At 45.1% G+C, this 72,089-nt stretch overlaps 3 protein-coding genes across 4 annotated transcripts; all 3 read left to right on the top strand.

The window, feature by feature from the left end:
- The first annotated feature begins 29,591 nt into the window (after window positions 1-29,591).
- LOC124676406 (low molecular mass early light-inducible protein HV90, chloroplastic-like) lies at window positions 29,592-30,392 on the top strand. The gene has a single exon (XM_047212476.1). It carries the CDS (start codon window positions 29,694-29,696, stop codon window positions 30,213-30,215), a length of 522 nt encoding a protein of 173 aa, XP_047068432.1. The 5' UTR covers window positions 29,592-29,693; the 3' UTR covers window positions 30,216-30,392.
- A 2,594-nt stretch (window positions 30,393-32,986) lies between these two features.
- Window positions 32,987-50,204, top strand: LOC124674233 (low molecular mass early light-inducible protein HV90, chloroplastic-like). Of its 2 annotated transcripts, XM_047210272.1 has the most exons (3): window positions 32,987-33,073; window positions 49,568-49,714; window positions 49,791-50,204. In XM_047210272.1, exons 2-3 carry the CDS (start codon window positions 49,568-49,570, stop codon window positions 50,142-50,144), a joined length of 501 nt encoding a protein of 166 aa, XP_047066228.1. In that variant the 5' UTR covers window positions 32,987-33,073; the 3' UTR covers window positions 50,145-50,204. The 2 variants fall into 2 exon arrangements, with proteins under 2 accessions (XP_047066228.1, XP_047066227.1); XM_047210271.1 differs by lacking the exon at window positions 32,987-33,073 and having other exon boundaries at window positions 49,498-49,714.
- LOC124674234 (low molecular mass early light-inducible protein HV90, chloroplastic-like) lies at window positions 33,074-33,811 on the top strand. Its single transcript, XM_047210273.1, has 2 exons — window positions 33,074-33,220; window positions 33,314-33,811. Exons 1-2 carry the CDS (start codon window positions 33,074-33,076, stop codon window positions 33,665-33,667), a joined length of 501 nt encoding a protein of 166 aa, XP_047066229.1. The 3' UTR covers window positions 33,668-33,811.
- Window positions 50,205-72,089: the final 21,885 nt, after the last annotated feature.

Genomic DNA, 72,089 nt, shown 5'->3' with positions numbered 1-72,089 from the left:
CCACGAATCCGTGCGGTACTGGTCCGGAGGCTTCTTCTACCTGAAGGACATCTCCGACCCGGCGAGCGAAAGAAAACTGCCGCCATTCAAGAACAGCCCCGCAAGCGAAACTCCGGCATGGACGCAGTGTCCCCACCTCTCCGAGTCGCCCCAGCTGACCCGCGCTGTTAGGCGGATCTGCAAGCTCACGGAGGAGGGCCTTACGGGGAAGGATCTCACCATGTCATGGTTCACCAAGCGGATCCAGCCACTTCAGCACCGAGACCGCTTGATGTTCCATTATACGGGGCGCGAGGATCCGATGCGTGCCTCGAAGGACAATCTGTCCGCCGACGCCATCGACAAGAGGATCCGGCTCCTCATCAAAATTCCGCGTGAACTACATGTTCACTTGTGTAACAAGGACATCCACACCGGCGGCTCCGGGACCGCGGTATGCTATCTCGACTTGAACATTGCATTCCTTTGTACTTACAATTTTGTCTAAGTGCTGGCTCTGTAACTTAGCTCGAGGCCCTCGAGGAAGGTGAACTCGGAACTCTCCTCCGAGTCCCATCCACGGGCAACACGGATCCGGAAGCCGCGTCGGAGACGGAAGCTCCCGAGGTTCCGCGCCCCTCCAAGAGGAAAAGAGCTGCTCCCTCCAGCCCTGCAGCCAAACGCGCCCGCAAAGTGCCTAGCACTGCGGCTACCCGGAAGGCGGAGGCGGAGAAAAAGCGCCTCAAGCTCATCGACACCAGCAACACAGCCCAACCCGACATTCATCAGTTCTTTAAACCTTCCGGGTAAATGCTCGATTTCCGGATTCCAAAATCTTCTGTTATCATGAGCAAGTATTTACTTAACTATTATGCTTTTTTTCTTTTACAGAAGTTCCGGAAGCCAGCCCCCCAAGGCCCCGAGAGCCCTCAAGAAGAAGGTCAAGCCATCTCCGACTTCCATCCCTGTTACGCCAGAGGTCGAGGTTCCGCCCAAAGCCTCCTCTGCCACCAAACCGGATCCCAAGGACGTCATCAACATTGATGACCTTCCTGAAGACCCAACTGGCCATGGTGGTTCCGGGAAGGGCGCATCCTCGTCTACGCCTCCGCCTGAGCGACCAACTGCCACCTCCGCCGAACCTACACCTGAGCAGTACGAGCAAAAAGTGCAACTGATTCATGCTACCAGCACGCTCCAAGCTGACTCTCAACCTACTCCATCTCTGCAAAAGCTCACCCTTGCCCAACGCCACGCGAAAGTTTCCGACATGATGGAAAAGGTGTGGGGGCCTGCAGACACGGAAATGAAGGGGCTCTCTGACCTTGAGAGTGATCTCAAGGTCTTCTTTGCTAAGCATAAGGAGGTGCGCCAGGTAACACTAGCCCCCAAGCATTGGGTTAGACATTTTTTCCGTGTAACATGTGTTAGCCGATGCTTTCTTCAATATGTACCTTAGGCGGAAATTTAAAATTTTACTCCTCCAAGACTTTGAACTCCTCGTCAGCCCCCAGAATTTTCAATTTCCGACTAACTCTTGTCTGCTTCTCAGAACACGCGGAAGCTGCACGAAGATCTGCGCACCCACGTGCTGGAGCAAAAAACAGAGATTGAGGGGCTGCGCCAGAATGCGGAAAATAGCCAGAATGCTATTAAGCGCTTGGAGACCCGCCTTCAGGGTACGAACTCCGAGTTGGATATGTACCTTGCTATAATTTTTCATGACGCATGACATGTTGTGACTTTTCCGCCTACAGAAGAGACTGCCAAGCACTCCACCTTCGATGAGCTGTCCGCCAAAGTCAAAGTGCTTGAGGCGGAGAACGAATCCCTCAAGAACTTTATCAAGGAGTCCTCCGAGAAGGAAAATTTGGCGAGGAAGGAGCTCTCCGAGAAGCACGCCCATGATCTGGCGGAACTTGCTGAGAAACTAAAGAAGAGCCATAATAGGGTAGCCTCCTTAGTGGCAAAAAATAAAGTTCATGAAGCAGAGGCGGAGGCTATCGACAAGATGATCTTCCGTAAGCATTCCTTGTGCTGCAGTTCCGACTTTATCATATGTTGCTTGTGTCCGCGAAGGAACTGATCCCTTTGTTCGCAGCAAGTCTTGGGTTTGAATGGTCCAAGGACTCAACCCTCAAGAGGACGGAAGCATATGATGAAGCGCGGAGTTCCATCGACGAGCTCTTCGAAGCGTGTCGCGGAATCGCCAAATCCCTGTCTTTGAAGAGAGCCAAGACCACAGTGATTGACACTATGTCCAGGCTGATGAAGCAGGTGCCAGAGCTTGTCAAGGATTGGCAAGAATCTTCTGCTCGCGGAGTCGCCTCTCTTGTCTTGGCCACCTGTAAGGCGCACTTCCCCACCATGAAGTTCGCGGTTGTTGCGTGTGATAATCCTAAGGGTACCAACATGCGCGCCATCCTCGCGGAAACCAAAGGGTTTGATCGCATCTTTGTTGGGCGAGTTAATCACTCGTTCTGGTATAACAAGTATGATCTCCCCAAGGGCTTCTCGGATGCGGAAGATGAGGAGGAAGACGCTGACGAGGTCGACGTAGAGGGTTCCGGATCAAGCGCTGACCAATCCGAAGACTTCTCCGATGGCGACTCCGGCAAGGACTCCGACGACGGCTCCGCCTATGTGGAATCTGAGGAAGAGCATTCCTCCGCGTAGAACTCCTGCGAAACAATGAAACAGTGTTGCATCATTTTGGCCCCGGAGTGGGTTTGTAATATAACTTATATTCTTAAGTAGCTAGGGACGAAACAGCTATGCATGTGCGGAAACAACTTATCCTGCAATCCTTTAAATTATCTGCATGTTTCGTTTTATTGGAAAGCAAGTGCTGATTTCTATGTTTTCCGGCTTACTCGCTTGACCTTCCACGAGCCGGAAGACCTTTAGCCGGAAACGCTCGCCTGCGGCGACGAAGCCTAATGGCAATCCGTCAATAACCGCGGAAACAAGCCCCCAGCCAAGGTGCCGGAAGTCGCTACTAGGAATCCACGAATTCGCAACGAGAAAACATTTCCACCGAGAAAACTTAAGCTTACGTCCTAAGGGACGATTTTTGAAAATCACAACTTTCATACACGCCTAGGCGGAAATATCCAGCTCTGCGGTTTTAGTCGGAAAACATACATGATCTAAAAATGAACAAGTAAAGGAGGTAAATGACACATAGAGTGAACCAAAAGCTTTATTTCATTGATCATGTATAATATTGTTACAAAGTATGTAATTCTATGCTAAGTGTGGAAAGGACGTAGCTGTGCAATGTTCCAAGGACGTTCTGTTTCATCGTAAATGTCATCCGGATCCTCCCGTTTACGTTTCCGGTGCCAATTGGCAGGTCTGTCCTTTAGCTCACGGAAATCGACGAGGTAGTATGATCCGTTGTGGAGCACTTTGCTAACGATGAAGGGTCCTTCCCATGGAGATTGCAACTTATGATCTTTCACCTGGCGAAGGCGGAGGACCAAGTCTCCGGCCATGAACGAGCGATTCCGGACTCGACGACTATGGTAGCATCGGAGCTTCTGCTGGTAAATGGTGGAACGTTGGTCTGCTAAATTCTGAGCTTCTTCGATCAGGTCCGCAGATAGCTGTCTGGCCTCGTCAGCAGTTTCTTCATTATAGGCGGAGACTCGCGGTGAATCGTGGATGATGTCGGAGGGGAGCACAACTTCGGATCCGTATACCAGGAAGAACGGAGTGAATCCTGTTGACCTGTTAGGGGTAGTTCGTAAACTCCACAGGACGGAGTCCAGCTCCTCAGCCCAGGCTCCGGCTGCGCGACGCAGCGGTTCTTCAAGGCGTGGTTTGATTCCGGATAAAAGGAGTCTGTTAGCTCTTTCGACCTGACCATTGGACTGTGGATGAGCCACGGATGCCAGGTCTAGCCGGATCCCAACATCGTGACAATAATCCTTCAACTCTCCTTGCGCGAAGTTCGTGCCATTGTCTGTGATTATGCTATGCGGGATGCCGAATCTCGTTACGAGGTTGCAGACGAATTTGAGTGCTGTAGCACCATCGGCTTTTCTCACTGGCTTTGCCTCGATCCATTTACTGAATTTATCAATAGCGACCAGGAGGTACTCAAAAACCGCCAGGAGATGATTTCTTTAACTTACCAACCATATCAAGCCCCCAGACCGCAAACGGCCAGGTGATAGGGATGGTCTTCAGCTCTTGGGCTGGAGCGTTTGGTTGAGTAGCGTAGTACTGACAACCTCGGTAAGTTTTTACCAACTTATCAGCATCTTCTTTAGCTGTGAGCCAGTAAAATCCAAGCTGAAAGGCTTTTGCAACGAGTGATCTGGGAGCGGCGTGATGCCCGCAATCCCCAGCATGGATCTCTCTGAGTATCTCAATACCATCTTGATTAGAGACGCATTTGAGAAATACCCCTGTTGCACTTCGTTTATAGAGCTGTCCATCAACTATTGTGTAGGATCTTGCTCGTCTGATGATCTGTCGTGCGAGGACCTCGTCCTTTGGCAACTTCTGATCGATGAGGTAGTCCATGAAAGGCTGCGTCCAGGCCGGAATGATAGCCATCACTTCTCTAGCCGGAGATACTGCCACATCTGGGTTTTCCGGGTTAGCGCCCTTCACCGAGGGTATCCGTAGGTGCTCCAGGAAAATGCCAGGCGGAATTGGTTTTCTGCCGGATCCGAGCTTGGATAGCATATCTGCCGCTGCGTTGTCGTCTCGCCTGACGTACTTGACTTCGTATCCGAGGAAGCACTTGGCGATCTCGTCAACTTCATCTCTGTAAGCCGCCATGACGGAGTTTCTGACGTTCCAGGTTCCGGCTACTTGCTGTGCCACCAGGTCGGAATCGCCGCAGCAAATAATGTGCTTGATCCCTATCTCCTTAGCGATGCGCAGTCCGTGTAGTAGAGCCTCGTATTCCGCCATGTTGTTTGTAGCTTTGAAGTGGATCTGCAGAACGTACTGTAGTTCTTCTCCGGTAGGGGATTTCAGGGTGACTCCAGCTCCTGAGCCTTGATGCTGCTTGGATCCATCGAAGTGCATAACCCATGTCTCTAGTTCCGGCTCCAGATTTATATCTGGAGCTTCTGTCCAATGTGCAACAAAATCTACCAAGATTTGGGATTTGACCGCGGTCCTGGCTTTGTAGTTGATGTCGAAGGCGGATAATTCAATGCCCCATTTTGCTGTGCGTCCTGTTGCGTCAGCGTTATTGAGAATCGTTGACAGTGGGGCTTTGCTCACGACTGTTACTGGATGCTCCTGGAAGTAGTGTCTCAGCTTCCTGCTACCCAGGAATACTCCATAGGCTAGCTTCTGAAAGTGAGGGTACCTTTGTTTGGATTCCGTCAGCACTTCGCTGATGTAATACACTGGTCTTTGGACTCCATACTCGTGTCCTTCTTCCTGTCGCTCCACCACGATGACGAGGCTGATGACTCTGTTGGTAGCCGCCAGGTAAAGGAGCATAGGCTCAGACTCTCCTGGTGCTGCTAGGATGGGTGGGGAGGTGAGTATTTCCTTCAACCCTTGAAGCGCTGGATCTGCTGCCTCGTCCCAAACAAATTTGTCTGTCTTATTCAATAGCTTGTACAGGGGTAGTGCCTTCTTGCCAAGACGGCTGACAAACCTACTGATTGCCGCAACACAACCAGTTAGTCGCTGCACATCTTTAAGACAAGTTGGCCTTTTAATGCACAAGATTGCCTTGATTTTCTCCGGGTTAACTTCAATGCCCCGAAGCCAAGGAGTTTTCCGGCTGGGACGCCAAAGACGCACTTCAGCGGATTTAACATCATCTTGTACCGTCGGAGATTCTCAAAGGTTTCTGTAAGGTCGCTGATCAAGTCGGATCCTTTCCGGGTCATGACCGCGATATCGTCGACGTAGGCGTGTACGTTCCGGCCGATTTGGTCCTTCAAGCACCGCTGCATCGTACGTTGGTAGGTGGCACCTGCATTTTTCAAGCCAAAGGGCATAGTAACATAGCAGTAAGTGCCAAATGGGGTGATGAACGAGGTCGCCTTTTGGTCGGACTTCTTCATCCGGATCTGATGATACCCGGAATATGCGTCAAGAAAACACGAAGTTCCGCCCCTGCCGTCGAATCGATGACTTGGTCAATGCGCGGCAGGGGAAACGGATCCTTCGGACAATGCTTGTTCAAGCCGGAGTAATCGATGCACATTCTTAGTATTTCAGAATTCTTTTTGGGTACAAGGACGTGATTTGCGACCCAATCAGTGTGGATTACTTCTATTACAAAACCTACCTCTAGTAACTTTGGTAATTCCATTCCTATGGCGCGGTGCTTCTTATCTCCAAAGCGTCGCATAGTTTGCTTCACCGGTTTAGCCCCCGGGTTTATGTTGAGGTAGTGCTCGGCGAGTTCCCTTGGTACTCCGGACATGTCAGAAGGTTGCCATGCGAAGATATCCATGTTAGCGCGGAGGAACTCGACGAGCGCGTCTTCCTATTTGGGGTCCATGTTGGCTCCGACTGAGACCTGCTTGGTAGCGTCATCTTCCTTGAAGCTGACTTTCTTGGTCTCTATCGCGGCCTTAAAGGATTTTTTCTGTTTGGAGATCTGCTTCTTGGTGGTCTGCATCTCAGTCGGATCCACCGCGGCTCTGTAGCCTTTCAGCTCCTCTCCAGATATCACAGACTCTGCGAAGGCGGCTTCGCCCAACTCGCATTCATGAGCCTTCTTGTAGTCTCCGGATACGGTAATCATACCATTTTGACCCGGAATCTTGAGCTTGTTGTAGATGTAGCATGCTCTTGCGTGGAACTTGTGGTAGGTGGGCCTGCCGAAGATGACGTGGTAGGAGCTCTTGAAGGGCACGACCTCAAACGTGATCATCTCTTCGCGAAAATTATTGATGTCGCCGAAGGCCACGGGAAGTCTGATGCCGCCAAGAGAGTTCGCCTTTTTACCCGGAAACACACCATGAAATTCAGTGGTGCTATGCTTAAGCTGCTCCTTGGTAAGGTTCATCCGCTCCAGAGTCTCCAGGTACATGATGTTCAAGCTGGCTCCGCCATCCATGAGGCACTTGGAGAAGTCATACCCGTCGATGCGGGGACTTACAACCGTAGCATTCTTTTGGCACAATGGTAGGGTGATCCTGCCTATCAAATGTGCACGGGACTTCCGACCACCTGACATACTGTGGCACAGCCGGAACTGTGGCGTTCAGGATCCGGAAAGCTGACTTGGTGGCGCGGATCGTTGGGGTTCCGAGGAAGGTGTGGTACGCGCCCACACTCTTTTTCTCGAAGGGGTTGGATTTACTCGCGGACCCGACTTTGGGATCCGGCGAGTTATCATCCTCGTCCATCGCCTCGGAACTGTCCTCCTCCTTGTCCTTGTTCTTGCCCTTGCCTCCTTTGCCGCGTGGGCGGTGCTTCCGGGCTCGCTTGTATCCTGCTTCCGGGTCGTTTTTCAGATCGTTGACCCACTTGCAGCTGCGGTTAGTGTGAGTGGACTTCCCCGTAGCCGGATCCGGATGGGCCGGCAGGGCATGTCTCTGTACTCCTCGTAGGTTTGGGGGGCGCGAGCTCCGGCTGCGGTGACCTCGTCACTTCGCTGCTGGCCCCTGCCGGCTCCGCCTCCGCGACCGCGGCCTCTTCCGCCTCCTTGACCTCCGCGCTGAAAAGCCATGGCGACCATCTCGGATCCGCCACTCTTCTGGTCATCAGGTGGGTTTTTCCGCTTATTGCCGCTGGTGTTGCCGTTGTCACGGTTCTTCTTTTGCTGATGCAGGGGAATTGCTGTAGCTGCTAGATCTCCGCCTGCGTCGTCATCGGCGGCAGTATGATCGCTGGCGATGGTGATCATGTCATCCAACGTCGGCTTGTTTGCATTGACCAAGCAGAGTTAGCTTGTGTCGCAGCAGTCCTCCTCGCTGCAAGCCACCAATGAAGGCGTGCATTGCTATGCGGTTGTCGACGTTCTCGCACTCGTTTCTGCATGCCAACCATCGGGTGAGGAAGTTCCTTGATGTTTCTCCCTTCTTCTGGATACATGCCTGTAAGTCGCTTGTTGTGGCAGGTCTTTTGTAGGTGCCCTCGAAGTGCTTTTCGAAGGCGGTCTTCGGGTCGAACCAACAGAAATATAGAATTCTTCTCGAGGTCGCCGAGCCGGATCCGGGATGGACCTACAAGGTACAACTGAAGCATGCGGCAGGCGATATTAGGGGTTCCTCCGGCAAAGGTTACTGCATTATAGTAATCCCCGATCCAGGTATCCGGCCTTTCGGTGCCATCATAGGTCTTCAGGTTTCCGGGTAGCTTGAGGTACATCCTTGGCGTTGGTTCCTCTCGAATCATCCTGCCGAAGCACTTTGGTCCTATGTAATCAGTTCTGTATTCGTTGAGACGTTCCCGCGCATCACGCGAGCCGTGGCGGGGGGATTTTGAACGAGAGCGAGATCTCCGGCCACCGCCTCCGCCTCCTCCTCCGCCTCCACCGCTGGGTGGTGGTGAAGGAGACCTGCGAGGGGGCTGTGGTGACCCGGCATACCACTGCATGGTGTAGTATGCAAGTCTGATATAACACCAATGAAACACCGTTCCACTAGTATTATATCGCTCAGAGTGGTACAACAGAAACATATGCGGGTCCAAGGCATGTCTATAGAATTACAACATTGACTCGATTACATAAGATCATCACGACCTCCTGCTTTACAATGAGGTAAAACTGCAAATAACTCTGGAAGAACGACTCGTAGACTAGTCATAACACGAACTCTATTTGTAGAGTATTTAACTAGCTACCGAGGCTATGAATAGATTCTAGCTAAATAGGAGCTAGGTTTAGGAAGCTAGTTCCCTTCTATCGCTTAACCTAGGTTTTCTCCATGGTGGATGTGGTATATGACTCTTCCGGCGGGTTTCCGTCCTTTGAAGTAGTTGTTGACTCCTCGGTCTTCGAGTTGTACTCGGAGATCCTCCTTCATGGCCTCCATATCTAAGCGGGGATTTAAGAGTGGGATGAGTACGAGCGTACTCAACAAGTTCATTATAGGAAAGAGGTGTTTAATGCACTAGCTACGGCATTAGACCAGAAAGTCTAATACCAATGCAGGTTTTCATAACCATTTCTTCAAGAGGTTGCTTTTATTCAGAAGAACTATGTCCGTCAGCCTTCACCGGTTTACTAGAACTTCATGGAGCTCCTTTCCGGCAGCGTTCGCAGTCTCCATATCCCGGAACAGGGAGTGACAGTCACGGTTCTTTACACTCGCAGAGGTGTGTTGCTTTACCCATAAGAGATCTTAACCTTGGTGCCAACCGAGCGCGCAACCCGTCCACACTTCCTATGGTGTGAGGCCCGGTATAAGGTCTAGCCAATCATGTTCCTCCGCTACCTCGAACACCCACCCTTTGTTGCATACCCCGACCCTGGGTCCTCGTCGGTCCTCTTATACCACTTAAGGATGGACCCCGACCACGACAACGGCTTGGGACTCGTTAACCAAACTCCTTCGCCGGTAGCCGCAACCCATCATAGACCGCAATACCGTGGGGACTTTAGGCTTCCCCAGCCCACCGCTTGTACTTCGAGCGACAAGTGTCTACGGACTATGCCGTGGGGACTTAAGGCTTCCCCAGCCCCACCGCTTGCCCCCGACGGATACAAGTGTCTACTGTAAAGCGCATCCGTTGATGAACGAGAAGTGGAAACACTTTTGACTACTCCGTCCCACTCCGGATCTTATGGTTAACACGGATATTACTGGCACAAGAATCATCGGCGACATTTGTTGTTTAATCCTAGATGGATATAAGCCCGTGCAATGGAACCTCCACCATATCAACACAATCCATGGTTCCATTGCCCACCACATAGTCATATTCATAGTTATGAAAGTAGTGGTTTTGATTTTTGTGCAATAGTGATAACCATAATACTTTGCAAGTAATTTGATAAAAATACTCAAATGACATGAGCAAGTGATGAACTTTCCTTTCTTGGCTGCAAGATTATGCAGACAAGGTCTTCGATACGCAGTAACTCCAAATTCTGAAATAGCATCATCGTCCGGTAAGGACGATGTTTAAAAGATTGCCAAGGATGCAATAATGCATAAGTATGAGATGCAATCGTTCTAAACGTGTCCTAACCCTGATGATTTAGAATTAGTGAGTAGTAATGATTTGTTCAGGGTGTGTTGTACTTTTTAGAGGGATTCACAAACAAGGTTCTTATTCAGGTTTGTGTTGCTTTAGAATCATAAGAAAGTGGTATAATTCAAAGAAACAGTCATACACACCAAAGATTAGTAGTAGTATAGTAAGTAAAGAGCAGTTGTCAGTTTTAATACTATATGGCATGGTTAATGATTACTTATTATATTCTTCAAAAGAATAACTTTTGAAGAACATGTTCTTTAATAAAGAACAAGTATAACAATTGGGTTTGTGGTCCGCTATAATTTATTCTGGTTCCAGGTAGTTTCTGGGTAAGTATAAGATGGATCACAACATAGTTGGATTCATCAATACCTAGGGCTGGTAAGGCTGAGTTAAGCTTGGGCATCTTAAGCAATTATTTATACATGGTTGTTATCAAGGTTGATTCATCTGGCTGGTGATTGCTAGCTAGAGTTTATAGGTTCTTATAAGCAGGGTTGAAGATGATTCCTTATTTTCTTCAAAAGAATAACTTTTGAAGAACATACTTCTTAAATAATAGGGAGTATTACAATTAAGGTTGAGGTTGTCTTGTATTAGCCATTGGATCTCTGAATAGAGAATGGTTGGTTCCTAAATAGGATGGTTCATAAGTATCTCACACTAGTAGGGTTTAGTGTGTATGGGATATGATGTCAATATTAGCATGGTTGCTAATGAAATTCATCACAATGGTGTGATGCTATATAGGTATGAGTAAGGTTGATACTTTTGATGATATGAATTTAGGGTTTAGACTTAGGTGTTCCTATTTGATCATCTTGGTTTGAGGGGATGAACATATGGAATGCTAAAGTCTTAATGATAGGCTCCTATATTTTATGTGGACCTGGATATGCACTTAGTGGCTCATTATGGATCTAGGTATGAATACAATGTCTCTTGATCACATGTCTTAACCTAGGGTTTAGGTTTAGAAGCAAATTAGGTTTCAAATGAATTATTGGACCTAGGGTTTCTAATTGGATTAGGGTTTTAAGATTAAACATGAAATGATGAATTCCTGTTTTTCTACCATATGGAACTAGGTTTTTCTAGTTACCCAATAATTCTTGGATTAATAACTTCAATAAGTAAATTGAAGTTATTAATAAATTTGAAATGAAAATAATGTTGGAGTTGGTATCTCACTATTTTTAATTAATTAATAATTAAGGTAATTGTTATTTTAGGGTTGAAATCCTTCTAATAAGGATTTACCAATTAACAAATAAAGAAATTTAATTTTAATGTTTTCTTTATTTATTTACTGGTTTTTTATTTAATTTAGAAAGTTTTCCTAATTATTGAATTTTAATTGAATTTGGAATTAATGAAAAAGGCTTAATTAATAAGTATTAAATAATTGAATTTTTATTAAAAATAAAAATTTCATTTTATATTTTTATTGGATAGAGTTTATTTTTATGATCATTTTGATATCACATTTGATATTTTTCGGAATTGAAATGAATTTGATTTATTTCTGTAATGTTGCAGGAATTTATGAAATTTGAATTAAAGCAGAAAACTACTAAGACTACCCAGGAAGAGTTACACACGGCCACTGACCAGTGGGTCCAGAGCCATGTCAGCTGCCACCGTGGCGCCGATGTGGCATGGCTCACGGTGGCCTGCGAGATGGTCGACGACGGCGCCGGCTCTGTGGTGCTCCCGCGGATGAGCGAGTGGTTTAGTCCGAAGCGGAATAGCGAGGGGAACACAGTGGTGGTCTCGCCGCCACTTTTTGGCCACCGGAGTTTGGCCGGTGCCGATGTACCGCGGCGGCGGAAATAGGGGTATGCGGCGACGACGCTACAATGCCTAATCGGGCAAGGCGAGCATACTGGACGATCAAGGAGCTCACCAGGAGCACGATGGAGGCGACGAGCGAGGGTCGGAGAAGCTCCAGAGCGTCGGAATCGACGGCTCCGGCCATCGGAGAGAGCGAGCTCGACGGAGATGCTCCGAGGCACACGGGCTCGATTCCTGGTGTAGGATGGGCATGTCGAGGACGGCGATCCCGATGACGTCCGCAGCGAGGCCTGGGGAGGTCTACAGCGACGGCGGTCATGGTGGCCGGTTGCCGGTAGGGTTTCGATTTGGGCGAAATTAGAGAAGAGAGAGGGGAATGGAGGATTGCTGCGCCTTTTATAGGATCTTCGTCGTGCGCTGGCGGTCAATATCGGCGGCGACGACGCGGGACGTGGAGCTCACTGCGCCGTGGCGCTCACCTGGGCGTCGATGGTTGCGAAGAGGAAGACGACGACTTCGTCTCCGTCCTTATCTGCCCAAAGCGGTATTTGGGCTGGACTGGGCCGCTGTGTGGTGATGGTGTTGGGCTGGTGTGCTGGGTTGTTCCTTGGGCTGCTGCTGGGCTGCGCCTACTGGTAAGATCCAGGTAAGCTTCTTTCTTTTATTTTGTTTTCTGTTTTCTTTCTTATTTTCTGTTTTGAAATTCTGTTTTATTTCAAATTTGAACTCTTTTGTATTTTGCAGGTATTTGAATATATCAATCATATAAGGAATAGTTCAAGGTACTGCAGATAATATAGTGGTGTATAAGAATGTTAATATGGTATTATAACATTGGTTTAATTATTATGATTGGAACTTGAGTTTGAATACCCATATGGACATGTATTTGAATATTATCTTTGTAAATCTGCAAATTGTTCTCTAATGACAATTTTCTTATTTATTGATATATAGAGTTTTCTTTGGTATTTCTTTGCATGAAACAATTGCAAAGTAATCTTTACTAATGGATTTCGGTTAAGAGGGAATTTAATGGCATGACTTCATGTGCTAAAGTATTTCTAAGGACTTAACCTCATATTTGATAACTTGATTACTTGCATATGATTCTATGTGAATTCATATTTGTTGAGGTCTTGTAGGTTGGATTATAACCATATTCCAAAGGTAGCACTAGGATTATATTTAATAACACCTAGAATTACTTGGAGTAGATATTACTCACACTATGGTTTACTTATAGGATTTTGCATTAGGTGGCTCTTATGTTTTATAAGTGAAACATTGTATTTAATTAATGAACCCTTAGGGTTCCAATGATATTTACCTAATGGCATTTGGTTTGAATCTCAATTATAGCATGGTTTTATATTATGATCACCAAAGTGACACATAAACTAGGGTTGAGATTTAATTATAGGTTGTAGAGATGAGGGGACACCATATTGCATTTGCTAGGGTTTAGTCTCCCCTAACCATGGTAATATGGTTACTTACTTCATATCTTATGTGCTTCTTTAATTAGTGAGGATTTGAGAATGGGCTCTATCTTATTCCATTGGACTTCTATTAGAATCCTTAATTCATCATTGAAGTAACTAAATTGGTTATGGTTCTTTTTATAGTTAACTTTGGTCATATGGATGTATGGTTTCTCACCATATAAAATGGAGAGTTTAACTCTAAGGTTTTCTTAGGTTCTTAAATCTATGGAATATAGATATGGTAGGATTCTACTTATGATCAACAAGTGATTCACAAGTTAAGGTTGGAATATAAGCATATGGTTGCTTACTAGTGATCTCCCTATAATTTCATGTGGGGATGAGATCTACTTATCCTAGTAGGGTTTAACTTATCCTCACATACCTCAAGAGCATAATCATGGATTAGGCATGATCCACTTGTTCTTAATCTCCTTACCTCAAGTTCTTAGGGTTTATAATATACTCCTAATATTTATTTAGGTAGCTGGGCTAAAGATTCGATTGTCTAACTTAGTTGGAGTAATCTCTTTCTTACTTTATCAATTCATGGATATGATATTATCTCATGTTGTATTAGGTTATCTCACCACTCCAAGGGAAATGGTTTACAACCTAATACTTTAGTTCAAAGGTTGTTCTTTGTTCTTATATAGACAGAACTAAGATTAGTATGAATGGTTTCTCCCATTTAAGAAGGACTTCAATGCTGACCTAGGTTATTCTCCACAGATATTGATGTGGTCACCAATATCTATGGTTAATATAAATGGGTTCTCTCTAGGGAAGGTTTTGAATAATATCCTAGGGTTTCTCTTAAAGATGATGATTTGAATACTGGGATGTATATCCAAGGTTTAGCTCAAGGTTTGTTATTGCTTCTCTAATAATTATAATATAACTCTCACCTCTCTAGGTTTGATGTGTATTAATTATATGGAATAGAGAAATGTATTTCTAGAGTTGATCTCCTTGTTATGTTTCCAAGACTAGAGTAGAAAGAATACCATGAGGTTCATGGTAGGATCAAGGATTTGTTTAAGACATGGAAAAGATAAGTGAAGAATAGTTTCTCCATGATATTGTTACTTGGTTTGCAATTGAATTGATGTTCATATGCTATGGCAAGGATTACCTTATTATGATCTGTTATAAGATCAAGCCGTTGATCATTGAGTAAAGTGTTGTTGTGTTGATTATTAGTTCCATTTGATCTAACCCCTTAGATCAAATCATCTCTACCCAAAACAAGGTTTGAACAAAGTCACATTGAGGTTTATAGCGCTTGACTTGATGAGCTACTTCAATTCCACCAAGATCAAGTGAAACTTCGATTCATCGTGATCTGTTTTACTTTAAAGCGCGAAAATTCCCCAGATTTTCTATGCATGAATGCAATGCACACATCTGTTTCCTCTATTTTTGTAACCCCAATACCTGGGATATTACACGATGTGTCCTCTTGCTTCCGCCGTCCGACTCTCCCCGTCCTTCGCGATGTTGACTCCGGCTTTGATGGCTGCCTTCACCATGGTGCTGGTTACCTTCGTCGTTCCGGCTTCTGCGAGGCTCCGGGTCGCGCTCTTCGTTCCGACTCCTCCTAGGCTCGGGTTCTCGATCGTTGTTCCGGCTCCGGCGGGGTTTCGGCGTACGCTCTCTGTGTCTCGGAGGCTGTACGTTGTCGCGGATGTTGATTCCACCTGGACCGTGCGGCCTGGTGTTTCCGACTGGACTACGGCGGCGAGGGAGTGGGGTACGCGGGTACCCGTTGGGTGGAGGAGAGGGATTCCGGTACTTGTTCCTACCAGTGTACATCGCATCCTTTCCCTTTCTCGGATCCGACGGGGGTGTCTTTGATGGTACGGGGATTGGATTTGGGTGTTCTCTCGGTTTTCCTTCCGCGTTCCGAGGATCCAGTTCGCGATTCGTCATCGTGATGGCGATTGTCGTAGGCGTCCTTCTGCGCAGTAGAGACACAATGCTCCGGGTTGGATTCCAACCTGCGCAAAGTGTCTGCCTTGCTTTGCTGCTTCATTGCTGAGGCAACAAGCGTACAGACGTATTCGATGTCAATTTCCTCGGTCTTTTTCTTCAAGATCTCCGCAGCCTTCTTCATGTTATCCTTTGGAGTTGCGAGTGGCTGTTTCTCAGTGGGGGTCGCGAAGGTGATCTTGCGGGGAGGTATAGCATCCCGCCTGATTTTATCGGCCTCCCGCTGAAGCTCGGTGACCTTGTCCTTCCAGTGTTGCTGGAGTTCCTTGACTTTTACCAGTTGTTCGTCAACCTCAAGCTCTCGCTGGTGGAAATTTTCCACGAAGTGTGCGGATTCTTTCCTTTCATCCAGCATTGCCACTGCGGTTCTGGCGAACTTCTGGGCTGTTGCCAGCATCTCCTGTCTTTTAGCTTCTAGAGCCTCCGGATCTGCGGCATCGTCAGGGGTTATGGGCTTGTTGAGAATAGCCGAGTGCGTGATTGCCTCCATGCCCGCTTGTTCAACCAGCTCTTCGAGAGACAACACTTCCTTGTGCGGACGCTCCCGCGATAGCGGAGATCCTGCACGGGATGGCTGTGGATCGGAGTAGGTGTTGTCATCCTCTGATTCGCGTTGATCCAGTGCCGCCAAGGTTGCAAGGACCTGTTTAGGCTGGGCGGATTCAACTTCTGGCTGATCACCGTATCCGTATTCCTTCACCTTGCGATCGAACTCTTCAGTGTCCATGGAGGGGGCATCCCCGGAAATTGGGCTTAGGTTACCCAAGATCGATTCTTCAACCGGGTTTCCGCTTTCTCCGACAGCCTCTTGCTGATCCGGAGCAGCGTTGTTTTCCGGGGCCTCGACCTGCCCGGGACCAGCTCCGGCTTCTTGAGGGGCGGTTCCGGCGGTATGGGCCAAGAAGTGCACGAAGTGACACCTTTGCTTCTCTAACACCTGGGAGACCCAGGCGGATCTGCATTGGTCTTCCACCTTTATTTCCTGCTCATGGGCGGATTGGGTGGGCATTGATTTTTTCAGATCTAAGGCGGAATCTTCTTTGGGAAGTTCCTGCGTCTCAGATCGGATCTTCGCGACTGCGTCCTGCTCGGCGGCGGTCGCGTCAGCGCTACTTACCAGTGGGTTTCCGTCGGAATCGACGGTTTCCCCGATGAAGATGTGTATGCCGCCAACTGGGACGATGTAGAGCTTGATGGGGTCGGTCTTAGCCAGAATCCAGCACTCATCCGGAGGGACGATCGGCAGATTTCCGGCGTAAAGGACGCGCCCCACAACGATGGTGTCGTCGAAGCTTCCCATGGCGGAACCCTCCCGGTTCCGGCCTCCAGACGCCGCAGGCCCCACGGTGGGCACCAACTGTCGTTGCCTAATCGACGGTACCTCGGAGGAGGGATCCTCACGAGGGGAGAAGAAGTATGGGCCATAGGGCGGAGTGCACACGGGACGGTGGTACGCGATTTACCCAACTTCGGAACACCTGCACGATGACAGGGCCTACTGCTGCTTGTCTGGAATTATCTGGGCGCTTTCGCGTTGTTACAATGAGTTGTGGTTGTGCCTCTAGGGCTCCCGGGATCCGGCTTATAAAGGCGCACGGATCTAGGGTTTACATGGAGAGTCCTAGCCGGATTACGGATTGCCTAACTACGGTACAATGTCTTGCCGTGTACGTCACGGATCCGCCTTCCATATACGCCGTACTGGATCCGGGTTCCTCATGGGCTTCCACGGATCCGGGTTCCTCCGAAGGTCGGGCCGGATCCGGCTTACTGATCCTGGGCCGGACTTCATCCTTTATGATCAACAACAACTGGGCCGCCCGATGGGCCACATGCCACATCACCGTCTATGGGCCACCCGGGCTTGCCGGATCTAGGCACTGTCGATGGTACACCTATGAAGTATACCCACAACACTTGTCTTGAAAGTACTATTCATGAAAAGTCTTTGCTATATGATTCAGTTGTTTAAGTCATTGTCTTTACCATTGCTTCGAATTACTTCATTCATCTCATATGCTTTACAATAGTATTGATCGAGATTATGATAGCATATCACTTCAGAAATTATCCTTGTTATCGTTTACCTACTCGAGGGTGAGTAGGAACTAAGCTTGGGGATGCTTGATACGCCTCAAACGTATCTATAATTTCTTATGTTCCATGCTACTTTTATGACAATACTCACATGTTTTATACACACTTTACATCATTTATATGCATTTTCCTGCACTAACCTATTGAAAAGATGCCGAAGCGCCAGTTCCTGTTTTCTGCTATTTTTGGTTTCAGAAATCCTACAAAGGAAATATTCTCGGAATTGGAAGAAATCAACGCCCAGGGTCTTATTTTTTCACGGAGCTTCCAGAAGACCGAAGAGCATACGAAGTGGGGCCACGAGGCGGCCAGTGAAGGAGATATGCCCTAGAGGCAATAATAAAGTGGTTATTATTTATATCTTTATGTTTATGATAAATGTTTATATATCATGCTATAATTGTATTAACCGAAACATTAGTACATGTGTGATATGTAGACAAACAAAGAAGTCCCTAGTATGCCTCTTAACTAGCTTGTTGATTAATGGATGATTAGTTTCATAATCATGAACATTGGATGTTATTGATAACAAGGTTATGTCATTGTATGAATGATGTAATGGACACACCCATTTAAGCGTAGCATAAGATCTCGTCATTAAGTTATTTTCTATAAGCTTTCGATACATAGTTACCTAGTCCTTATGACCATGAGATCATGTAAATCACTTATACCGGAAAGGTACTTTGATTACACCAAACACCACTGCGTAAATGGGTGGCTATAAAGGTGGGATTAAGTATCCGGAAAGTATGAGTTGAGGCATATGGATCAACGAGTGGGATTTGTCCATCCCGATGACGGATAGATATACTCCGGGCCCTCTCGGTGGAATGTCGTCTAATGTCTTGCAAGCATATGAATGAGTTCATAAGAGACCACATACCACGGTACGAGTAAAGAGTACTTGTCGGGAGACGAGGTTGAACAAGGTATAGAGTGATACCGAAGATCAAACCTCGGACAAGTAAAATATCGCGTGACAAAGGGAATTGGTATTGTATGTGAATGGTTCATTCGATCACTAAAGTCATCGTTGAATATGTGGGAGCCATTATGGATCTCCGGATCCCGCTATTGGTTATTGGTCGGAGTGAGTACTCAACCATGTCCGCATAGTTCACGAACCGTAGGGTGACACACTTAAAGTTGGATGTTGAAATGGTAGAACTTGAATATGGAATGGAGTTCGAATATTTGTTCGGAGTCCCGGATGAGATCCCGGACATCACGAGGAGTTCCGGAATGGTCCGGAGAATAAGATTCATATATAGGAAGTCATATTCCAAGTTTGGAAATGATCCGGTGCATTTATGGCAGGTTCTAGAAGGTTCTAGAAAAGTCCGGAAGAAACGCACTATGGAAAGTGGAGTCCCGGAAGGACTCCACAAGCTTGACCAGCCAAACCCTAAAGGAGGAGTCCCCGGTGGGCTCCACCTAGAGGTGGCCGGCCACCCCACCTCAAGGAAAGGTGGGAGTCCCACCTTGAGTGGGACTCCCTCCTTGAGTAGGTTTCCCACATATGGGAGGTTTTAGTGTTGGGGTCTTATTCGAAGACTTGGACTAGAACTCTTGGGGCTTCCACCTATATAATGAGGAGGAGAGGGAGGGGGGCAGCTACTTTTTGGCTCAGCCTTGGCCGCACCCCTTAGAGGGCCGGCGCCCAACCCCCCTCTCTCCCCAAACCCTAGCGGTCTCTCTCCTCCACCACATCCCGCACGCTTAAGCGAAGCTCCGCCGGATTTCTCCACCACCACCGACACCACGCCGTCGTGCTGTCGGATTCAAGAGGAGCTACTACTTCCGCTGCCCGCTGGAACGGGGAGGTGGACGTCGTCTTCATCAACAACCGAACGTGTGACCGAGTACGGAGGTGCTGCCCGTTCGTGGCGCCGGAAGCGATCGTGATCAAGATCTTCTACGCGCTTTTGCAAGCGGCAAATGAACGTCTACCGCAGCAACAAAAGCCTCATCTTGTAGGCTTTGGAATCTCTTCAAGGGTGAGACTCGATATCCCCTCGTTGCTACCGTCTTCTAGATTGCATCTTGGCTTGGATTGCGTGTTCGCGGTAGGAAAATTTTTGTTTTCTATGCAACGTTATCCTACAGCCAGACCACAGGGCGGCGCGGCCAAGGAGGGGCCCGCGCCGGCCTGTGGTGTGGGCCCCTCGTCAGCCCTCCGACTCTGCCCTTCCGCCTACTTAAACTCTCCGTCACGAAAACCCTATTACCGAGAGCCACGATACGGAAAAAGTTCCAGAGACGCCGCCGCCGCCAATCCCATCTCGGGGGATTCAGGAGATCGCCTCCGGCACCCTCGCCGGAGAGGGGAATCATCTCCGGAGGACTCTACATCACCATGATCGCCTCCGGACTGATGTGTGAGTAGTTCATCCTTGGACTATGGGTCCATAGCAGTAGCTAGATGGTTGTCTTCTCCTTATTGTGCTATCATGTTAGATCTTGTGAGCTGCCTATTGATACGTCCCAAACATATCTATAATTTCTTATGTTCCATGCTACTTTTATGATGATACTCACATGTTTTATACACACTTTATGTCATTATTATGCATTTTCCGGCACTAACCTATTGACGAGATGCCGAAGAGCCAGTTGCTGTTTTTGGTTTCAGAAATCCTACAAAGGAAATATTCTCGGAATTGGACGAAATCAACGCCCAGGGTCTTATTTTTCCACGAAGCTTCCAGAAGACCGGAGGGGATACGAAGTGGGGCCACGAGGGCCCGTACCCATAGGCCGGCGCGGCCAGGGAGGGGCCCGCGCCGCCCTATGGTGTGGGCCCCTTGTCAGCCCTCCGACTCCGCCCTTCCGCCTACTTAAAGCCTTCGTCGCGAAAACGCCAGTACCGAGAGCCACGATACAGAAAACCTTCCAGAGACACCGCCGCCGCCAATCCCATCTCGGGGGATTCAGGAGATCGCCTCCGGCACCCTGCCGGAGAGGGGAATCATCTCCCGGAGGACTCTTCATCACCATGATCGCCTCCGGATCAATGTGTGAGTAGTTCACCCCTGGACTATGGGTCCATAGCAGTAGCTAGATGGTTGTCTTCTCCTCATTGTGCTATCATGTTAGATCTTGTGAGCTGCCTATCATGATCAAGATCATCTATTTGTAATGCTACATGTTGTGTTTGTTGGGATCCGATGAATATGGAATACTATGTCAAGTTGATTATCAATCTATCATATATGTTGTTTATGTTCTTGCATGCCCTCCGTTTCTAGTAGAGGCTCTGGCCAAGTTGATACTTGTAACTCCAAGATGGAGTATTTATGCTCGATAGTGGGTTCATGCCTCCATTGAATCTGGGACAGTGACAGAAAGTTCTAAGGTTGTGGATGTGTTGTTGCCACTAGGGATAAAAAATCAATGCTTTGTCTAAGGATATTTGTGTTGATTACATTACGCACCATACTTAATGCAATTGTCTGTTGTTTGCAACTTAATACTGGAAGGGGTTCGGATGATAACCTGAAGGTGGACTTTTTAGGCATAGATGCATGCTGGATAGCGGTCTATGTACTTTGTCGTAATGCCCTGATTAAATGCAACTAGCTTCTAAAGCGGGAGCGCCTAGGAAGTTACCTCCTGCGAGACAATCAAAAACATACCTATTCCAGCTAGAGATACCAACATAAAAATTCCTGAGTAGGATAGTGGTGGAGTGTTTCTTAGTGCAACTATTATGGGCATCACTAATTCTATACCAAGCATCTTTTAAACATTCTCCCCCTTGTTGCTTAAACGAACGAACTTCAACTTCAGGATTACTCATTTTAGCAGTAGTAAATAAAGCAAACTAGATAAAATAAATGCAAGTAACTAAATTTTTTTTTGTGTTTTTGATATAGAGTGCAAAACAGTAAATAAAGTAAAACTAGCAACTAATTTTTTTTGTGTTTTGATATAAGTGCAGCAAACAAAGTAGTAAATAAAATAAAGCAAGACAAAAACAAAGTAAAGAGATTGGGAAGTGGAGACTCCCCTTGCAGCGTGTCTTGATCTCCCCGGCAACGGCGCCAGAAATTTATTGATGGCGTGAAGTTGACGTGGGAGTTAGAGATCTCTATAGTGTAACTTTTCTTCAGGTCCCCGGCAACGGCGCCAGAAATTTGCTTGATGCGTGTAGTTGACACGTCCGTTGGGAACCCCAAGAGGAAGGTGTGATGTGCACAGCGGCAAGTTTCCCTCAGTAAGAAACCAAGGTTTAATCGAACCAGTAGGAGTCAAGAAGCACGTTGAAGGTTGATGGCAGCGGGATGTAGTGCGGCGCAACACCAGAGATTCCGGCGCCAACGTGGAACCTGCACAACACAACCAAAGTACTTTTCCCCAACGAAACAGTGAGGTTGTCAATCTCACCGGCTTGCTGTAACAAAGGATTAACCGTATTGTGTGGAAGATGATTGTTTGCAGAAAACAGTAAAACAATAGCAGCAGATTGTATTTCAGATGTAAAGAATAGGTCCGGGGTCCACAGTTCACTAGAGGTGTCTCTCCCATAAGATAAAAGCATGTTGGGTGAACAAATTACAGTCGGGCAATTGACAAATAGAGAGAGCATAACAATGCACATACATGACATGATAAATATAGTGAGATTTAATTGGGCATTACGACAAAGTACATAGACCGCTATCCAAAGCATGCATCTATGCCTAAAAAGTCCACCTTTAGGTTATCATCCGAACCCCTTCCAGTATTAAGTTGCAAAACAACAGACAATTGCATTAAGTATGGTGCGTAATGTAATCAATAACTACATCCTTAGACATAGCATCAATGTTTTATCCCTAGTAGCAACAAGACATCCACAACCTTAGAACTTTCCGTCATCGTCCGCAGTTTAATGGAGGCATGAACCCACTATCGAGCATAAATACTCCCTCTTGGAGTTAAGAGCAAAAACTTGGCCGAGCCTCTACTAATAACGGAGAGCATGCAAGATCATAAACAACACATAGGTAATAACTTGATAATTAACAAACATAGTATTCTCTATCCATCGGATCCCGACAAACACAACATATAGAATTACAGATAGATGATCTTGATCATGTTAGGCAGCTCACAAGATCCAACAATGAAGCACAATGAGGAGAAGACAACCATCTAGCTACTGCTATGGACCCATAGTCCAGGGGTGAACTACTCACTCATCACTCCGGAGGCGACCATGGCGGTGAAGAGTCCTCCGGGAGATGAATCCCCTCTCCGGCGGGTGCCGGAGGAGATCTCCGGAATCCCCGAGATGGGATTGGCGGCGGCGGCGTCTCGCAAGGTTTTCCGTATCGTGGCTCTCCGTGCTGGGGGTTTCGCGACGGAGGCTATTTGTAGGCGGAAGGGCAGGTAAAGAGGCGGCACGAGGGGCCCACACCATAGGTCGGCGCGGCCGGGGCCCGGGCCGCGCCGCCCGGTGTTTCGCCACCTCGTGGCCCCACTTCGACTCTCCTTCGGTCTTTTGGAAGCTTCGTGGCAAAATAGGACCCTGGGCGTTGATTTCGTCCAATTCCGAGAATATTTCTTTGCTAGGATTTCTGAAACCAAAAACAGCAGAAAACAGCAACTGGCTCTTCGGCATCTCGTTAATAGGTTAGTTCCAGAAAATGCACGAATATGACATAAAGTGTGCATAAAACATGTAGATATCATCAATAATGTGGCATGGAACATAAGAAATTATCGATACGTCGGAGACGTATCACACGCCATCACCTATCATGATCAAGATCATCTATTTGTAATGCTACATGTTGTGTTTGTTGGGATCCGATGAATATGGAATACTATGTCAAGTTGATTATCAAACTATCATATATGTGTTGTTTATGATCTTGCATGCTCTCCGTTGCTAGTAGAGGCTCTGGCCAAGTTGATACTTGTGACTCCAAGAGGGAGTATTTATGCTCGATAGTGGGTTCATGCCTCCATTGAATCTGGGACGATGTGACGAAAGTTCTAAGTTTGTGGATGTGCTTGTTGCCACTAGGGATAAAACATCAATGCTTTGTCTAAGGATATTTGTGTTGATTACATTACGCACCATACTTAATGCAATTGTCCGTTGTTTGCAACTTAATACCGGAAGGGGTGCGAGATGCTAACCCGAAGGTGGACTTTTTAGGCATAGATGCATGCTGGATAGCGGTCTATGTACTTTGTCGTAATGCCCTGATTAAATCTCATAGTAGTCATCATGATATGTATGTGCATTGTTATGCCCTCTCTATTTGTCAATTGCCCAACTGTAATTTGTTCACCCAACATGCTATTTATCTTATTGGAGAGACACCACTAGTGAACTGTGGACCTCGGTCCATTCTTTTATATCTGAAATACAATCTACTGCAATCATTGTTCTCTACTGTTCTTCGCAAACAAACATAATTTTCCACACCATACATTTAATCCTTTGTTTACAGCAAGCCGGTGAGATTGACAACCTCACTCTTACGTTGGGGCAAAGTATTTTGATTATGTTGTGCAGGTTTCACGTTGGCGCCGGAATCCCTAGTGTTGCGCCGCACTACACTCCGTCACCAACAACCTTCACGTGGCCCTTGACTCCTACTGGTTCGATAAACCTTGGTTTCTTACTGAGGGAAACTTGCTGCTGTACGCATCACACCTTCCACTTGGGGTTCCCAACGGGCGTGTGCTCTACGCGTCATCAACATACTACGATTTTTGTGCTTCCAGTCCAACACGTGTGTTCCTATCACCGTTGTTATAGCACTCCATCACTAGAAACGGAACAATTGTTTCTTTCTCTCGATCTACTATGGTTGACAACGACGGGAACTATCCAAAAGGCTGCAACACTCTCACCGACAAAACTAGACCCTGGACGGTGGAGCTCTATCAAATTGCTGAGTTGTACGCATGAATACCTGTGGAGGAATCATTCGTTCAATTCTCGGAAAAAGGAGGAGATTAAATCCTTACGCTTGGGAGGATATGCCTAGGTGCAGGGATAGCCACGTTCAAAGCCTTCATCGAGCCTTCCACATCTTAATTGGTGAGTGGCCTAGACCCTCTCTTTGTAGAATGCATCTTCATACATAGATCTTGGTGGTATGTGTAGGGAATTTTTTGATTTTCCATGCACGAACCTAACACATGCATGTTAAATCGTGTGGGTCACTTGCTTTTTTTTCAATTGATTAGCATAAATTACATCCCGTTTGCACTACTATTTTGCATGTAATTAAATTAGTAAATTACTAGTACACTAAAAAAATTGAATTACATTTAAATCAAGTGTATGTATATGTTATAAATTGTACAAGACTTACTGGATGAAATCGACGGATTTATAGATGCACCCAACAGTTTATGGTTATGGAGAATACATCGGCGGCTTATCTTAGATGTTGAATTTTGATTTTCGATGAATGGTAATAGGTGTCTCCATTTTACATGCTAGGTCTTGGAAGTGTTGCATTTCAGGTTGATCATATGACCTTCCTTCAATGTATGTCTGGTTGAGGAAGTCTTCATAGAGTCTTGGTGTAGCACAATATGTTAGGCCTTGTTGGAGATTCTAGATGACTTGCCTTCACATCGTGGTCTTCATGGGCGCCGTGGGTTGTAGAGTGGTGCATGTATGTGTACCATATAAGGATACGATCTGGCCACACACTTGTATCCGACAAGTCCTTGATGAATATACCTTTAATGAGGCAGCCGATCTTGAGATGTCACTAAAGTTGGCCTTGGTCCCGAATGGACCCGTCTGATGAGCTTGGTGACTTTGTTGACCGGGATGATAGGTTTTAGGGGCATGAATCTACTTCCTCCGGTTTCTTTTAATTGACTCAGATTTAGTATAATTTTATACTAAATTTAAGTCAATCTTATATATTTACAAATTGGAGACTCCCTAGGAGTTATCACGTTAATCCTCACGTAACAACAAAAGTAGTCCGTCTGATATTACTACCGAACGTTCATAACCATTGGATCAAGTCACACGAGGTAAAAGGAAAGAAAAAAAAGGAAAAACCGATCGCGTCACTAGGGCTTAAAGCCTAAATACCAATCTGTGTGCTTTGCCTCTTATTTCCGCCGCCGGCGGCAGCTGACTTTTTCCATCCGGCTAATGAGGAACAGAGATCTCAGCAGATTTAATAAACGGGTATAAGTAGATTAGTCGATCTCGCCCTCATGTTTCTCTATCATCAGCCAACTGCATGAGGAATGATAGCAGGGAAGTGTACAGACATGGTGGGTTGTAGGCATCTTCTTTTGTTTCTTCCCGCAGATGAAAGTTCTCCCACAGTTGTTCATGCAGCGGAGGGGAACAGACTCAGCGATTGACTACATCTCCAGCCTCTTCTTCTATGGAATCGATCACCTTGGTCTCACCTAGCCTCGACGCCCAGATCGGCAGAACACATTGGAGAACGGCTCACGCCGCTCTTTCCCAGATCGCCTCGCTCAGGTTCTGCTCCACTTTTTCTTTAGAACGTGTGTTATTGTTAATTGTTTACTGATGGGATCATGGGAATTGCATGCGTACGTATGCGTATTGCCGGACGGCCGGAAACACACTCGCAGAAGTGTGCATATATTTACAAACATGGGGAATCATACCAAGCGGTATACGAAGGTGAAACTTCTGCGGGTTACAGAGATAGAGCAAGATGTTAACTGTTTAGTTTTTTTTGAGGGGATGTTAACTGTTTAGTGAGCCGAAATTGTTTGTTCCTATGTGCTTAAAGTGCTTTAAATAAGTATTTTCCAGGAACAAGCAGTGTTGATACCAATAACGGTAATCGAAGGTAGGAATCTGAATCCGAACAAAATGATGATCAACATTTAAATACATATCATAAGGTGAATCAACAGTCTTTGGATGACAATAAGTAACTAACTATAATTTGTTCAATTTAAATGCAGAATAACACTTAAAAATTAATTATAGTGTGTGGTTGGATGTTAATTTCGATAGTGTGTGTGGTTGGATGTTAATTTTTAATATTTTACAAGTAAAACTAGGCACATATATATATGGGTATACATATAGGGCCCCTATCGTCACCTCGCCCTAGGGCCCCAAAAATATAGAGCCGGCCCTGCGGAGGAGTAGCTGCGCGTATGGCGATGGGAAGACTGTTTGGATCAGATCGGACGGCCAGTAGTAACCTCAATCTAATCTAATAAATTGGGTAGGTGATCCTGTTTTGATTAAATAAATCGCAGGATTTCTGCGAAAATATTCCTCTCTAATCTTATCTTCTAAGTTCTCAGCATGTAGTTTAACATCAATTTTTACTCCATCAGGTGGAATTCGCCCACAAAGGTTCATGCAACGGAGGAGTAGATGGGCCTATGCAGATGGCAAGACTGTTTGAAGCAGATCGGCCGGTCGGCCGGGAGCGGCGGCGGAAACGGTGGCGAGGCCACCGATCTAAAGAACTATGAAGGAATTGCACAGTAACCGTTCAACCTCTCCACACGGTTCGATTTTGTTGCCAGTGCACTCATGTGAGCATGCAGTAGCAAGTAGCATTGTCCTTGAGTTTCATGCTCCACATAATTTTATATATCTATAATACCCTGACAATGACGTTGCCGGTAGCTGTGTAATGTTGTCAAGATAGAATTTTTGCATGTACAATTAATATGCTATAAAATGGAGGCAAGAGATAATGGAAAGAAGTTGCAGAATATATTTGTAGTACGCTCCTTTCAAGTAGCGTCACCTGATATATATTATTTAGTTTCCTTTTCATCTATCCTTAGATAGTACTATTGCCTTTCTTCATGTGGAACTGGTAAGTTTCGGATAAAAAATATTTTATGTATAACTTTACATATTGCTCTACCATTTTCTGAACATTACAGAGCTTTAGCAATAGGACCTACAACTGTTCTTAGTTAGGCAACAACACTAGCACTCTACATCACAAGTGGGAATTTCATGATTTTCCATTGAATCACTTACGTGAAAAGCGTGGAAACAAGTTAAAATGGAGTCATGTATGTTCGCCGTTGGGATGGCGTCTGCAACTTGCATATTCCTGTAGTTTTGTGTACATGTATATTTTGGCTAAACTCTGTCTCTCCAGATGCATCGAAAGGCAGTGGTACCGGCCGTGACAGCTTTAGTCTACATATAAATTCTTCTCAGTAACTCACTGCTTTCAACATGATTCTTGGATGGCAAGTTGACATATTTATTTAGACTATGGATGCATATTTAAAACATCAGTGCCCTAGAGCAGAAGTCTGCATTATACTTACAGAAGTTTATGAATGATCTAACGATGTTCACCACAGATGCTCCGCAAGGTATTAAATCTATTCATCTGACCTCTGGAGTCTGGATGCATAAAACTTGCACCTATTGCGTCATTCCTCCCTTTAATGCACTTTCTCTGATATTTTGAGATGTACGTTTAAGAACATATGAGTGCAGATTTTTCCCACGCTGCTCATGTAAATAGTTCATATGTTCAGATTATCTCCATAATATCTTCAGTATTTATGAGGTATAATTATGGCATTTGAATCTACATAAATTATCCTTCTATTTAAAAAAATAACGCCTTTGAGATACCAAACATTGTATACTCCTGTTTTTGACAATTATAATTTCAAAATCTTTTGGATGGATATCTTTTGTGTGCATTGTAGGCCAGTCTTTGCTGCGGATGTCCCCCTCTTTCCTAGCCATACAGGTTAGTCCATTAGTGTCATCCATACTTTATACTTGACACAGATTTATTTCTCCTCGAGATGTAAAATATTTATCTGTTTTCTTTAAACCAGACTACCTAGAACCAAATCACAGGGGAAACTCATTGCTGACAAACAAATGAATCTGAAGAAAAACCAATGGCAGTGCATATTTCATATTGAGTAACCTGATAATATTCTCACGCTTAATAGTGAAATTTATTTTGTTATAAATTGGTGTCTCAAAAAATTCACTCCTGCATATATATTAATATTTGGATTTAAGATGTCAACAAGGAAATATTTGCTTAGTTAGTACTACGTACTAATATAGAAATATTCTGATAATATATATCCTGCTGGATCCTCTATAGATTGAAAAGCATAATTTAATTTTGCCATTCAATCTAATGAGTATACTATTGATTATGAAAAATGTGCAGAGTAATTACATTAGTAATCCGACTCTTCGTCCTCTAAAACTTAAGATTCAAACTATGCCCTACAAGTGTGAAGTTTCTCCGCAATTAATGGTATATTTGTGTGCGTGCGTGTCACAAGCAGCAAATAATTGAAACAAGCATATACATCTGGAGGAGAAAAAGATGCATGTCAAGTATGAAGTGCAAATGCGTACTACCAACATGTTCGTAAAATTATCTAAAAAAAAACATGTTCGTAAAATAGCTAGCACGTGCGGGAGCACGGGTTGATGACTAGTTAAAAAGAATCGGAGAGGTTGGGAGTTTCAGCGACCTCGATGAGGTCACGGTGAACCCAAGACCCGAACGGTTGATTCCTTGACGGATCTTGGCTCCCGGCAGTAGGTTCTGAACTTGTTAGCGTGAAACGCTTGTTAGCGTGACAATCTCGACTTCTTCATTGTGAATGTTGATGATGATCCCGCTAAGCTGAGTTTGCGTGCGTGCGTATGCACCTGATACAGAATTCGATCAGGGTACGTACCTCTATCTACGTGTACCTCCGGGTGCTTCTCTTTTGCTACCGCTAGAAACAAGTCCTGAATCAGGAGACGAATCAGCGAATAAACCAAAACACAAACTGACGTACGTAAAACATCCATTCTCCCTTCCTTCCGCTACGTGGACGTATATATATGCCTTCTCTGGATCTATCATGCCCACCGGGCTACCGGAGCTTAGTCACGTACGGTGGCCTCGAGGTCCACGTTCGCAAGCCGTATCATGAGCTGCCTCGCTCCACGTCGGCTGGGGCTCAGCGCGCGGCCACCAGCTCGATCCTCAATTCCTCACTAGCTAGCTTCCTGGTCACTGCTCAACCCAATACCCCACTCCCCAGCAGCAGCCTCTATAAATTGCGCCCGGCTCTCTCAACTCATAACAAGTTAACAACACATCGGCGACATCATCTCTACAACACATCGAGAAGATCACTTAATTGTGTCGCCAGATTCCTACCTAGCTAGCCTCCTGCACTTTCGCGCTTGATTTTTAGAGTTGCTGACTAATGGCGAACATGATGGCCATAACCTCGTTCGCCGGTGCCGCCGTCGTGATCCAGGGAGCAGGTGGCCGCTTCGCTGCCCGCTCCCCGGCTCCGGCGTTGCGCCGACGCGCCGTCGCCGTCAGGGCCCAGTCCGACGAGCCGAGCACGCCACCACCAAACAAGCCCAAGGCGAGCACCTCGATCTGGGACGCGCTGGCATTCAGCGGCCCCGCGCCGGAGCGTATCAACGGGCGCCTCGCTATGGTGGGTTTCGTGACGGCGCTGGCCGTCGAGGCGGGGCGCGGCGACGGTCTCCTTTCGCAGCTCGGCAGCGGCACCGGGCAGGCGTGGTTCGCCTACACCGTGGCGGTGCTGTCCGTGGCGTCGCTCGTGCCGTTGCTCCAAGGTGAGAGCGCCGAGGGCAGGGCTGGGGCCGTCATGAACGCCAACGCAGAGCTCTGGAACGGCCGCTTCGCCATGCTCGGACTTGTCGCACTCGCCGCAACCGAGATCATCACGGGCGCGCCATTCATTAGCACCTAATTATGATGATGTGGACTCATTGTCGTACGTGCGTGTACAGCATCGTCATGAATTTCTCTAGTACTTGCTACCTAAGCGTTTCGAATTGTATCCTTGACACAGTGTAGATAGGAGAAATTGTAGGCCCAAACAGGACATTTTTGCATGTATATCACATATATGCTTCCATTGCGCCCATCTCTTGTGCATTTTTGTCTTTTCTACGCTACATGGTTTAGAAATACCATGTACAGTTCATACGCACGTACTTACTGAATGTCTGAGTATACTTATAGAAGATGAATATACTTCTAGCCCCTTTGCATCGTTACAGAGTGTTGAAATAAATATATTACGTAGCTTCTTTCTTTCAGTATGGACTTTTAGTTTAGTTGTCTATTGCATAAATTCTACACGGTATTACAACCAAGAGGTCTTAACTTACGCAATATTAAAGAAAATCTACGGCGTACATCAAACCAACGCTAAGGTGTAAAATAGCCCGAATGATGCGGAGGAGTGTTAAAATAAATGCAACTCCTTTCTACCGGTTCAATTTTTTGATTGAATTGACTAGTGCATCAATTTTATAACAAATTTTTAGCAACTCGCTATGTCAGCTTGGCAATAAGCTACAGGTTCAAATCTCGTTGTCAGATGTTCTTTGCTGGCCTCTTTGGTTTTGCAGAGCTGATTATTATAAGAGACAATATACTCTTCTGTTCACTCAACCACTCAACCTTCTTATATATAGCATGTCAAAAATGAAAACTTCTTATATAATCTCCTCAGCCAGCCGATCCAATGAAGTGACCTATTTTCGCCCGTCCGATCATGGTACAAACGATTTGTATGTATCAATTTTTCAGAATATGTAGCATTTATCTCTAATTTTTTTGCTATAGTGTGTCAAGTCGCGAAGTTATGGTACAAAAAAGTTGACCAATAATACAAAATAATTTAGAATGTAACTTTTACCTGCATATGTAACTTTATTTTCCAAATGTAACAACGTAAAATATACCAAGGGAAGATCGAATGCACTTGGAGCATGAGTCAGTAAGAAATATGGTATTGTATATGATTTCCTTCTTCCAACTTCCAAAAGGTGTCTTAAAACGATTGGATTACTTCCGATTAAGATTCTTTTGGCAACGGGATAGTGAAAAAAAAACAAATATCGATTGGCTAAGTGAAGTGTAATTTGCCGTCCCAAAGATCAAGGGGGACTTGGGATAAATAACCTTGAGGTCAAGAACATGACCCTCCTTGGTAAATGACTTTTCAAGCTTCTTACTGAAGAAGAGGTTTGGCAAACCCTTCTTAGGAGAAAGCATGTTGGTTCAAGGACATTGTCTTATGTTATTTGAAAATCTGGCGATTCGCACTTTTAGGCTAGCCTCATGGCAACGAAAAATTCTTCTTTCCATATGGATCTTTCTCGATTAAGAATGGATTGGAAATTAGGTTCTGCGATGATAGATTGCTAGGTAATGCCACGCCCCGAGAACAATATCCGGCTTTGTACAATATGGTACGCCACAAAAGTGATACAACCGCTAAGGTGATGGAAACATACCCACCAAATGTGCCGTTCATAAGAAGTCTCATTGGTCCCAGACAAACATCTTAGAATCTTTTGTTACAACGCCTGGATTCGGTTCAGTTGTCGCAGTGATCTGATGAATTTCGTTAGAATCAAAAGGAGAGTGGTAAATTTTCCATGGATTCTATGTATAAGACTTTAATCCAACCTGATATACCAGTAGTTATTAATTCAAAATTTTGAAAGATGGAGTTCCCACTTAAAACAAAGGTTTTTGCGTGGTATCTTCGTCAAGAGGTAATTCGCACCAAAGACAACCTTGCAAACGTAATTGCAAGGAAGCAAAAAAGTGTGTGTTTTGTCATCATGACGAGACTACAAACATTTATTCTTCCATTGTAAATTTGTTAGATCTATATGGTCAGCCATCCAGATAGGTTCTACCTTATATACACCACGAAGCGTTGCGAATATATTCGGCAATTGGCTAAACGGGGTTGGTCCTAGGTTCAAGCTATTTATTATGGTGAGAGCGATTGCCGTTATTTGGTCGCTATAACCATGTAGAAATGATAATGTTTTTAATGATAAAAATGTTTCCCTTATGCAGATTATCTACCGATGTACAAGTACGCTCCATTTCTGGTCACCTCTACAGTGTGTGGAGAACCGCGACCTATTTATGGAGAATGCAGCGAGGGATACTTTTACCCTACATGGATGACAACATAATCTATGGATTGGCCCTCCCCCTCCATAGAGACTTATTTTGTACCTCTTGAACTGAAACGGCTGTGTGCATTCTGATTATACAGATGCCCAGAGTAATGCTTAAAACTTTTAAATAATAAAACGCCCATTATCCAAAAAAAAAGGCACTAGTCACCGGGTATATATAAAAAAAAAAAGCTGAGCACTCGACTGAGATTTCTCGCCATGTTTTTCGAAATGGGATGCCTTGGCATCTGCCTGAGATTTCTCACCTGCTCATGTCTAGATTCGTGAGTGTGATCCATTCCGATCAGAGTCCCCAATCTATGTTTTGCTATTTTTCTTAGTTTGGCGGGTTATGAAGCCCTTCGCAGGGTGGCCTCCACGTCCACGTACAAGGCCAACTCACGGCCGAGAGCCGCTCGTGACGTGGGCACCGTCGCGGCCACCGCCCAGCTCCCCACGGATTACCTCGCTAGCCCCGACCACGGGCCTATAAATTGCGCTCACTCGCTCACAGCAAATACATCAGCAACACTCGACGACACAAACAGCAAGTAGCAATCATCTACTAGCAATTTCCGTAGCTTCTTCCTCCCTTCCTGCACTTTCCGCGGAATAGATGGCGACTGTGATGGCCATGACCTCCTTCGCCGGTGCCGCCGTCCTCTTGCCGGCCGGCCGCTTTGGCGCCCGGTCTCTTCCTGCGCTGGGCCGACGCGCCTTCGTCGTCCGGGCACAAACAGAGAAGCCGACACCATCGCCCAAGGTACGTTTGTTGAAGTTGAACTTGTAGTACGACTTACATGTCACTATGTCACCCGGTTCATTTCCAAGTTTCTGATATTTATTCCTGCCACAGCCGAGCCCCTCAATCTGGGACGCGCTCGCGTTCAGCGGACCGGCCCCGGAGCGCATCAATGGGCGTCTGGCCATGGTGGGATTCGTCACGGCGCTGGCCGTCGAAGCAGGGCGCGGCGACGGCCTCCTCTCGCAGCTCGGCAACAGCACCGGGCAGGCGTGGTTCGCGTACACCGTGGCGGTGCTCTCAGTGGCGTCGCTGGTGCCGCTCCTCCAGGGCGAGAGCGCCGAGGGTAGGGCCGGCGCCATCATGAACGCCAACGCCGAGCTCTGGAACGGCCGCTTCGCCATGCTCGGACTCGTCGCGCTCGCCGCCACCGAGATCCTCACCGGCGCGCCATTCATCAACATCTAGATTAGTGTGGGCTTCTAGCTACTCATTCGTGTATGTTCGTATCATGAGTTTTTGTACTTGCTTCGCTAGGCCGTAATACAGTGGATAGGAAAAATGTGCAGGTCCTTCGGGTTTTCTTTGCAAAATATCGCAGTGTTACTGAAATTTGGCTCCCTTTGTCCGCGCTACTACTGCACAATTCCGCGTACTGTTCGGATGAAGATATTTTAAGTGGGCCAATTCTTGTAAAATGTTAAGTAGCGGTATAAACTAAAATTCAATCGAGTTTCAACGTACTGAACGGGCTAGCCATTGAACATAATTACTATGGCTGGTTGTCTATGCATACAACAATCTGCACGCTGGTGACTTGCTCAGTAGGGCGGGACATATCAAATGTAGCACTTCGAATTTCGCCAAACACTTGGTGAATAAGTGTTTCGGAGAAATTTAACTGGAAATGGAGAAGTTCTACGGATCCATTTAGTCACTTGGCTTCTTGATGTTAACCTAACCATGAATCTTGATGCCTTTGTTTGGGGACTAATTAACGATATTTCTGTATAAGTACATTTAGAAAATAAATTACCTCTACAAAAATATATGTAGTTCCTGTACCAAAAAGTAATCCTTACAAAAAAAACTTAGGCAAGAGAAAATGGCAAGGCTATACAAAATGTTACTTTTGTGATCACGAGGAGAAAATATAGCATTTATTTATAAATTGCATGTCAGCTAAAGTGGTTTGGTGTATAGCTAATTTGTTTGGGAATTAGTTACGCCGCGTTGATAAGAAGGATAAAGTGCAAATATGAGTGGGTGTATGAGTTTTATTATAGGCCATATGAAATATACGCAATGATTATTTTCCCATCAACGTACTGGATCCATATGTGGTCCTTCCTGCAACCAATGGAAAAATGAGAAAATTTGAATATTAGATTTAACCAGCTAGAGAGGGTTGCACGAGATATGTACACCCAATGCATTTAGTATTTTCATTTAGGGATAGCATGCTTTCTTGCTCTCTTTAGTCTTTAGTGGTTAATTGATACATGTATCGATTTGACGATGTATTTATTTGTAAACTCAAACTTTAAACTGATGTTGATTTTTTTTTGATAAAGAGAATATATTAATATGTCGAGATTCCAATTACACGTAGCCTCTACAACAATGCAATATCCTAATGGCAATACGGATGTACACAACCAAAGTAGGAAAAAAGAGACTAAGAAAATAAATCCCGCTACGGTATTCTAGCCCTAGACGCAACAATAAAACCACCACCAAGACAACACCTGAATTCCAGACACTCCAAAAGTGATGCCTTTAGGAAGGGAACAGTGCACAAGCACCATCGTCGCCCGATCAAAGATCTTAGGTTTTCTCCATGTAGATAGTCTCTGCTCTCAAAACAATACCTTCAACAAGGTCATTGCCAGACACAACCAATTAAAGTCCGACCTTGGATTTTCATCCTCAAAGGTAAGACTCTGAACTTCACCTGTGCTGCCGCCCCCACTTACATATTGCTGGTGCGAAACCCAGAACACCAAGCAAGTTCCTCAACAGTGTAGAGACTCGAACCTCCATTGCTAGTCCTCCAATCCGGCCTTCATGATATTCTTCGTCTCTAACTTCACCATGGACCAAAATTTCATCTTGTGGAAAGAAAGAACAGAGCTTCGCGCCGCTCCCTCCAGAATCGAACGGTCGGAATAAAAGCATGGTAAGCACGACCGAATACCACCCGACCCAGTAAACTCCATGCATAGGGTACAATGTTACATTCGCCGGCGGAGCTTTCCAGAACTCACCACGCCAGCTAGATCAAGAAGGACCGGCCTCACTAAGGTCTCCATCTTCGCACAAGAGGAACCCTAGGATAACCACATTTATTAGGCAGATCGGCAGGCTCCCACGCGGCGGCCCGCCGGCCGACCTCATCCGGTGGAAGAGGAGGAAAGCATAAGAACGAACCACGCGCACGCTCCGGCCCAAGGCTGGCATCGTGCATCGCGCCGCCTCCCCACACACCTCCGGGCGACCAGGCAGCCGCGCCGATGGAGGATCTAGCCTAGACCTGCGACCGCGACCCCCTCCCCATGCGTGGATGCCCAAAGGTAGCCGCAACTGCAAAAGGGCATCGCTCCATCCGCCGCAAGATGCCATCCTGCGCGGGCGCCGCGCCCGAGGGACCATTGCCGTCATCGCATGGCTAGGGGCATCGCCCCAGCCGCCGCACGCAGCCGTCACCTTGCGCCATTGCTAGCCGCTGCCAGAGATCTGCCACTGCAAATCAACCCTCGACGCCTTTGGGGCAAGGCCCACCGCCACCGTGGCCCTTGTTGGAGGCTGCAGCGGCAGAGGGCCACCATGGGATTTGGTAGGGGCGGCTCGAGGAGTTGACCCGACGGCGCCCCTCGGGGACGCACGCCTGGGTTTGGGTTTCGTGTGTTTGTTAACTGATGCTGACATAAGCTAATAAAAGTTGCATGCATCAATCGATGCAAAAAGTTAGAGCTATTGCTCCAAAAAAAAAAAGTTAGAACTATTGTTGTATTTCGAAAAAGAAAAAAAGCTGTACGGAGCTCTTTACCTAGCAATGGGTAGTTGTCGTATATAAAACACTGAGATTTCTGACCTGCTGGAATAGCATGTCTAGATTATTCGTGAGTCTGTCCATTCCATGAGAGTCCCCGATTTATGTTTTGCAACTTCTTTTTCAGTTTGGCGGGTTATGAAGCCCTCCGCAGGGTGGCCTCCGTGTCCACGTACGAGTAGAAGGCAATTCACGGCCCGGAGATGCTCGCGACGTGGGCACCGTCGCGGCCACCGCCCAGCGCCTCGCAGGTAGGTTCGCTGGCCCGGAGCACATCTAAAGGTATAAACGATGCCCCCCATAGGGGGCTTCACAGCGATCTCGCACGTGGACCGTCGGATCACCCCATCAACGCATTTCAGCCGTCCATTTTTTCACAGCGGCCGTATAAAAGAGGTGCCCCAAGGTGAGGAACCCTAGCCGCCTACTCCTAGCCGCCTCCTGTCTCTCCCCAATCCCACCTCTCTCACTCTCCCCCAATCCCGTCACTCTCCTCCTCCCCCAATCCCGTCGCTCTCTCTTCCTCCTCCTCCCTAACTGCCTCTCCCTCCTCCTTTCCCATGGATGCAAATCGCGGTGGATGCCCCGAACTCCACCCAACAGCTCCCCTTAATGGACGTCCCATGGGGAGGAGCACGGGAGGCCGCCGGACAGCTCCATCCCCGACTCCACAGCGACCGTCCCATGGCTGGACGGAAGGGTTTCTTGTCTAGGTGTTGGAGGAAGAAGAAGAAGAAGAAGAAGAGGTGACAAGAAGAAGAGAAGGCAGAAGAGAAGATCCCACCTCTCTTGTACGATTCGTCTCGATCCAGCTCCAAGGGTGAGTTCTCCACCCTACATGATCCTCTTAGGTTTTGCAAATGGTGGTTCCTAGGCTCTTATTGCAGGGGATTAGTGAGATCAAGTGAAAACTAGAGGAACCATGTTTCCGTATTCCCGTTTCTAGACAAACATGTTCAGAGATTGTTAGTTTCGAGTACCCAGTTGGCCAAATCGGAGGGAGCATGTATGGAGTGTTTTATAGGTCTTGTTTCCGCGGTCGTTTTGAGTGGTCATACACTCAAATTGGTTCAGCAGTTTAGCTGCAGCGATGCAAACAAATTTCTGGTGTGTTTCTACGAAACAGTATTTTGACAGCTTTTGTTCATAGTTTTTCATGCTATTACATGGTAGATTAAATTATGTTTCGTGCACCTCATAATCTCATATTTCTAATTCACCTTACCTTTCTGCTGCTCTAGGATTATGGCAAACAATGATCTATGTGCAAGGTATACCAAGATGATTGTCACTGCCCTGGTACAAAGGCAGGTTGTGTACACGGTATTGCAGTGGTCAGCATCGGCTCAGATCCGCCGTGCACAAGTCAATAGCTCCAGCTCCTACTACAGATAGTTGGAGAACATACCAAATCAATAGGTAGCAGCACATCATCATTGTGCATTATCCTTCATCTCATAAATTCATCTTTAATCTCACACAGTAAAATTTTGTATATAAAACTAAAAACTACCATTGGGAGAACTCTGATAGGATATTAGCAAGGCAACACAATAGCTCTCCATGGTGGCAGTAAGGGGTCAACCAATGGGATGCTGGACAAGATCGAAAGTCCCAAACCTACATGAACATTCTCCATTTAATTTATTAGTCTCTAGGTCAGTACAGATTTAATTTGTTTGCCTGCATTTGACATTGCATGTATAGTTTCAGAAATATGGCTTCTGCCTTTGTGATGTATATGTGTGAATTAGGGCATAAACTAAACTAGCTATGCTTGTCATGGGAGCCTGCCATTAGACATAATATATGCATGCTAAAAATATTATCATGGAGATGCCTATTCTCATATTCTGTTTTATTCCTTTTGGTCTTTTGATTGGCCAAAAATAAAGAATAAATGATGATTTTTTTGCACAACTAACTTCAGAAGCGTATCTCTTATTTCATTTTTTTGGGTGTCCAAGTGAAGGTTATTGTCTTCCTACTTAATGTTGTGCCAACCGAAGGTCGTGTGTGCCTGAGCATATGATTTCGCTCTTTTGGTATCTGAATATTCCCCTCTCAAATATCATGTATGAAGGTAGGTTCATTTTATTTTAGGTTACATGCACATCATCATAAGCAATTGATGATGCATTATTGTAATTAAATGTTATATATGTCGTACCCTTCGTACTCACGGTGGAGCTTTATTAGTTGTTGAGCTGGATATTTTTCCAAAATTAAGGATCTCAAATGAAGCTTTTATGGGAAAAAGTGTTATGCTTTATATAAATTGCCAGCATTGCTAGGTGACAATATTTATTTATTTATTTATTCTTTGCTCTATTAAAATCTGAGAGTGGATTTTGTACACCCACGCATGGGTGTGGGTGTTTCCGTCACCGTCCATTGTGCTTTGAGATTCGGATAAATAGAGGAGAGAGAAAGGAATCTTTCCATCTACCATGGTGGGCACGAATCTCAAAGAATAAATGGACGGTGATGGAAACACCCACACCCATGCGTGGGTGTACAAAAGTATTTCCGATTAAAATCTTCAATGTGAGCGAGCTAAAGTCACAACTTGCATGCTTAACATAGTTGATGATTTGAAAAAGCTTATGCATGGAGTGTGGAGCTTGCATATGTGGGCTTGCAGATCTACTTGCTCTCCTTCTTGGTATGAACTCCTCTCTATCTCTCTGACCGTTGCATGGAGTGAGGAACAGCCTGGTGCTATTTCTTTTGGAAAAATGAAGGTTATTTACATAGCGGTATGGAACCTTTTACATTGTTTACTAGAAACTATGTGTAACGGCAGTTGAGTTTATGTAACTTGCAAGATCTTGAGAGATCTTCAGTCTAAGCAATTGAAGATCAGTAACTACTTTAGCTTTGTGGATTTGGAGAACACACCAATTACATCGACTAGGCAGTAACTACCTTATCTCTGGATTTTATTCGATTCCCTTTAGTTAGTTTGTTTTTCCAATACAGCGATGATGGCACTATTAAATGGGTGAGAAGATTACCAATGGCTTTAGATAATTTGATTTCTCAAAATAATGAGGATGCCACTGTTATCTAAGTGAGTAGAGTACCATGGCTTTTTAGATGCATATGATGCTGGCTCATGTTTAGCACAAACAATCAAATACAACATGTACTGAACTTTCTTGGGTTTTTGTGCCTACATTTGTTGTCTCCGAAGCATAAAATGTGACTTTGTCGGATTTACTCTTAATTTCATTTTACGCTGATTTTCTAATTAGTGCAGCACTATCATGTTTTCTTTAGTTTGTAGAATCTACCTAATCGCAACGCCAATCAACGGTAGTAACGAGTTGTCGGTATAGCTGTTTGCGATAGGTCAGAAAATATGGGTCATGCTTGTGTGGTGCACATACTTGGATTGGAAAACAACTGAATTAACTAAAATTGTGTTAGGATCATGGTACTAGATGCTGATGTTCACTTTCCTCGTGACACGGGAATAGGAGGGCACTATCGGTAAATGTTGTATCGTCTCCTCGATGTACTAATTTTGCAAATATCTTGACTTCAAAAAGTGGATGAATGCGGAGGTTGTCGTATGGATATGATCTAAATCTTTAAATCCATGTATGCATGATGGTTTACTTATTTCCATTTTTACATTCCTTTAATTAGGGTACAAGGATATTAAATGGTTTATGTTGAAATTATTGCGATTCGTTGTCTTCGTCAAGAAAAAAGGATGGAGTTCTATGGTAAATTTCTTATGGTATAGGTACATCTCGATCAGTACCTAAATATTTAGTTTATTCCAGTTGCTTCAATGGCATTTTCATGCCTCTTCTTTCCCGGGGATTCTTATCCTTCCGAATTTTGTGAAATTTTACTTTTGTTTTGGTGTGGTATATGTAGGATCTAAGAACATTCAATTCATTTCCTTGATAAGCAGTTGATGTATGTCTCCACAATCCTTTCATTTTCCTTTGCTCTATGCTACCGGATCATTCTCCTCCAGTTGAGAACACCGACTTCATTTCATTTCCTTGATATGCGAGATGTGATTGGCGGGATCTTTGCGATTTCCGATATTGTTGTTGCTACTCATGGACATGGGAAGGGAAGAACAAAATGGCGAGGGAGGTGAAAGAGGAGACAACGGCTGAACACAGATCTGCAATAATCAGGTATATAATATTCCGAAAATCTGCGCCTGGCGCTCTCCTCTATCTTCCTTAACCATCTCCCTGAGAAAAGTAGACAGTAAAAGCCAAAATAGACTAAATATAACCTGAACGATCCTAAAAATCCCTCGAAGGAGATAATAAAGAACCCAAAGCAGATGGTATCCTACTGCAAGGGTGGTCTTAAGAATCCAAAAGAGGTTGCTCAGAAGAGATAGATGTATCCCAACCGCTATTGCTCTCGCGTAAAGACTTTTTTTTACGCGACAGGAAAAAATGACTACGAATTCCCCTTTTTGTTTGCGAATCCCTGTTTGTATCCTTTGAGCACACGCCTATTAAGTAGCGATCAAATCAAGGAAATCGATCAAACGATCCCAATACCGTGAAAGAGAAACTTCCCAGATCCAGGGAAGCGCTTCACAGCGATCTCGCACGTGGACCGTCGGATCACCCCATCAACGCATTTCAGCCGTCCATTTTTTCACAGCGGCCGTATAAAAGAGGTGCCCCAAGGTGAGGAACCCTAGCCGCCTACTCCTAGCCGCCTCCTGTCTCTCCCCAATCCCACCTCTCTCACTCTCCCCCAATCCCGTCACTCTCCTCCTCCCCCAATCCCGTCGCTCTCTCTTCCTCCTCCTCCCTAACTGCCTCTCCCTCCTCCTTTCCCATGGATGCAAATCGCGGTGGATGCCCCGAACTCCACCCAACAGCTCCCCTTAATGGACGTCCCATGGGGAGGAGCACGGGAGGCCGCCGGACAGCTCCATCCCCGACTCCACAGCGACCGTCCCATGGCTGGACGGAAGGGTTTCTTGTCTAGGTGTTGGAGGAAGAAGAAGAAGAAGAAGAAGAGGTGACAAGAAGAAGAGAAGGCGAAGAGAAGATCCCACCTCTCTTGTACGATTCGTCTCGATCCAGCTCCAAGGGTGAGTTCTCCACCCTACATGATCCTCTTAGGTTTTGCAAATGGTGGTTCCTAGGCTCTTATTGCAGGGGATTAGTGAGATCAAGTGAAAACTAGAGGAACCATGTTTCCGTATTCCCGTTTCTAGACAAACATGTTCGAGAGATTGTTAGTTTCGAGTACCCAGTTGGCCAAATCGGAGGGAGCATGTATGGAGTGTTTTATAGGTCTTGTTTCCGCGGTCGTTTTGAGTGGTCATACACTCAAATTGGTTCAGCAGTTTAGCTGCAGCGATGCAAACAAATTTCTGGTGTGTTTCTACGAAACAGTATTTTGACAGACTTTTGTTCATAGTTTTTCATGCTATTACATGGTAGATTAAATTATGTTTCGTGCACCTCATAATCTCATATTTCTAATTCACCTTACCTTTCTGCTGCTCTAGGATTATGGCAAACAATGATCTATGTGCAAGGTATACCAAGATGATTGTCACCGCCTCGGTACAAAGGCGAGGTTGTGTACACGGTATTGCAAGTGGTCGCATCGGCTCGGATCCGCCGTGCACAAGTCAATAGCTCCAGCTCCTACTACGGATAGTTGGAGAACATACCAAATCAATAGGTAGCAGCACATCATCATTGTGCATTATCCTTCATCTCATAAATTCATCTTTAATCTCACACAGTAAAATTTTGTATATAAAACTAAAAACTACCATTGGGAGAACTCTGATAGGATATTAGCAAGGCAACACAATAGCTCTCCATGGTGGCAGTAAGGGGTCAACCAATGGGATGCTGGACAAGATCGAAAGTCCCAAACCTACATGAACATTCTCCATTTAATTTATTAGTCTCTAGGTCGATACTGATTTAATTTGTTTGCTCGCATTTGACATTGCATGTATAGTTTCAGAAATATGGCTTCTGCCTTTGTGATGTATATGTGTGAATTAGGGCATAAACTAAACTAGCTATGCTTGTCATGGGAGCCTGCCATTAGACATAATATATGCATGCTAAAAATATTATCATGGAGATGCCTATTCTCATATTCTGTTTTATTCCTTTTGGTCTTTTGATTGGCCAAAAATAAAGAATAAATGATGATTTTTTTGCACAACTAACTTCGAAGCGTATCTCTTATTTCATTTTTTTGGGTGTCCAAGTGAAGGTTATTGTCTTCCTACTTAATGTTGTGCCAACCGAAGGTCGTGTGTGCTCGAGCATATGATTTCGCTCTTTTGGTATCTGAATATTCCCCTCTCAAATATCATGTATGAAGGTAGGTTCATTTTATTTTAGGTTACATGCACATCATCATAAGCAATTGATGATGCATTATTGTAATTAAATGTTATATATGTCGTACCCTTCTGTACTCACGGTGGAGCTTTATTAGTTGTTGAGCTGGATATTTTTCCAAAATTAAGGATCTCAAATGAAGCTTTTATGGGAAAAAGTGTTATGCTTTATATAAATTGCCAGCATTGCTAGGTGACAATATTTATTTATTTATTTATTCTTTGCTCTATTAAAATCTTCAATGTGAGCGAGCTAAAGTCACAACTTGCATGCTTAACATAGTTGATGATTTGAAAAAGCTTATGCATGGAGTGTGGAGCTTGCATATGTGGGCTTGCAGATCTACTTGCTCTCCTTCTTGGTATGAACTCCTCTCTATCTCTCTGACCGTTGCATGGAGTGAGGAACAGCCTGGTGCTATTTCTTTTGGAAAAATGAAGGTTATTTACATAGCGGTATGGAACCTTTTACATTGTTTACTAGAAACTATGTGTAACGGCAGTTGAGTTTATGTAACTTGCAAGATCTTGAGAGATCTTCGGTCTAAGCAATTGAAGATCAGTAACTACTTTAGCTTTGTGGATTTGGAGAACACACCAATTACATCGACTAGGCAGTAACTACCTTATCTCTGGATTTTATTCGATTCCCTTTAGTTAGTTTGTTTTTCCAATACAGCGATGATGGCACTATTAAATGGGTGAGAAGATTACCAATGGCTTTAGATAATTTGATTTCTCAAAATAATGAGGATGCCACTGTTATCTAAGTGAGTAGAGTACCATGGCTTTTTAGATGCATATGATGCTGGCTCTGTTTAGCACAAACAATCAAATACAACATGTACTGAACTTTCTTGGGTTTTTGTGCCTACATTTGTTGTCTCTGAAGCATAAAATGTGACTTTGTCAGATTTACTCTTAATTTCATTTTACGCTGATTTTCTAATTAGTGCAGCACTATCATGTTTTCTTTAGTTTGTAGAATCTACCTAACTGCAACGCCAATCAACGGTAGTAACGAGTTGTCGGTATAGCTGTTTGCGATAGGTCAGAAAATATGGGTCATGCTTGTGTGGTGCACATACTTGGATTGGAAAACAACTGAATTAACTAAAATTGTGTTAGGATCATGGTACTAGATGCTGATGTTCACTTTCCTCGTGACACAGGAATAGGAGGGCACTATCGGTAAATGTTGTATCGTCTCCTCGATGTACTAATTTTGCAAATATCTTGACTTCAAAAAGTGGATGAATGCAGAGGTTGTCGTATGGATATGATCTAAATCTTTAAATCCATGTATGCATGATGGTTTACTTATTTCCATTTTTACATTCCTTTAATTAGGGTACAAGGATATTAAATGGTTTATGTTGAAATTATTGCGATTCGTTGTCTTCGTCAAGAAAAAAGGATGGAGTTCTATGGTAAATTTCTTATGGTATAGGTACATCTCGATCAGTACCTAAATATTTAGTTTATTCCAGCTTGCTTCAATGGCATTTTCATGCCTCTTCTTTCCTGGGATTCTTATCCTTCCGAATTTTGTGAAATTTTACTTTTGTTTTGGTGTGGTATATGTAGGATCTAAGAACATTCAATTCATTTCCTTGATAAGCAGTTGATGTATGTCTCCACAATCCTTTCATTTTCCTTTGCTCTATGCTACCGGATCATTCTCCTCCAGTTGAGAACACTGACTTCATTTCATTTCCTTGATATGCAGATGTGATTGGCAGGATCTTTGCGATTTCCGATATTGTTGTTGCTACTCATGGACATGGGAAGGGAAGAACAAAATGGCGAGGGAGGTGAAAGAGGAGACAACGGCTGAACACAGATCTGCAATAATCAGGTATATAATATTCCGAAAATCTGCGCTCGGCGCTCTCCTCTATCTTCCTTAACCATCTCCCGAGAAAAGTAGACGAGTAAAAGCCAAAATAGACTAAATATAACCCGAACGATCCTAAAAATCCCTCGAAGGAGATAATAAAGAACCCAAAGCGAGATGGTATCCTACCGCAAGGGTGGTCTTAAGAATCCAAAAGAGGTTGCTCAGAAGAGATAGATGTATCCCAACCGCTATTGCTCTCGCGTAAAGACTTTTTTTTACGCGACAGGAAAAAATGACTACGAATTCCCCTTTTTGTTTGCGAATCCCTGTTTGTATCCTTTGAGCACACGCCTATTAAGTAGCGATCAAATCAAGGAAATCGATCAAACGATCCCAATACCGTGAAAGAGAAACTTCCCAGATCCAGGGAAGCTTATCAATACTTTCCACCAGTGCAGGTGATCCTGTGTGATATGCCATTGAAAAGTGATCTTTCAGTTCCTACAAATTAGTAACATATGACTATTTTTCTGTATTTCTATGTACTTGGCATGAATAAATTTAAAATTTCTCACCCGCCCTCATACATATATGGTGTACAGGTTGCGCTTGCATCTAAAGGGGCGGAGACAATGGATGGAACACAATATGGATGCACCACAACGCCATGAGCCCGACGGCTGATGAACGAGAGAGGAGGTGGCATTTGGAGGATGAGAAGGCAGAGGAGGTGGCATATGGATGGCGACCAGACGGTGGAGGTGGCACTCCCGCTACCAGCAGCCGGCTTACCGCGCTACAGAAGGTGTCTTCCTTTGATTTATCTTCATGTGATTTTTTTCGATGCTCTCTGCCACTTCTCCCCTCGCCACCAGAAGATGCCATGAACTAGCGCAGAGCGTATTCGCATTGGTTAGTTTGTTAACATTTACTTGTTTTTATGTTATTTATTCCACTCTCGTTCTGTTCTGATTGTCTCAATTGTTTGAATATCGGGTCAGCGACATTTGTTTTGTTGAAATTCCTCCTTCATGCCAGTAATAATCATAGATCTTCCTTTAGAGAGCTTCATATGTCTGACGCCCATGATCACATAATTAGCTACGTTGACTACTTTATCAAGGTAGTATACCATGCTAGGCTGGAACTCACAAACATATGGTTACTGCACGACTATTTTATCTCTGAGTACATATTGGTTTTAAAGCATTCATAAGAATGTTGTGGCTCTTCAATTTTTCTCCATGTGATATTAAGAGCTAGCTATTATAATTACTGTTGCACTACATAGTATTTTGTTTATCCTGATCTGATCATACGTTGCACTTCTGATTGAGTCTACCTTACATTCTGTGTATTGAGATTTGATACCTCAACATGGTCACCTTCTTCACATGTACCTGCAGGATGCACAGATTGCCATCGACTCACTTGGCATATGGTAGTGATCTTGATTCTGACCTAACTGAAAATAGTTTGCCACCATTTTCAGAATGCTAATGGCAGCTGCAATTGACACCGTGTTGTTCTAAATATAAGACCTGGAAGTAAATACCTGCAACACGTCTATGAGTGGTACCTCTGCAGGTCGACCGGTGGCAGGGCTGCCTTCAGAGACGAGACGGCTAACGAGCGAGAGATGTCACTGAAACCGATGTTAGTGTGAGACAAGGGGATGGCTTTTTGCTTACATGGCTAGCTGACGTGGGAACTTGCTGACTGATCAGATGGATAAGGATTATATAAATGTAAACCGGTGCGAGAGTCGTGCTGTCAGGCCTAAAACTGGGGAATAGGGATCTGAGCAATCAGAAATGGACAGACATGTATGCCACAATGCAGGGCAGTGCTGGTCATACAGGGAGTCCTAGACAATAAATCAAAGAGGACGTTGATGCTGGATATAAGCGAGTCACTATTGTTTATGACAAGTCACCAGATGTATATCTATAATATCACCACTCTGTAATAAAGTCTGGGATGTTTTTCCATTTGCTGCAAATTGATATTGTGACATCACATTGTCAAATGGTTAATATTCAAGAAGAGTTATTTTTCAGGCAGTGAATCACTTAGCTGCATCTGTTCTGGAATATTGCCGTACTATTTTCAAGTTTGCATAGACTGTTTCTGACACTCCAAGTAAGCAGTTTTTTAATTCCAACTTTGTTTGTTTAAAGAAGCAGGTTGGTTTCACAAAAAGTAAGAGCGGGCTGGTCTGCTTTTATTTGCAGTTTGCAATGTCGTGGAATTTTGAGCATCTTTTTCATGGAAACTTGGTACTCCGTACATTATGTTATGCATCTACTATGCAGGTACTTGTCATAAATTGCTTTTATCCGTCTTGTGAAAGTTTCAGAGAAAAAACATACTCTAGCTGATGCCTCAGTCCATAGCTGCTTTGATTGTAGCTTGCAACGCATCTATAACATGTGAAATCAATGGAAAGAACAAGTTTGTACCTGAAGTGTTGCTACTGTTGCCAAGAATTCTCTGTATTCATTAAGTGTAGTACTTTGCAACATCTGAAATCCCTGTAACCAATGTGTGTAGCCTGTAACTGCATATCACAGGTTAATGGTTACACACCTGAAGGTGAATATTTTTTGCTGGAAATGCTTAATTGCCAAACAGGATCGTAATAGATGTATAAGTCTAAATAATGTACCAATTCTTTTTTTGTTTTTGTGAAATGTACCAATTAGAGATACACTAATATGGGGTCAGTGTCCGGTAATACAGTAATATAAGATCAGTGCCCGGTAATAGACTGATACAAGATTAGTGTTTGAATTAGAGTATAACCTTATTGGTGAGCATGTAGATTAGTAGATACCGACATCAGCAGTACAGAATGTGGAAAGACAACTGCGTTTCAGGTTCAGGTAAAGGCAGGAACTGGCAAAATCAACATAATACGAATAGAGAAAGCCTTGATCATCTGCATCAACAAATTGATGTATCAAATCAGTGAAAATATATAAACTGAAAGGTGTAGAAAGCCTTGCAAGGACTGCACAGAGTGCTCTTCCTCCAGAGTCTAAACAAAACGACCGACAACAGTTTAATCTCCAGGGTCGAGATGCGCTGCAGAGAATTATTAGGACTCACCCGGCGGATTCATGGGATGCGGAGGCGGCGGGCGGACAGAGCGGCAGCCTCTTGAAACCTTGGGAAGGAATCAGGGCGACGGGGAGGACGACGGCTGGGCGGAGCTTGCCGGCCACATACGAACTAGGCGCCGTCGTGTGGACCGCGCTGCCGCGTGTGGCCGCTGGGAGCGGATACGCGAAAGTGTGACCACGACGGAAGCGGAGCAGGCCTGCGATGCCGCCATTGGTGCAGCGGCCTTGCAAGCTTTGGATGGGAGGAACGATACGAACCCACCATTAGAGCAGCTGCCTCCACCGCAGCTCCCTCACGAGATCGCACGGCGGTGCAATTCCATGGCGGCCTCGGGAAATCGGCACGATGCCGCTTCTCCCTGCATGTTGCTCCCCTCCCCCTGTCTGCTATCTTGCCGACGAGCCCAGGCCTCGAACTCATCGAACAGGGTGACACGAGTTCTGGAGAGACGACGAAAGACACGTCGCCAAGAGATGGGAAGCATTGTCGGTTAGCTAGAGAAAAGAGGGGATTCACTTCCCTGTATTTGCCAACGAGGTGCAATTTTTCGTTCTTTTTCTACGGCTAACTCTTTTTTGATTCTCTTGTGCTGAATGGAAGAAGAAGTATATAGACCAAGCAAAAAAAAAGCAGACTAACACCGCTTAATCAAGAATTCTTGCACATAAGAAGGCTCAATATTATTACTATAGCTAGGCCAGTTTATTATAGATAAGAATACAATTGGCCCTTTCTGTTTCTTTTTTTGTTCCATTAGTTCTTATTAATATAAACATATTAATCCTTCAGTTCATGTTGAGAAGCCTTTTTTGAGGAGGGGGGAGTACTATATTTCCCTGATTGTATAGAACCGTTTACTTAAGCAGATATGTTCTGAACTTGAATACATGCGCAACATCAGCTTGACATTGCATTGAACTCACAAAAGACATCATAAGTGGTTCTCATTCACAATATCACCTCTGTTATTAGAGAAGAACAGTGACTTTCTTAGCGACTTGGACGCGTCTACTCTCCCGCTACAGTAGAGGCGACTTTCTGGAACCCCCGAGCAGATCCACCCCCTCGCCGTCGATTCGCCGGGTCCCCTGTCCTCCGCCGGCCGCTGCGCCGGCGGGAGGATGGGGGAGCCTCGTCTCGTGTGTGTGTACGGGGTAGGCTCTGCTGGGACCCTGGCCGCCGGCGTTTTGGAGTGGGCGGCGCGGCTGGTCTTCGTTTTGCAGGTGGTGCTCGTCCCCTCCAGCGGTGGAGTTCTTCGGAGCGCCATGGCGGAGCGCCTCCTCGTCCGCGCTCGCGGGTCCCGGTGGACGATGCGTGCGTTTATCCCCCTCTGGATCTCGACGCGGCGGATCTAGTTGAATCCCGAAGCCCCTGATGTTGGATCAAGACGGCGTTACCGGCGGAGCAGAGTGGAGGCTCCCCGGAGTTCGAGGTCCGGTGACTACCCCGCCGCCTGGGGACATCTTCCGATCCAAGGCTTGTGCGAAGATGCAGCGTCGGCCCGCCACCGGCACGTTCTTCTCCGCGTCGGCGATGCTGTTTTGCAGAAAGGACTTGTGTGTTATTTCTAGCTTTCTGGTGTTCTTTTCTGTAACTCTTGTTTCAATATAATCAGTGGTTTCCTCGCAAAAAAAGAGAAGAACAGTGTGAACCAATTTGAACAGTAAGGAAATGCGGGACCCTTCTTTGCCGCTCCTTTGTAATTCTGTGTGTTTGATCCTAATTTTGTTATAGTAACATCTTATTGTAAAACTAAAGAAATTTTATCATATTGACCGTTAACTTTTATCATCATTAAAAAAAATTGAAACGCATTTTACGGGATCGTGCGCCAAGGCGCACATCTAAATCTAGTGCCTATAAATCGTGCCGACTGGCTCTCAGCAAATACATCAGCAACACTCGAAGACACAAACAGCAAAGTAGCAGCAAATTTCCGTAGCTTCTTCCTCCCTTCCTGCACTTTCCGCGGAATAGATGGCGACTGTGATGGCCATGAGCTCCTTCGCCGGTGCCGCCGTCTTGCCGGCCGGCCGCTTCGGCTCCCGGTCTCTTCCTGCGCTGGGCCGACGCGCCTTCGTCGTCCGGGCACAAACAGAGAAGCCGAGTACACCATCGCCCAAGGTACGTTGTTAAACTTGTACATGCCAGTATGTCACCCGGTTCATTTACAAGTTTCTGATATTTGTTCCTGCCACAGCCGAGCCCATCAATCTGGGACGCGCTGGCGTTCAGCGGCCCGGCGCCGGAGCGCATCAACGGCCGTCTGGCCATGGTGGGATTCGTCACGGCGCTGGCCGTCGAAGCAGGGCGCGGCGACGGCCTCCTCTCGCAGCTCGGCAACGGCACCGGGCAGGCGTGGTTCGCGTACACCGTGGCGGTGCTCTCCGTGGCGTCGCTGGTGCCCCTGCTCCAGGGCGAGAGCGCCGAGGGCAGAGCCGGGGCCATCATGAACGCCAACGCCGAGCTCTGGAACGGCCGCTTCGCCATGCTCGGACTAGTCGCGCTCGCCGCCACAGAGATCCTCACCGGCGCGCCATTCATCAACATCTAGATTACTGTAGGCTCGTAGCCATTTGTGTATGTACGTAGTCATCTGGATGTGGGCACCGTCGCCGCCACGGCCTACCTCCTCACGCCCTTGATGCAGTGATTAGAAAATATTTACTCCCTCCGGTCTTATTTAATTGACTCAGATTTAGTATAAATTTATACTAAATCCAAGTCAATTAAATAAGACCGGAGGGAGTAGATGCTAACCAATTTTCGTCGCAAGAGTTTCACTGAAATTTGCTTGTTTTTGTGTGTGCGTTTCCCCTTTCTATGTTATTGCACAATATTTCCCATACTTTACCACCAACAGAACAATATCATTTCTGCATAACTATAGCAATCATATTAAGCAAGCACCCTCACCCTAATGAGAAATATATATTTCTGATCTACTCCACATAACCGGTTACCAAATATATTTGCAACATCGCTAACACTGTATGACCGCTACAGGTTAGAAGCCACGTGAATGACGTACCATATAGTATGGCGACTTTATACAACATACACTAATAAGTGCTTAAATGTTTAACCGTGATGACAAAAACCACACTTTAAAATCTCATGCTAATTTCATTTTGCACGATTATATTTGGTAAGGATTACACCTTTACGAAGGTGTCATACAAATATTTTAATTTTCCGTGGCACTTTCATTTGCATTATTTTTTTTGTTATTATTGAATGGACGAGTGCTTAATACATTGAATAGACCAATCTTTACTATTAAATTGGAGTTGGTCGTTTGATACTCAACGCGTTTGATGGTCGTCATTGAAGCCATCTGAACCATCCAATCTTAACTTAACAACTAACACCGTCTGATCAATTTACATGTACCCCGCACTCCACAAAACAAAATTGGGCATGCAATCCCCGCCTCCCGTTTCGCCCGATCCGAATTAAATTAGGACGCGGTCCCCGGATGTTTTCCTAAGAAAAGCACATACCAACCTGCAGTCTCTCGCCACAGCCTTCAGCGCCTCCCCTGGCCGCCCCGCCGCCGCTTCGCCTAGGCTCCAGTCACGCTCCTCGCCTCCCTTATCGAGTTATTGCCCAAGGTACCACGCTCTTCACCATATCCATTCTCACCCGCCTCTACATGAGCCTATTGAAGTTCCCGGACGCATCTTCATCCAGATGCATCCGACCTCTGCAGCGCCTCGAGTTGGCTTTGATGGGAGATCGGCGTGTGTAGCGTCGTCGTCGAGAATCCCAAGAGCCTCATCTTAGAGATCCTCAACATCCAAGCACTATGAAGGGGGTAGTGGTGCTTATCCACCTGTCAGCCACCAACTCCGGTCCCAAGCCAACCCGATGCGGGATGATGAGGCTTGGATGCGGAATATGCCCGGCATGAGGAATTCTAGCTCGTGTTGACTCCAAGGTTCATCTCCAGTAAGATCTCTTTTCTCCTACCCTGTTTATTTGTTCTTCTTATTCCAAATTCTGTAGCGATTAATTTGATGCATGTATAGAATATTTTAAACATTTTAATAATTGGTCCTGTTCTTCCCTTGTTCGTGCAATTCTTTCCTTTCCTCCGATTCCATTCACTAATTGGTCTCATACTTCCTCCCCTTTCTGTTAATTTGAAGACAACATAAGAACCGTCTTTGGACAGATTGGAAGCTCCTTTGTTACTGCTATACTATTGACAGTCATGTTGGTTATGTTACGATTTATCTCTGTTGGGGGATATACTCTTTCTTTAAGCACCTCCATCTCAAATGTTAGCTTCTCATCCATATTTTCACCTAGGAAAATTCTCAAACATATGAGAAAGTGCAATCATGGATGACGGTTAAATATGAGTGTCCTTGTTGCTGTGGACCAGCAGACACGTGTGAAATATACTAATAATTACCCATATGTTTATTTGATGGCCCGGCAAAGGTCCCTGTGAACTCTCGCATTTTCTTTACATAGCTTTTCACAGGAATGAGTAGGCATCATAGAAAGAGCTACAAGTGGATCAAGGAGTCGCTGATATTAGTTTATTCTTGGGAAGATCAGATTCAGCAATGATTGGTTTGGAAGTTACCAATTCCAGGTTCTTGGTTTGGTAGCTACAACAAGATAGATTCATGTTATACAATTTTTTTTTGTTTTCGGGTTGTTCTATTTTCTACCACAAGTCTATGGTTGCATCCTGAATTATTTCGGCACTAATTTCTTAACGAATTTTCATTGTTCTGGTTCTGAACTCATTTTGTTGTGCTATTTTTTTCTAGAGTCAAGGAGAACACTCTATGACTGGTTTGCTGAACTTGAATCACTTGGTTGTGCAATCATGATGCTGGTTAAAAAAAATCTTCATTACTTTTTTATAATTTTGCATCGTTCAGGTTCTAATCTCATTTACTACACCATTAAGGTATTTATACAAAATGAATAATACTTAACACTGCCATCCTAGAGCTTTAATTTTCTAACTTCATGTTCTTAGGCGAGACATAATTGTCATCTTATTCCAGTCATGTATATGCCTTATCCTTAGAGAAAATATTTTTGAATTGTTCTGCTTACCATATCTCTCTCACACATTTATGTCTTATACTTTCATGGATTTTGGGCATTCTCAATATACAAGTATAGTTGTCGAATCCCTCGATCAGAAGTGTAATAAGGTCCCCTTCAAGTATCATATCATGCGCTTATGATTTTTTTTATTTTGCATTTCTACACTAATATTGTTAAGTTCGTTATTTTCCCTTTTTTTGGTCAAAAGGTATTCTAATTTATGAACAGTAGATCTTCTGGTCCACTTGATGTTAATGTTGCCCTGATGGAAATGTAACATCCTGAGTTATGAAAGTTATGTACTCCTCCCAACTGCAACAAAAGTGAGTTATGAAAGTTCAAACCCTCTCCCCTACCTTTGTACTTTGTTGTTATGTTCAGTTAAAATATTCATATAGGCTTAGACAGGGTTAGGTCACATGCTTACCTATGGTCAGAACCCAGTGTTCCCCATTTTATATGACGGTTAAGTTTTGTACTCCGATTTTCGGTAAGAGTGTCCTAGGTTATCCTTCATTTTTTAAAGATTAATGTTGGTTAGAATTTTAATGTTATTAAATTACACGGTTTTATTAAATTGCATGGTTGCCAAGAATCTGAGACTCTGCCGATATGGAACTTTAGTATTGTGAAAGAAGTAAATTTGCTCTGCATTTTTCAGAAATTTTCTTCAGCATTGGAACAAGCTGCATGTCGAAAAGGTAAGAAGTTGTTGATGTATCGCTGTATCTTATTTCGACCTACAGTTCACTTGATCCTCTCTATAAATCTTATATACCTTGGTTGTGCTTAATTCGGTAGGACCATTGTATTCTATAACCAATAAATCTTCTTCACATTCTTTTAGCATCCACATAGTTCAAGGTTACAAAAGGAACTAAAGGAGATGGCATGCACAATTAGAACGCATATTTTCACAATCTTTTATCTTTTTTGATTGCTTTCAGATTTTTTTCTTGCAAGCTAACATTGCTACCATATGGTTACAAGGCATCAACCTAACTAAAATTGGAAACATCAGTTGCTACATTTCTCATGCTAGATGTATTTGTTTTGCAATGTATTGTGATGTAATCATGCAGTTCCTTTTTCTGAAAATTACTAGGTGTGCTGGCCAAGCTGCAGATCAATAAGGAGAAGCAAACTATCACCACATAGCGTCAGCGGCAAGGGCGTCTCCTCCGCTGCCAGGCTCCCCTTTGGCAACGCCTCCTCCACGCGTCAAGGCCCGCTACTGTGGATGCACCTCCTCATTTACTCCGATAACAAGATATATCTATTTCTGCCGGTAGCTTCTATTGTTCTAATCGTGTTTCACTCAATATTTCTCCTAATTGTATTATTAAGCAATAATGTACGCAGCTGATCAATGTATAGCGCATTACATGTCTTCGCAGGTTCAGCAACGGCAAGCAATTGGTAGGTTCTTCAAAGGCTAGATAAGTTGCGCATGTTTCAGTATACATATCGTTCGAGAACTGCTACTTACGATGACAGGCAAAGATGAGGATGAGGGTGACTTGTTGCTGCTCTATCGCAAGCAGAGGACCAAGAGCGGGGATTAAAGAAGAGGATGTACAAAATAAGAACAGAAAAGAAAGAAGAGTTCTGGTACAGTGAGAAAATGCTCAAAGGTAACCTGACCAACCAGTTTGAAGAGACTGCTCCTGAAGATGATGATCAGGAAATGGAGCTACCTGATGATATCATGCCAGAGGTAGAGCTTCCCTTCATATCTGCTGATCAAGTGACTGAAAAGCAGCCAGCAAAGAGAAGATCCAAGTGGGGACTCCGTGCAACCTGTTAGGCGAGTAACAGGATTGACAGATCCAAGAACATCATGGAGAAAGCACATGAGATGAAGAAGATTAACAACCTGGAGATTCCAAGGATGAGAGGTATGATGTCTAACAATCCTTTTAATGTTTTACATGTTGATGAATTAGATAATGTTGCCAAGGTAGTTGGTATCAATTTAGAAGTAGAATCTGATAGCATGCATTCAGCTTGTTCCTCCCCTAGAGCTGCTTCCTTGTCTGATAAGGACCAACAAGAGGAACTTGCTGAAGAATGGATAGATGTTATTAGGAAATCTTGGGGCAAGCACCCCACGAAGTTTTACCCATGATATGTGCTTTTTGGAATAGTAGGGGCATTTCCACCCCTGGTAGGCAGCTTTTTATTAATGATAACTTAGTGCCTTTGAATTTAGATTACATTGGCTTCCAGGAAACTAAAAAAGGAGAATTTAGTCACTCCTTTCTGAAAAATCTTCTAGGAAATAGAAATTTTGTCTGGAATTTACTACCTGCAGTAGGCTCTGCTGGTGGTATCTTAGTAGGCATTAATGCTGATCTCTTAGAGGTCTTAGCCTGGAAGATTAAAACTTTCTCAGTGAGTGTTGTAGTTAAAAATAGGAGGAATGACTTTATCTGTAGAATTACTACTGTCTATGGTTCTGCCTATGAGGAGAGGAAACAGGAGTTTATTTCTGAACTTCATGAACTTTGTCTTAATTGGGAAGGACCTATGCTGATAGGTGGTGATTTTAACCTAGTTAGATTTGTTGAAGATAAGAATAATGGTAATATAGATTTCAAATGGGCTGATAAGTTTAATGCCTGGATAGAAATGTGGTCCCTTATGGAGATAGGTGTCTCTAGTAGGAGCTATACTTGGGGGAATAATCAAGAAAATCCTGTTATGTGTAAACTTGACAAGATTTTCTGTTCTACTTCCTTTGATAGTTGCTTCCCTCTAGCTAGTGCTAAAGTATTATCTAGATCAGGTAGTGATCATACCCCTCTTGTTTGGGATTCTGGTGAGAGCATAATTCCAAAAAAAAAAGGAGGTTTTAAGCTTGAGAAATGGTGGTTAGCTATTCCTGAATTTGCTGTGTTGGTAAATAGAGCTTGGAGCTTAGAGGTGGATAATAACAATGTAGTTGATGTCTGGCAACAAAAACTTAGGCTGTTTAGGAGATTAGCTAAAGGGTGTGACATGGGCATCCCTAATGGGCCTGCCGAAGATAGTACCCGGGGTTTATTGAAGGCCCACTACTCGAAGAATAAGAAGATTCGGAAGCCCAAGATGTTATTAAGGAAAGTTAGAGTTGTAATAGAAAGTCTTATTTGTAATCTTACGGGATGAGTTTGAAACCTTCCCGGACTTTGTAACTTGTACAGCACGAATCCCTCGGCTCCGCCTCCTATATAAGGGGGAGTCGAGGGACGCGGAGATCATCGAATCATTGTCTACAAACCCTAGTTTTCATAATCGTCGAGTACTTTTCGGCTGAAACCTTCGAGATCTACTTGCCCTCTACTTCCAACTAAACCCTAGCCTACAATCCATAGGCATTGACAAGTTAATACCTTGTCAATTGGCGCCGTATGTGGGAATTAGAGGCGACAAGGAGCTGATCTCGATGACACGTTCAAGATCGTCGACTTCATCAGTAGCAAGCAACATCATGGACAGAGGTAAACGGATCGAAGCTGGTCTTGTTGATTTTGTTCCTCACCCGCCCTCCCGTTTGGATGCATATGCGTATCTGGAGGAGCCAATGAAGATGACGTTTGGAAAATTCGATTTCCGCGTCGAGAAAGAAGGAGTGTATCGTCTCGAAGTTCCGATCTCGTCGGGATTTTCGTCGGGTGGTTCTGATCTCTCAAACTCGGTATCATCCGTCGAGTCCAGCGATAAGGAGATTTCGTCGCCACGCTTCATCGACGAGCGGGGCAAGTGAAAAACTCGCCGAGAATCTTCGGCGACATGTCCTTCGAATCATCGGCGGACTCTTATATAAGCGATGATTCAAGCGACACTGATAGCTTCGACTTCATCGACAAATCCACCTCTATTGGGAAGGTCTTCACCAAACTCTATGATGGTGTCACCGAACCAAGCAAAGTGAAAACTCCAAAATATCATCAAGTTTTTGCCATTGGAGATGCAAGTCGCGATCAAGAGGAAACATCGGAGGCTTTCGACGATTTGGGCAATCCCTTTGTCGATCCCTCAGATCTAAGGAGAGGTATGGGCACTAAATATGTCGGGCCCACACCACGCGTCAGAGTTCAACTTCCACAAACAGCACTGGGATAGAGCTGCGAAAGCTTTAGATGGTTCGGAGCCAATGACGACAAGCTGCTACGGTCCAAGAGCTGCAAGCTTATCAATATAGACTCGCCGAGCTGGAAGAGAAGCTGGAAAAACGGACAGAAGCTTTAAACGAGAAGAAAGGAGGCAGCTTCCGCGTCAAGCGGACGAAGGGCGAGTTAAGTCGACAATCCGGAACCTCGGGAGATAGCCATAGAGAAGCTCGGAACAGAGCAAGGTCAAGGTTACAACACATACCTGAAGGAGAAAGAGAGTACCTGGTTCAAAATCTCGACATGTCTTTTATGTCGATAGACACAAGAGGGAATATTATCCCTAAGACACCAGAAGCTGGGTATATGGCGACACAAGCCTTTATCCTTGCATCCAGGCCACCTCCGGGAGATCCAAGGGAGGCTTTGTACAACATGGCGGTGGCGGGAGCTGAAGCCATGGGAACGGCGTTTGTATCAACACCGCCGAGAAGGAGGCTGCAAGGCAAAATAGTCCACGACCTACGGCGGCGGCAGCAGCAAATGTCGAAGGAACAAGTGGAGCAAGAGATACGGCAGCACAAGCAAGGGTAGACAGAGCACGGCAAGGCAGAAGGGAACATCGGCATTCCCCAGAATTAAACGACGAGGATATGTGCGGTTTGCCGTGCTTCACAAGGAGAGTACGAAAAACTCGAGTCCCTTCGGGATTTAAGTTGCCTGATCATTTCAAAAAATTCGACGGCCTGCAAGATCCAGAGGATTGGCTAGTTGATTACCTTGAGACGGTGAAGTTAACTGGAGGGACTAGGGCAACAGCCATGCAAAGTATTCAAGTGCATTTAAGTGGAGCTGCACGATCTTGGATCAAAAAGCTTCCGCCAGGATCTATCGACAGCTGGGATAGCTTTGAGGACATATTCGTCAAGAATTTCCGATCCACCTGCAAGAAGCCCGCGTCTCTAGAGGAGTTACGGGCGTGTCGACAGAAGCCAGACGAGCCAATGAGAAAATATATCCAAAGGTGGAACATCATAAAAAACTCGGCAAGAAAATATATCGACGAGAGGGCAATAGATGCATTTGTCGCGGGGATCGGGCGTGGAGATTTTGTCGAAGATTTGGGAAGAACCAATCCAAAGACGATATACTGCATTAATGGAAATAGCAAATAGATGGGCGAGATGGAGAAGATGCTGTCCACAACAAACGGCATAGGTCGCCGAGAGGAGGACCGCGGTCGAAATTATCAATCAAGGCGACGATTTCCTCGGCGGTACTCGAATTATGATGCTCCGAGGTCAAATTTCGGCTGGTTTCCGAGCCGGTGCGGGAGGAAATAATCGAGATGACTACCGGAGAAGTAATGAGCAACGAAGTGACAATAGAGGCGAATTTCGACAAAATAGGCAAAACGGCGGGCCAAGGTTCCGGAGGCCTTTTGTGTCTCCCGAAGAAATGATGAACGGGCCGTGTCGGATGCACTTTTTCCTCGACGACAACGGAAAAAGACGGTCGGGACATCTGCGGAAGGATTGTCGAAATTTCCGAGGCAATGCTTGAGATATGCGGGGCATGCTAATGCTCGGGCGGCGCAAAGAAACCCTCGAGAACCCGAAGTGAGGTCCACCTGCCACCTCCTCCCGCGATAACGAGATGACAATCGACATCGGCTAAGAATAGCGGCGGCGCTGCACCACCACCTTACGTTGACCCCAATTCTAATGGAGCGGTCTCGATGATTCAGAAGGGAAGGCCGTCCAATAGAACTCAAAAAGTAATCTCGCGACAGGTGTTCATGGCAGAGAAAATGCCTCCACCAACAGTTGAGTACCTCAATTGGTCAGGGCAAGACATCGGCTTCACCATAGCGGATCATCCGCGGCAAGTTCCTCGACCGGGGCGGTCGGCACTCATACTACCAGCGGTCATCGCAGGATTTGACGTGTCTCGCGTATTTATAGATGGCGGCAGCAGCTTGAACCTCATGTTCCGAGATACATTAAGGAAGATGAACATCTCCCTAGCAAACCTGAAACCAACAGACACGAGATTCCACGGCATCACACCAGAGAAGCCAAGCTATCCGTTGGGGAAGATAAATCTCGACGTTCAGTTTGGGACCCGAGAAAATTACAGAATCGAGAAATTGGAGTTTGAAGTCGTAGATTTCCCGTCACAATACCACGCTCTGTTGGGACGACCAGCATATGCTAGATTTATGGCGGTACCACACTACACGTACCTATTGTGGAGGATGCCCGGACCCAAGGGACCAATTACAATCAAAGGAAGCTTCGCCCTAGCCGATAAATGTGACAAGGATTTTCATCGACTATCAGAAACTTTCGGGATGCAAGCTGAGTATTTGGCATCAAGGCTCATGGCTGACTACGACGTACTTGCCCGGACGTTGCAAGGCCAAATAAAGAATCAACTTTCAACAACGAGAAAAATTCTAAGGAGGTGCGAGATTCACCGACGGATCCAAAAAGACGACATCCATTGCAAATGGACATGGACCTCGCATAGGAAAGCGCGCTCGTCAAGTTCCTCCGTGAGAAGCTGGAAAATCTTCGCATGGTGTCCAGTGACATGCCGGGAGTACCCGGGGAACTTGCCGAGCACCACCTTAACTTGGATCCACTAGCGAGACCAATCAAACAACCTTTGCGACGTTTTCGGAACCAAACCGCAAAGCTATGCTATCAGAAATTGATCGACTCGGAGAAGCTGGTTTCATCAAAGAGATATCCACCGAAGCCACTTGGGTAGCTAACCCGGTGATGGTGCCAAAGAAAAACACTAAAGTCCTTCGCATGTGTGTCGACTTTACGTGTCTCAATAAACATTGTCCAAAGGATCACTTTCCCCTCCCAAGGATCGATCGGATTATCGACTCCACGGCAGGATGCGAACGTCTTTCCTTTTTGGACGCATACTGGGGTTATAACCAGATCAGATTAAAAGAAGACGACGAAGCCAAAACAGCGTTCATCACACCGTATGGCGTATTTTGTTATAAAACAATGCCCTTCGGGTTGAAAAACGCGGGAGCAACGTATCAGAGGATGATGCAGAAGTGTTTGGCAACACGGATTGGAAAAAAACGTGCAAGTATACATCGATGACGTAGTCATAACGTCAAGAAAGGGGACAACATTGATCGAAGATCTCAAGGAAACTTTTGATAACCTCGACAAATTCTGCATCAAGCTGAACCCGACGAAATGCTCTTTTGGCGTCCCAGCAGGAGAACTCCTCGGGTTCTTAGTTTCAGCAAGAGGGATTGAGGCAAACCCCGACAAAATACAAGCCATCGTAACGATGAGGAAGCCAACCAAGTTAAAAGAAATACAGCAATTAACTGGGCGAGTCGCGGCTTTGAGTAGATTTGTCGCCAAGCTGGGAGAAAAAGCACTACCGTTCTACGCGTTGATAAAACAAGGGGAGAAATTCCAGTGGAACGAAGAAGCCGATAGAGCTTTCGAGGATCTGAAACGCAAAATCTCGACACCACCAATCTTGGTGGCGCCGAAGGAAAAGGAACCTCTCCTGTTGTACATCGCAGCCACGCCACAAGTGGTTAGCACGGTGCTAGTTGTCGAAAGAGAAGAAGAAGGAAAACTCCATGGAGTGCAAAGACCGGTATATTTCATTAGTGAAGTTTTATCGCCGTCCAAACAGCGGTACCCGCGGTACCGGAAACTAGCATATGGAGTAATTACAACGGCAAGAAAGTTGCGCCACTATTTTTCGGCACACCAGATAATAGTAGTCAATGAAGCACCTCTCTCAAATATACTAAACAATCCGGAAGCTACGGGCGTGTCTCCCTTTGGGGAATAGAACTTTCCCCTCGGGACATCACGTATGAAAAAAGAAAGGCAATCAAGTCGCAAGTTTTGCCGGATTTCATCGCGAGTGGATGGAGGCTGCAAAACACGGGACCCCAGATTTGTCGAGAACTTGGACAATGAACTTCGACGGGTCCAAGAGAGTAGAAGGAGGCTGGCGCGGGAGTGATACTCATATCACCTGAAGGCGACAAGTTGAAGTATGTCCTACGGATGACGTTCCCAAACGCATCCAACAATGAAGCGAGAATATGAAGCCCTTATACACGGGATGAAGATGGCGAAAGCTTGCGGTGCAACTCGACTAAAAATCTTTGGCGACTCACAATTGGTGGCTCGGCAAGTTATGAACCAATGTGATGCGGTCAATGATAGCATGATAGCATACAAGGAGGTATACAATGAGCTGGAGAAGGCTGTTTGATGGATGCGAGGTAAATCATATCGAGTAGGCGAGCAATGATGAAGCCGACGTCCTCGCAAACATCGGGTCACAGTGCCTCCCAATCCCGCCAGGTGTGTTTTGGGAAGAAATAGCGGAGAGATCAACGAAGCCGAAGATGGTGCAGAAAAAGCAAAAGAAGGAAAAACTTCGGCGTCTCCCAAAGAAACCATGGAGGACGAAGAGGACCAAGAACTTGTGATGATGATAGAAGTTCCTTGGATGCAAGCGTACGTATCATATATCCTCAGGAAGGAAATACCCGACGATCCAATTGAAGCAAGGCGAGTTATTCGACGATCCAAAGCTTTCACGGTGATCAAAGGGGAGTTATATAAGCGAAGTATTTCAGGCGTCTTGCAAAGGTGTGTCACACCGAGAAGAAGGAAGAATAATCCTAAAAGATGTGCACGAAGGAATATGTGGTCACCACGCAAGCGGTCGAGCTATTGCAGCCAAAGTCTTTCGAGCAGGATTCTGCTGGTTGACGGCAATTGAGGACGCAAAAGAGATAGTACGAACTTGCGACGCGTGCCGGAGATTCGCCGCAAAACCGCACTCTCCGGCGGCGAGAACTTATGCCAATACCATTGTCATGGCCCTTTGCTCGGTGGGGACTCGACATGGTAGGCAAGTTGCACAAAGCTTCGCCGAGGAGGATACGAGTACCTGTTGGTTGCTTGTCGACAAATTCACCAAGTGGGTAGAAGCGAAGCCAATAAATTCACCGGATGCACAATCAGCAATAAAGTTCGTGAAGGGCATCGTTTTTCGATTTGGAGTACCTCACAGCATCGTCACAGACAATGGCAGCAACTTCACGTCGAAGGAGTTCAAGGCATACTGTGCGGAAGTGGGCATCAAATTGCACTTCGCGTCAGTTGCACATCCCCAAACTAATGGTCAAGTCGAGAAAGCCAATGGCATCATCTGCAATGGCATTAAAAAACGTCTGCTAGGACCGCTTGAAAAGGCTCGACACACCTGGCCAGAAGAGCTGCCAAGTGTTTTGTGGAGCATCCGAACAACACCAAACACGGCGACACAAGAAACACCGTTCTTTCTCGTCCACGGAGCTGAAGCCGTACTACCAATTGAAATAGAGCACGATTCTCCAAGAGTAACAGGGTACGACGAAGAAACATCACGAAAAGTTCGGGAGGATGATATGGATGCACTCGATGAAGCTCGAGATGAAGTACTGTCACGGGTTACCAAGTACCAACAAGACTTGAAGAACTACCACAGTCGACGATTGCGGCCAAGATCTTTTCAGGTCGGTGATTTGGTCCTGCGACTCAACCAGCAAAGTACGGAGAAGCTCGAGTCACCATGGTTGGGGCCTTACATCGTCACAGAAGTCATCGACGGAGGAGCATACGGGATCAAGGACAAGAAGACGGGGGTCCTGAGAAAAACCCCTGGAACGTGGCGCAGCTCGGGCGGTTCTACGCCTAGAGCCGAAATATAGTCCTTCTCTGTAAAAATACAATGTCTTGAAACGCCCGCGAGTTTTCAGACGCACTCTTTTCCTTCTCGGGGCACCGAGTGGGGCCGGAAAGGTTTTTAATGAGGCGGGCTCGCGGTGCTGCGATATAATAAAGATAGTGGAGATATACTTCTTATTTTTCGACACGCTCGGGGCTCAACGCCTAAGTCTCAAAATACATACAATATAGATTTACTGAAATATTTCGCCTTGGTACACTAATACCTCGCCAAATATAAAAATCGGAAGCCAACAATTATAAATATAGTGTACACGTCAAAAATCTTAAATGCTTTGGTCCAAGAACCTCGCAATAAAAATATAGAACTTCGATATCAAAGATACTCGAAGATTTGCAATCCATCAATGAAAAAACAAGGATGTCTTATTACAAAGAAGGAAAAATCTTCAAGATGGAAAAAATAGTACAACCTTTACCCAGAAGGCTCGGGGGCTCCAACAATATAGAGGACTTTTGCAATATACAACAAATTTCTTCGGAAATAAAAAAGAAATCAAAAAAGTTTGAGATACAAGGTTTCCAATATAGTACAAATCAGTTAAAGCCCAAAATACTATCTACGGACAAGCCTCTGGTTGTTTTATGTTCAGCATAAGACCCCTTGATAAAGAACTACGAGTCCATCCGAAGAAGCTCATCTATCATCGACTCGGCCACGGGAGCTACCATCTCATCGATTGTGTCAATATCATTTTTTCGCCGCGTTTTCTTGGCCGGGCAATCGGCAACAATCTTCGTCGGGTCTAACTTTGGATGACAAATATTTATCATAATCATGGCGAACCTTGCTCCAGCGGTGAGTTGAGCTCGCACAAAATTATGAATGCGGGGAGCATCTCTGAATACCTCCGATAATTCGGGAAGAGTTTTGGGAACCTCATTTCGAGGAAATAAAGTCCTATAAACAAGGGTTAATGTTGTCGTGCAAAAGCGAGAAATTCGCGCACTTGGCAAGCACGACCTTGGAACCTAACAATTTGTTGGGTTCGTTCAGGAGTGGCCCAGAACAAACAGCCATGGTTAAGGGAAAGATTGACAAGAAGATTCGTTCTCTCGTTCACTCTTTGATCTTCGGCAGCTGCGTCAAGAACCGAGCCTATTAAGCGACAAGGCAAGAAATTTGAAGGAAGGCACAGCAAAATAAAGAGGAGGCATTATGGGGTCGGAAAAATGTACCTAACATATACGTGCTAGCTTCCGGCATTAGCTCGAGCATACTATTTTCTCGGGTCGTGGCTTCCTTTGCTTCCAATACGGCGGCATCCTTGGCAGCCGTAGCCTCTTTGGCTTGTTGGAGAGCAAGTTTTTCTTGCTCAGATGCTTTCCGAGATTGTTCCATCATTGCAGAGTTTGTTTCTTCATGAATTGAAGTTGTTGTCGAAGTTCTTGCAAATCTTCCGACAAATGTTTGCTTGAAGAACCTTCGAGGGGATTATCATCGACTAGTACTTTCTTCGAGAAGGAAGATGCGAGGTGAAACGGCGGCGAGAACAAGGGTTGGTCGAGTAATTATCAAATATTAGCTGGAAAAGAAAGTCCCGGGATCAATGATAAGCACGAAGAGGAATTTCATTAATTTCTAGAAAATTTACACGGACATTACAAAAGAAGTTCTCCAGAGGGACTAACGGGATAATTGTCGCCAAGGCTAAAATGGCGACAACGGCAAAAGGAATAGAGAAAACAAAGGAAAGAAAAAAAGCAAAGGCATTCAACTAGACCTCCGGCCTTGATGAGCTAGGAGTCGAAGATGGCTTGATCCCGAGATAGGCCAGGATTTTCTTCGTGTTGGGCTTGGCTGCCTTGATCAATGACCTCCATCTTGATGGTTCTATCTGCTCGGTGTCGCCTACTTTCAACCGGTCAATAGTTTGTTGGCTGTCGGCGACGAGGGCAATAGTGCTCTCGACGGCAACCTTCATGTTTTCTGGCGCATCTTCGGTCCAAGATCCTCCGGCGGATTGAAGTCCTTGGCAAGAGCGAGGAAAGTCTTAGGCTCCTCTTTCTTCGGGAAGAAGTAGGGGAACAACTTCGACATTCTGCGTCGGCATTCACCACGCCTTCGCGAATTTCTTGGCCGTGAAACTCCGGATAAGACAACGCGTCAAGCGAGAGGATCATTGGTGGGATTCTCAAGATCAAAATCTTGGCTCGTTTGACCTGCCAAAGAAATAACATATTAGTCGACGGCAAGTAAAAATAAAGGAAAGCAAGTCTTACAAAAATAGAAGGGATCAACAAAATTACCGAGGAAGCGACGATTTTGTGTGTTCACGCGCTTGAGGATTCCCTTTTCACGAGCAGCTTGTGCGGCCTTGTGCTCATTTAGAGCAGCTTCGGCATCTTCAAGTTTCTTTTGCGGTTCTTCGACACTAGCGGCTTTTGCTTTGGCTTCATCGGCCTCCACTTTTGCTTGGCTAGCGTCAAGTTCGGCTTTACGGCGAGCCTTTTCACTTTGCTCCAATTTATGAGCAAGAGTGTCGGGAAGCCTGTTGGCCTCTGCAAGTTTCTCTGCCAAAATAGAAAAGAACAATCAAAATTGCGACAAAAATAGAAGCAAGAAGATCGGAAGCAATGACAGCACAAAGTTGTTACCTTCAGTCTTGCTGGCATATTCACGGTACCCAATGAATTGGGACCCAATGCGAACAAGCTCTTTGATCATGGGCTGTCAAAGAAGAATAGAGAAAGAAAACTTCGGTAACGAGAAAAAAATGAAGGCACAAAAAGAAGTAAACGAGAGGAAATATAGATATTAGCGAGGCAAGTCAAAAACTTACATCATCTAAGAGCGCACGAGAAAAGCTACCCAATTGAGGGGCGAGGCTCGACGATCGTCTCAACCCTCGTCCTTTTTGGTGAAGGAGCAAGGGGGCTTGAAGGAGGAGTGGTGGTGACGACGTTTTGTTGAGGAGGCGAAGATTCTTCTCCTTCAACTAGCGTCTCCGACACAAGCAAAGTATGTGACGCGCTCGTCTGAGGAGCCACGTCACGAGTTGGTACTTCTTCCTCGTCATCACTGCGATTAAGGATCGATAGCATAAAAAGCAAGATAAGACAAAAAAAACTTCTTCGACTACAGAAATAAGGGGAATCAAGGTGACTTACGAGCGACGAGGGATGCGAGATATGGATCATAAGTTGCCTTCTGATGTGAAGGATCAACTTCTTCGGCTTTGGAAGTGCCGGAATCTTCGGCGTTACTCCTCTTCCTTTTCCCTTTTGGAGAAACAGCGGGAGGAGGAGATTGGGCCGACCCAGTGCCTTCGGAAGATCCCGCAGATTTTCGAGAATCCACGGGTTCATTCACAAAAGACGGAGCTTCTTGATTGTCATCGGTGATAATAGCCCTTTCTTCGACTTCTCCACCTTCGGGAAGAGGAGGAAGCGAGACAAGTTTTGGATGATCCTGTGCAAAATAAAGCGAGGAGAGATATCGGGAAAGAAGCAACAAAAAGATAGCAAAGCAACAACAAGACAAATAGACAAAGATTACCTTGGGAAGTGGATTGGCGGCGCGGAACGGCGTCACACGGCAAGAAGAAGGGACAGACATCTCTTTTGCTTGAGAGATGAAATTTTTCGGACAAGTTTTTCTAAATCCTTGACCTCCAAATTCACCGACAAGCCGATCTACGTCTTCGTCGCCGGCATATTTCCGGAGAGGATATTTGCGAGCTTGAAGTGGCTGCACTCTAGTACTAAGAAAGTATGCGGTGATTTGGATACCCGATAATTCTTGGCCGCGAGTATTTTGCAACTCGCGGATACGAGTCATCAAGGTTTACGTCGACGCCCTTTCTTCTTCGGTGGCCTCCGCGTCCCGGGAACGGCGGCGAAAGATTTTTCGGCGCCGTCAAAAGGAGGAATGTTGTCCTCCGCACATCCATGGTTTTCCTCCTGAATGTACAACCACTTCTTGCGCCATCCTTGAGCTGAGTCGGGAAGCTTGACGTCGAAGTAGTCAACGGTGGGACGAACAGAAATTACAACGCCGCCTATATTATAGGCGACATTGGGCGAGCCATTACGGCGGCAGAAGAAAATGCGCTTCCATAGCGCCCAGTTAGGCTGGACGCCAAGGAAGGCCTCGCAAAGTGTGATGAAAATGGAGATGTGAAGGATGGAGTTTGGCGTGAGGTGGTGGAGTTGCAAACCGTAGACAAAAAGCAATCCACGAAGAAAAGGATGAATGGGGGCGGACAGACCGCGGATGAGGTGATCGACAAAACATACCCGGTACCCCATTGGAGGGGTTGGGTAGCTCTCCTCACCGGGGAAGCACGGCGCCTTGGATTTCTTGCTGATCCCCGGCTTCTTCAACATGTTGATGTCTTGCGAGGAAATTTTCGACCTTTCCCACTCCGCCGCTCCAAGATCCGCGGCGGCCATGGAGGATTCCGGTGTCTTGTGCCTCGTCAAACGGCGCGGCGGCATCAACAATGGCGCGGGATTTGCGATGCGGAGGTGAGGAGCTCAAGAGGTTGTGAATCGCAGGAGGAAATTTGCGGATGAGAGAAGGAGGACGGCGTGAGCGGAAGTGTCCGAGGAGGAAGAAGATGATCTTATATAGGGGTGCGGTGAAACGACGGACCGTTGGATAAGGAAAATGTGTGACAGATGATAGCCACGTGGCAACAAGGGTAAAAAAGTAATTTAATGATGGAGAAGTTACGGTGCGTGCGCCAGAAAAAGCGGAGGACGTGTGTCCCCCACTTGCACGACGTGTCAAGATAGTGGATCAATTGGGCCCGCATGGCAGCGAGAAAAGACTTGTCGCAAATTTTTGACTAGCAATCGTGGCTATCGTCAGCAATAACGTCACCTTGACAGAAGAAAAATTCGGCTTAACAGTTGCATTAAAAGGCGACATGAAAAAGTATTCGAGAGCTTTTGATCAAATACAAGTTTTTGAACAAATGCTCGGGGGCTACTTTGGAAAAATGAAGAGTTCAATAAAGACAAGATAGAAATGGTGTGAGCCTATGATCAAATACAAATATTTGTTCATAGCCTCGGGGGCTACTCCCATCGGGAGCGCTGTTCGCGCACCCGAGACATTATAAAACTTCGGGAGAGAAAGAAAATATAGCGGCATATAGCGTGGAGCCTACAACCAAGCACAAGTCCTTGGCTGTAGCCTCGGGGGCTACTCCCATCGGGAACGCTGTTCGCGTGCCCGATGAAATTATAAAAAAGAAAGAAAGTCAGAATGAAAAGAAGAAACATAGAACGGCAAGAGAGTATATTTCGAGTTATAAATAACTCTGCATATACTCCCATCGGGAGAGCAATATAAGTCATCCGTGACTCGATAAAATGTGCCATTCCATCAGCCGAATAAGCACTCGACAATATATTCTCGGAACGCCGAAGTTGCGATCAATTTACGAATGCCGCAAAACTTTGCGAAGGTAAGACCCCGGATCAATTACGTGAGGCGTGGCGCCGTCTCGACGTCGGTTTGCTACTTTTATCCGTATCAACGAGATACGAAGAAAAATCCTAACGGACGCGTTAGGTACCCGATAAATATGAGCTGGGACTCGACGGAATGGTAAGACCTTAAGCGGCACTGTCGAAGTTTACACCGGTATCCCGAAATCATGTCCGGGGACGTGATTTTGAAGTAGGTTTTTGCGGATTGCCACTAGAGCGGTTAACTAGTACACGATCCGTCAGATGAACTAGCCCCAACTACCATTATCCCTGTACAATATAGAAATTTATATGAAGAAATATAGAAAAGTTTAAGTTGTCGAGTAAAAATAAACAGTGGAGATTTTCCCTGACTCTACGATTCAAGCAAAATCTCGGGGGCTACTGACATAGGCATCCCTAATGGGCCTGCCGAAGATAGTACCCGGGGTTTATTGAAGGCCCACTACTCGAAGAATAAGAAGATTCGGAAGCCCAAGATGTTATTAAGGAAAGTTAGAGTTGTAATAGAAAGTCTTATTTGTAATCTTACGGGATGAGTTTGAAACCTTCCCGGACTTTGTAACTTGTACAGCACGAATCCCTCGGCTCCGCCTCCTATATAAGGGGGAGTCGAGGGACGCGGAGATCATCGAATCATTGTCTACAAACCCTAGTTTTCATAATCGTCGAGTACTTTTCGGCTGAAACCTTCGAGATCTACTTGCCCTCTACTTCCAACTAAACCCTAGCCTACAATCCATAGGCATTGACAAGTTAATACCTTGTCAGGGTGGAGTAGTAATTATGAGGCTGCAGCTAGAAAACAAAAGAAAGAACTTATGAAAGAATATGATGTTCTTGACATTAAATCTGAAACCTGTGTCCTTTCTCAGATTGAGAGGGAGAGATGGGATTTCATTCTTAGAGAGTTGAATTCTTTTTGGATCCTTAAGGAGACTAAAGCTAGGCAGAGATCTAGAGATAGGAATATATTAGAGGGAGATAGAAATACAGCATATTTCCATGCTGTGGCCAATCAGAGAAGGAGGAAAAAACACATTCATGTCTTAGATGGTCCTGATGGCCCTGTAACTGAGTCTAAAGAAATGCTCAGAGTAGCTACAGACTTTTATAAGGACCTGTTTAAAAAAGAAATTAGACCAGCCATCAGACTTCAAGATACTTTCTTCTCTGAGGAAGAAAAGATAACTCTGGAGGAAACTATAATGTTAGGGAGTGCCTTTACTGAGGAAGAGGTCAAAACTGCAGTTTTTGGATCCTATGCAGATGGGGCACCCGGTCCCGATGGTATTCCCTTTATGTTTTATCGAAGTTTTGGGATGTGATCAAATTTGACTTGATCAATATGTTTAATGCTTGGTTTGATGATAACTTAGATCTATATAGATTGAATTTTGCCATGATCACTCTTATACCTAAAGAAAATGAGGCTAGATCCATGAAGAAGTTTAGACCTATTAGCCTTCTGAATTGCTCTTTTAAGATCTTTACCAAGGTCCTGACTAATAGATTGGCTAAAATCATTGATAGACTTATTTCTTATCATCAATCAGCCTTCATTAGAGGAAGATTTATTTTAGAAAGTTTGTCACTGCACATGAAGTTATTCATGAAGTGCATAAGAATAAGGATAAAGGTTTAGTTTTAAAACTTGACTATGAGAAGGCATATGACAAGGTTAACCTAGATTTCCTGTATGAGGTTTTGGAGCTCAGAGGCTTCAACCCCACCTTCATTAGATTTATTAAACAAATTACTCAGGGAGGATCTGTTGGGGTAAAGGTTAATGACATTGAGGGGGATTTTTTCTTGACTGGCAAAGGTTTAAGACAGGGGGACCCCATTGCCCCTCTCTTATTCAATTGCATTGTAGATGTTTTCTCTAGGATGTTAGTTAAAGGGACAGAAGGTGGTTTGATTAGTGGGCTCTGCCCCAATTTCTTACCTGGAGGAATTGTTAGTCTCCAATATGCTGATGATACTCTTTTGTTCCTTAAAAATGATCAGAGAGTTGCTTTAAATTTGAGATGGATTCTTACATGTTTTGAGCAGATTTCTGGCATGAGAATTAACTTTCTAAAAAGTGAACTTATTCCTATTAATATGGATAATAGTGAAACTCAACCTTTCCTGGATACTTTCCAATGTGTCATGGGAGGTTTTCCTGTTAAGTATCTAGGTATACCTTTGCATTATGATAGGTTGAGACGAGAGGATCTGCAACCTATCATTGAAAACATTCTTAAAAGAATTACGGGTCGGAGAGGGAAACTTCTATCCTCCGCGGCCAAGAGAATTCTCATACGGCCTTGTTTAGCTAGTATCCCCATTTATCTTCTTTCCTTCTTTAAATTCCCCAAGTGGGCTCTGCATCTGATTGATTCACAGATGGCCAACTTTATGTGGAATGATGAAGAAGGTAATCATAAAATTCATTTAGCTAATTGGCCTTCCATCTGCATGAAAAAGGAATTTGGAGGTTTAGGTATTCCAAATCTCCAAGATCTAAACATTTGTTTGATTGGGTCTTGGATTAAGAGATACATTCAGGGTGAAGGGGCGCTGTGGAGAAGAGTCCTAGATGCTAAATATAACACTAGAAATCCAAACATTCTGTCCTGTCATGATATTCAGCCTTCCACTTTCTGGAAAGGTGTTATGTGGGCTACTAAAGCAGTGAAGTTTGGATATAAATGGCATGTAGGGAATGGTAAATCCATAAAGTTCTGGGAAGACATTTGGTTTGGCAATTCCCCTTTGGCTACCCAATTCTGGGATCTTTATTTTGTTTCTAACCAACAGAATAAAACCATCTCTGAGATCTGGGATGTCCAGGAGATTAGAGGTACTTTTAGGAGAACCTTCACTGATGACATGATGGTTCAGTGGTTTGAGCTGCTAGAGATTGCTAAGACTATAAATTTCTCTCAAGAGGAAGATCAGCTCATCTGGCAATACACCTCTTCTGGGATTTACTCATCTAGCTCTCTGTATGCTATCATTAATTTTAGAGGTGTCACTCCAGTTTATCTACCTGCCGTTTGGAAACTGAAAATCCCTCCTAGGATTCAAATTTTTTTATGGTTGTTCTCCTAGAATAAGATCATGACTAGGGATAATCTGAGAGCTAGAGGTATTCCTAAACCCATGAACTGTGAGATGTGTTCTGAATTTGAATCAGTCCACCATCTTATGTTTGAATGTATAGTGGCTAGATCTATTTGGAACTTGTTTGAAGAGATCTTTGAAGTGCATGTTACTAACTTTGAATCAATTGCTTCAAAATGGCTCTGTAACAAAAAGTTCATGCACTTTAATGTAGCTTCTTCGACTGTTCCGTGGAGTTTATGGCTTAATAGAAATAGTCCGGTGTTTAACAAAACCACTTGGATTAATGTGAAACAGGTGTGGCGAAGGGTTCTCTTCCTCCTTCGGGACTGGTTGAAACCTTTCAAAGAGCTAGAGTCTGGAGGAAACGGTCGATTCATGGAGCTGCTGCTAGCCAGTTTAAGAGCTCCTCTCTGCCTCCCAGTGGGGTGAGATGTCCCTCCTTCGACTTGGTCTCTTCCTGGAACTCAAGATTTGATGGCAGGGCGTCGCTAGCCTACCTCCTGGACAATCCTGGTGACTCCCACAAGATTCATGTGGTCACCTGATCGATGGACTGAGAAGGTGGTGTAGTCTCAAGAGGATGCCAAAGGAAAAAGCTGAGAAGATTGGGAGCTGCGCTAGTAGGCTCATTCATATCTGTTTGGTTGTAATGGATTTAGTTATCGTATGGTTTTAGTGTGTGCACACTGTTCCCCAGTAAGAACTGGTCCAAGGCTTCGCTGGTATTTCGGAGTTGGTTGGGATGGCAGCCAGTCTCCCCAGCAAAAGCCTGATCCTTCTTTTCGTTTATGTTGTTTTAGCTATCTTCTGTAAAAGACTTGGCTTCTTTTCAATGAAAATGGAGCTGGGGGGAGACCCCTGTTGATCTAAAAAAAAAAAGAAGAGCAGATGAAAATAGGGTGTGTGATTGGGTAAAAAAAAGGTTGGTCTAGATTTTTTTTACAAGTGAATTAGGTTGCTGAATCA

Source organism: Lolium rigidum, chromosome 7 (assembly GCF_022539505.1).
Source record: "Lolium rigidum isolate FL_2022 chromosome 7, APGP_CSIRO_Lrig_0.1, whole genome shotgun sequence".
In the NCBI taxonomy this organism is placed as follows: Eukaryota; Viridiplantae; Streptophyta; class Magnoliopsida; order Poales; family Poaceae; genus Lolium; species Lolium rigidum.
Note: the sequence above shows the minus strand (reverse complement) of the source record. Positions and strands in the feature narration are given on the sequence as shown.

Bases quoted from the DNA above. Each gene is read 5' to 3' on its own strand.
- LOC124674233 (XM_047210272.1), top strand. From the start codon at position 49,568: ATGGCGACTGTGATGGCCATGAGCTCCTTCGCCGGTGCCGCCGTCTTG. The intron at 49,715-49,790 runs GTACGTTGTTAA...TTCCTGCCACAG, and splicing joins CGAGTACACCATCGCCCAAG to CCGAGCCCATCAATCTGGGA.
- LOC124676406 (XM_047212476.1), top strand. From the start codon at position 29,694: ATGGCGAACATGATGGCCATAACCTCGTTCGCCGGTGCCGCCGTCGTG.
- LOC124674234 (XM_047210273.1), top strand. From the start codon at position 33,074: ATGGCGACTGTGATGGCCATGACCTCCTTCGCCGGTGCCGCCGTCCTC. The intron at 33,221-33,313 runs GTACGTTTGTTG...TTCCTGCCACAG, and splicing joins AGCCGACACCATCGCCCAAG to CCGAGCCCCTCAATCTGGGA.